This window comes from Carcharhinus amblyrhynchos, chromosome 5, assembly GCF_965287045.1.
Source record: "Carcharhinus amblyrhynchos chromosome 5, sCarAmb.v2.hapA, whole genome shotgun sequence".
Classification (NCBI taxonomy): domain Eukaryota; kingdom Metazoa; phylum Chordata; class Chondrichthyes; order Carcharhiniformes; family Carcharhinidae; genus Carcharhinus; species Carcharhinus amblyrhynchos.
This window is the reverse complement of record NC_137328.1, coordinates 29,552,738-29,624,826: the sequence shown is the minus strand read 5'-3', so window position 1 is coordinate 29,624,826 and position 72,089 is coordinate 29,552,738. Positions and strand designations below refer to the sequence as shown.

At 43.8% G+C, this 72,089-nt stretch overlaps 1 protein-coding gene across 1 annotated transcript; it reads right to left on the bottom strand.

The window, feature by feature from the left end:
* Positions 1 to 39,311: 39,311 nt before the first annotated feature.
* Positions 39,312 to 55,392, bottom strand: LOC145343409 (gonadotropin-releasing hormone receptor-like). The gene is made up of 3 exons (XM_080189634.1): positions 54,889 to 55,392; positions 51,210 to 51,417; positions 39,312 to 39,556 (listed from the first exon to the last, which is right to left on the bottom strand). Exons 1-3 carry the CDS (start codon positions 55,390 to 55,392, stop codon positions 39,312 to 39,314), a joined length of 957 nt encoding a protein of 318 aa, XP_080045760.1.
* Between the last annotated feature and the right edge of the window lie 16,697 nt (positions 55,393 to 72,089).

The window sequence follows — 72,089 nt, the reverse complement described above, 5'->3', positions numbered from 1 at the left end:
GGCCAATCAACCTAACCTACACATCTTTGGACTGTGGGAGGAAACCCACGCGGACACGAGGAGAACGTGCAAACTCCACCCAGACAGTGACCTGAGCCGGGAATCGAACCGCGGACGCTGGAGCTGTGAAGCTGCAGTGCTAACCGCTGTGCTACCGTGCCGCCAACTTGGCCCCTGCAGTGCGCATAACTGCAGCCTGGAACTTTCAGCACCGCGGACAGGGACCAGGGCGGCGAGAACGAGCTGCTGCTGCCCACTTTCTCCACAGCCTCCAAGGTCAGGGTAGTCATCACCTTGACCATCTTCTTAATCTCCTCCTACCTCAATCTGACCGTGCTGTGTGGGGCCCTAAGGAGGAAAGGCACGGGCCGATCCCACATCAGGAACTGATCGTGAACCTGTCGTACGCCGACCTGCTGGTGACTTTTATTGTGATGCCCCTGGACGTTGTCTGGCACGCTGGGGACTCAGTCTGCAAACACCTCATATTTCTCAAACTCCTCCCCATGTATTCGTGTGCCTTCATCACGGTGGTGATCAGCCTCGATCGTTACTGTGCCATGCTAAATCCCCTGGTGATCAGCCTCGATCGTTACTGTGCCATCCTAAATCCCCTGGTGATCAGCCTCGATCGTTACTGTGCCATGCTAAATCCCCTGGATATTAGCAGAGCCAACGAGAGAAACCGAACCATGCTTATCGGGGCCTGGATCATGAGTGTCATTTTGACAGACCTCAGGCAACTTAACTCAACCCTGCCGTCAAGGCAGCGTTGTGATGAATGGGCAGTACAGTTCCAACAAGCTAGGTGTAAGGATTTTATAAGGAGCAGTAAAATAAATACCCTAACCCCCTCGATTGATATTTATATATATTCTTTACCCCACTTTGGGACACCACATCGCCCCTCCCCCTCACTTTTGTTTCGCTTTGCTGCAGTATTTGGATGTAGGCGAGAAATGAAATCTCACAGTTCAAACTGTAAACAACAACAAAAAAAATCGTTCATTCCGTTTCCATCGTTACTGGTTTTAGGAAGATATTATTGCTGGCAGCAGGAGTATTTAATATACTCAGCGCGAGTTTAGTTTCTCTTTCCCAATTTTAAAAGCAGAAGTGAAGCTTCTGAAAATGGCAACATTCCCCATTTGCTACTGTTCAACGCGGATTTCGTAGATCACTTCAAACATAAATGCACACTGTTCAGGATTTAGCCCGACAAAAAATAACACAATTTACTGTGTAACTGCACAAAGCTCCCAGATAAGTTTATTTATCTCATGTTTCACAACCCAATTGCGATTTCTACTTTTGTATTTTTTTGCAACTGGAACTCTATGAGGGGCATGTTGGGACTTGCAGTTCAGCCTGGAACCATCATGTACTTTCTTCACTCAGTGAAGTGTGAATTGGTTTAAGGTGGTGGGGTGGAAGTGGGGGGGGAGCGCGGGAACGCGGTGCAGCCCAGAGAAGAATTCCTGTGTCATAAAAACTGCAACTGTCAGATCAACCTGGAGACACTGTGCTGTTCCTTTTTTCACTCAACCAAGGGTGAATTAAAGTGATGGAGAAGAGTTGCAACTTGCAGCCCAGCTGGAAACCCTTTACTGCTTCTGTTCACCCAGTTAAAGGTGAAGTAAGGTGAAAAGCAATCCATGTAAGAACTCTGGTAGATCGAACAGTGAGACAGCTTGGACCAAGAAATAGTGCTCCAGGCTGGAGGAAATGGATAAGTCCACAGGCACTGGCATGGACAAAATGGCAGGAGGCAAACCAAAATCAAAGAGTGGGACCAGAAGAGCAGAGGGAGGATCCCCACCATGCTCTCCTGGAGGGATCATTGAACAGAACATGCTGAGCAAAAGGACAGGGGAAGCTATTATGGAGGCCATGCAGAGATTGGACAGTAAGTTGGACCAGTGGGCCATTGAGTTGCAGGCCAAGATAAACGAGCTGAGGAGCTTGGATCATCTATTAAATCTCTCCAAAGTGTCACCGTCATCCATGAGAACTGTTTGAAAGAGCTTGAGGACTCAGAGGCGTTTAATGGAAATACCACCTCCAAGCTGAAGAGCCAAGTTACTCATTTGACATCAGAGGTTAAGTCCCTCATGGAGAAATTCTGTTCTGTGATTCTGTGAAATGTGATGAGATGGAAAGGCGCCAAAGACGAAATAACATCTGTCTGATACGCCTTCTGGAGGGAATCGAAGGCCCAAGTATCACAGAATTTGTCATCTGGCTATTGAAGAATGTGCTGGAACTTGAGGATGAACTACTTCTGGATCAAGCATACAGAGTGTTACGGACAGAGTCCAGACCAGGAGAAGCTCCACATCCCATTATTGCACGAGTACATGACAGCTCAACACAAGACGGAATGGTAGCACAGGCTACCATTCTGAGATATCAGGAAAATAAGCTATTGATATTTCCAGATTTTACCCTGGCGATGGCAAGGAGAAGGATGGCCTTCACTGATGTCAAACAACTCCTATGTGACTGTCCTGGGGTTAGGTTTGGGCTTTGCTTTCCAGCCTGATTGAGGACTACTCTCAACAATGCAACTGAGCACAAGTTCACAGATACAGCAGCAGCAGTGAAATTTATGGAGCAGACTTTTGAATCAGGTGACCGCACGGTGGATGTAAACTGATATTTGTTTTTTATGGACCTACATTCTATACCTGGATCAAATTGTAGGCCAGGAAAAGGTAATAAGTTTTGCAACTGTTAGGCTACAGATCTTTTCAGGCTATAGTACCTGTGCCGTGATAGGAATGGAGGTGGAGATCATGTCCCATGTGGAGTGCTGTGAAGGTGCCACGATAAGGAGGTGTTGGAGGTTTGGGAGAGATAGTGAGTTGTGGATGCTGTGTTTGTGGGTTTGGTCTGTGTGGGTGTTTTTGTGTCTCCTTTGCTATATCTTTTCTTCCCTGTGGGTGTAGTTTTGCCTTTTTCAAGCCCACCCTCTCTTTCTCGTGGTTGGTTCCCCACAGCCGGTGGAGAGGGTGGCGTGTGAGGCCCAGGGGTGTGGCATCTGCCAATGTCAGCAGTTGTGGGGGAGACTCCCCAATGAGGAGGCATACCAGACTACTATTAGAAATGTGGGATGCTGATTAAGAGGCCTTACACTCCGACCTCGGAGCAATCAAGTTCACTAGCTAGAATGTCAGGGGATTAAATTGTCCAGTTAAGTGGGGTAAGATACTTCAACATTTCCGACAACTGGGTACCCAAATTGCATTCCTCCAAGGGACCCATCTCAAGCCAGTGGACTCTTTTAAGTTCCCTAGAGGTGTCAATGCTTTCACTCAACTTTTCACACCAATCCTCATCCACAATTTTGCTTATCCTGAAAAAGAACAAGGACCCGCATCTACTCTATTTACATGAGTAAGGTGGTATAGAGGGATATGAGCCAAATGCAGGCAATTGGGATTACCTTAGGGGTTTAAAAAAAATGGCAGCATGAACAAGTTGGGCCATGAACAAGGGGTCGGATGGGGAGGAATTCGTAAGATGTGTATTGGAAGGATCCTTGCAACAGTATGTAGATAGCCCAACTAGAGAGGGGGCTATACTGGATTTAGTTCTGGGAAATGAGCCGGGTCAGGTGGTTGAGGTTGCGGTAGGTGAACATGTGACTAATAGTGACCACAACTCCGTCTACTTTAGGATACGAATGGAAAAAGATGAGTGCTGTCCTAAGGGGATGGTGCTAAATTGGGGGAAGGCTAGATACAGCCGGATTAGGCAGGAGCTTAGGGATACAGGCTGGGATAGGCTGTTGGAAGGCAAGACCACATTAGGCATGTGGGAGTCTTTCAAGGGAAAACTGCAATGGGTGCAGGAAAGGCATGTGCCGGTTAGGAGGAAGGATGGGAAAGGTAGGATTCGGGAACTGTGGATTACTAGAGATATAGAAGACCTGGTTAGGAAGAAACGAGAGGCGTATGTCAGGTCTAAGCAGCTGGGAATGGAGAGAGCGTTGGAGGAATACAGAGAGAGTAGGAGGGATCTCAAACGGGGAGTTAGGAGAGCAAAGAGGGGGCATGAGATGGCTTTGGCAGGTAGGGTTAAGGAGAATCCAAAGGCGTTTTTCTCCTATCTTAAGAACAAAAGGGTGGCTAGGGGTAAAATCGGTCCTCTCAGGGACAGACGTGGGGAATTGTGCTTAGAGGCAGAGGGAATGGGGGAGATCCTGAATGAATACTTTGCGTCGGTATTCATGAAGGAAAGGGGCTTGATGTCTGGTACGGTCATTGAGGGAGCGGTAGACCAATTGAAAGATCTATCGATTACGAGGGAAGAAGTGTTGGGGCTTTTAGCTGGCATTAAAACCGATAAATCTCTGGGGCCCGATTGCATTTATCCTAGGCTGCTTAGGGAGGTGAGAGATGAAATTGCTGGGCCTCTGATGCAAATCTTTGTCTCTTCTTTGGACACAGGTGAGATCCCAGAGGACTGGAGGATAGCGAATGTGGTACCGTTGTTTAAAAAGGGTAGGAGGGATAGCCCAGGTAACTATAGGCCGGTGAGTTTAACGTCAGTGGTAGGTAAGTTGATGGAGAGGATTCTTAGGGATAGGATGTATGCGCACTTAGAGCGTTGCGACCTGATTAAGGATATGCAGCATGGCTTTGTAAAGGGGAAGTCTTGCCATATGAATCTAGTACAATTCTTTGAGGAAGTGACAGAAACGGTCGACGAAGGACGAGCCGTTGATGTCGTCTATATGGATTTCAGTAAGGCGCTTGACAAAGTCCCTCATGGTAGGTTGGTACAGAAGATTAAAGCTCATGGGATACGTGGTCAGGTATCTAGATGGGTAGAGAACTGGCTTGCAAAGAGGAGTCAGAGAGTAGTAGTGGAGGGGTCTTTTTCTAGCTGGTGGTCTGTCACTAGTGGTGTGCTGCAGGGCTCAGAACTGGGACCTCTTCTCTTTGTAGTATATATAAATTTGCTGATGACACCAAGGTGGCTAGATTGGTGGGCAGTGAGGAGCAGTGTCTGGCAATACAGCGGGATGTTGATAGGCTGGTTGATTGGGCAGATACATGGCAAATGGAGTTTAATCCGGATAAATGTGAGGTGATGCATTTTGGCCGGAATAATGTAGGGGGGAGTTATATGGTAAAGGGTAAGCCCATAAGGAGTATAGAATCGCAGCGAGACCTGGGGGTGCAAGTCCACAAGTCTTTGAAGGTGGCAGTGCAAGTGGAGAGTGTGGTGAAGAAAGCCTATGGTATGTTAGCCTTTATAGGAAGGGGTATAGAATATAAGAGCTGGAGTCTAATGTTGCAGTTGTACAGAATGTTGGTTAGGCCGCATTTGGAGTACTGCGTCCAGTTCTGGTCGCCTTACTACCAGAAGGACGTGGAGACTCTGGAGAGAGTGCAGAGGAGGTTTACCAGGATGTTGCCTGGTATGGAAGGACTGGGGTATGAGGAAAGATTGAAGAAATTGGGGCTCTTTTCCCTTGAAAGACGCCGACTGAGGGGGGATGTAATAGAGGTATATAAGATTATGAAGGGTATAGATAGCGTAAACAGAGGTAAGCTATTTCCTATGATAGACACCCATAGGACAAGGGGCCATGGACTTAAGGTGAGCGGGGAGAGGTAGAACACAGATATTAGAGGGAGGTTTTTCACACAGAGGGTAGTGGGGGTATGGAATGCTCTGCCAAGTAAGATGGTGGAGGCAAACACGCTAGAGTCATTTAAGAGTAACTTAGACAGGCACATGACTGGGTTGGAGATGGGTGGATGTAGGAGATTGTTTTAAATAAGGGTCATTAGCATTGGGGCGACCCTGGTAAGGTAAATGGATATGGTACAATAATAATGTTTTTTCTCTTTTCATTCACAGGTTTTAAGTCGGTCCACCTTGTGTCCAACGAGGGGCGTACACGCGATGGGTCGTACTGGGGCTGCTCTTGGTTGTTCGAGATTGGCCTAGTGCTTCATGTCGTTGGTGTGTGCCTAAACTGGACCAGATACTGGGCAAGACAACAGCTCAGTGACTATCGCTGATTGCTGTGCAGACACATGGATTTGGGCCGGTGTCTGTGGGAGTTTGCGCATTCTCCCCATGCTTGCGTGGGTTTTCTCCGGGTGCTCCGGTTTCCTCCCACACCCCAAAGATGTGCTGTTGGGCTGATTGGCAGGAATAAATTGTCCCTAAATCAGATTCCCTCAATCTGGATGGCCATAAAACATTAGACAGGGGTCGTGGGTGGAGAGGGGGGCTGGTGGTGTTGAGATAGCAGCGCGGGCTCGTTGGGCCGAAGGGCCTGTTTCCCGGGCTGATTTTGTTCTTTGTTCATGCTGTGAACCTCTATGACTCTATCTGCAGCTCTTATAGACCAATCTCATTGCTGAATGTGGATCTCAAACTGATCTCTAAAATTCTGGCCATTCGTCTGGAGGACATTCTGCCCCCTATCATCTTGCCTGACCGGACTGGGTTAATTAGAAATAGACATATGTACTCGAATATTCAGCAGTTGTTTAACATTAAGTATATGCCTGCCACCTCAAAGCTATCAGAGATCTTAATCTCGCTGGATGCTGGAAAAGGGTGGAATGGGATTATTTGTTTTATGTTCTTGGGAGGTTCGGGTTTGGCCCAAAGCTCCTCTCATGGATCAAAATACTGTTCTCTGCCCCTCTAGTTTCGGTCCAGACAAACAATGTGCATTCAGCTTTTTTCCCTTTATCCTGGGGCACTAAGCAAGGATGCCCCTTCTCCCCCCGTTATTTGCCATTGCTATGGAACTTCTTGCTGTAGCAAATGAGTGGTGGAGATTGGTCGGGAATGAATCGAGGAGAGAGCATTGTTGTATGTGGATGACCTACTATTGTACGTCAGCGACCTGTCCAACTCGATTCCTGAAGTCTTATGTATACTCGAGATGTTTAGTCGTATTTTGGGATACAACCTTAAGTTGAATAAGAGTGAGCTCCTTCCTTTGAAAGCAGCGGCTCATAGCTTCCCACTCCACACCCTGCCTTTCAAGATTGTCATTAGGCAGTTTACTTACTTGGGAGTGCAAGTGATGAGCAAATTTAGTGGGCTCTTTGCAGTTAACTTTACTTCATTCATGGGGCAGATGGAACAGGACGTCAAACTTTGGTCCATCCTCCTATTATTGTTAGTGAACCATATCAATGCAGTGAAGATGAAAATGCTACCTAAGTTTTTATGTCTTTCAGTGCATCCAGGTGTTCATCCCCAAATCACTTCTTCACAGACATGATTGGCTCATTTCAAGCTTTGCCTGGAATATAAAAACCCAAGAATGTGGAGAACAGTCTTGCAAAGCCCTGAATGGGAGGGGGGCTATGGGATTGCCCAGTTTCCTATTTTATTATTAGGCAGCCAATATGAGAGCGGTAGTGTGCTTGGTGCAGAGAGAGAGGCAACAAGAGATTCCTTACTGGCTGCAGTTAGAATCCTCCTCCAGCGCTCAGTTTTCCCTGACTATCTTGATATGCTCCCCAGTAAATTTTCCCTCCTCCCAGTATACTAGGAATGCACTTGTCAAGTCAACTCTTAGAATTTGGATGCAATTTAGACACCACTTTGGATTTTGGACCTGGTCGCTGGCCTCCCCAGTATTGGCTAGCCATTTTTTTCCCTCCGTCTGTTTTGGATGGTACCTTCAACATGTGGGACAAGCACAGGATCAGAACATTCCAAGACTTGTAAATGATGGCATGTTTACGTCATTCCAGCAGGTGGTGGATAAGTCTGTTTTACCTGCAATGCACTTTTTCAGATATTTGCAAATTCGAGACTTTGTGCGTAAGGCTGACCCCCAGTTTCCGACGCTCCCACTTCATGCCTTCATTGACATCTTCTTAGTGCCTTCTATTACTAAGCATGGTATCTTTCCTGTTCTTTATTCTCAAATTCTGTCCCAACAAAATTCTTTGTCGGTGGTTAAATCTTTATGAGAACGAGATCTGGGGAGGAGTTCTTGGAGGAGAATTGGGACATGGTGCTGCATTGATATGTGCCAAGCTGTGTGTGATACAATGTAAACTCCTTCACAGAGCATATCTAATCAGAGTTAGACTCTCGAGAATACCCAGGCACAAGCCCATTTGTGAACAGTGCCAGCAAGCTCCTGCCATCCTCTTACATATGTTCTGATTTGCCTGTCACTGTATAACTACTGGATATTGATCTTTGAGATAATTGCGGCAACGCTGGATTGGGACATAAGTACATCCCCTCAGGCTGCCCTGTTTGGGTTCATGTCTCTAAATCCACCTGCTGCTGAAATTCCAAGTGGATTTTGTAGCTTTCACTACACTCCTGGCAAGGTGACTAATCCTGTTTAGGTGGAAATCAGATGCACCCCTGACATACTCATAATGGGTGAAGGGGGTAGTAGATACCATTAAGCTGGAGAAGATGAGGTGCATGCTACATGGATCCACTGCTAGGTTCTATAAGACCTGGCAACCATTTATAGCCATGATGTGGAGATGCCAGCATTGGACTGGGGTAAGCACAGTAAGAAGTCTCACAACACTGGGTTAAAGTCCAACAGGTTTATTTGGTAGCACAAGCCACTAGCCACAGTGCTCCAGAAACTTGTGGCTTGTGCTACCAAGTAAACCTGTTGAACCATTTATAGTGCATGTTGGGACATTGCAGTTGGAACTGGATGAGTAGATACCTGATGGCCCCAGGGCCCCTGGTCCTCCCACAGAACCCCTCCTCTCCCCAGTTGGTGGTTGCATCCTGGCTCTTTACCTAAGTACACCTACCCACCCTGCCAAGGTGTAAGGACCAACACGAGAACTTTTCTCTTTTCCCTCTCACTATCTTTCTTCTCTCTCTTTCACTGTCTCTTTCTTTTCTCTGCTCACCAGTTTATAGCTTGGGCTGTTTGGGTGCTCAGTTGGTTCTCCAGCGGCATTCCTCTGCCTTTTTGTTTTTATATTATTACCATCGTTACCGGTGCAATTAGATGGGACTTTGGCGGGGTGGGTGCAAGGGGTACCTGGGGCTTGCCCCCTTGCCAGGGGGAGCCCTGTGGCCATTCGCATTGGAACGTACATGCAAGCATTCTGACGATCTGTATCTGTGTTTGTTTGCTACGTAAAATATAAGAAAATTTTCAATAAACATATAAAAAAAACCATCTGCCACCTTACAGCCTACTCCACCAACCCATCTATATTGCTTTGGAGATTATAGCTCTCCTCTACATTATCCACTACTCTGCCAACCTTTGTGTCGTCTGCAAATTTTCCAATGGTACCCCCCATATTCATGTCCAAACTGTTACTATATAATCCAAACTGTAAGGTCCCTCTGCCCATTGAAGTGGTGGAGGCTACCTCGCTAAATATATTTAAGTCACGGGTAGATAGGTTTTTGACAGGCAAGGGAATTAAGGGTAATGGGGAGAAAGCGAGAAAGTGGAACTGATCCACTTCAGATCAGCCATGATCTTATTGAATGGCGGGGCAGGCTCAAAGGGCTAGATGGCCTACTCCTGCCCCTATTTCTTATGTTCTTATGTCCCAACACTGAGCTCTGTGGAGCAACACTTGAAACAACTTTCCATTAGTAAGGGCATCCATTGACCATCACTCTTCGTTTCCTGTTAGTAAGCCAATCTTTTATCTACTTTACCACATTACCCTGTATCCCATGAGATTTTAATTTTTTGACCAATCTGTCATGCGGGACCTTATCAAACACCTTGCTAAAATCCTTGCTTATGCAATGTTACATGATGCAGTCACTTACGGAAAGGGAATGAAGAAAATTGAATTTAGCTTCATTGAAAGAAAAAAGGCAGTTAAAACAGTGGCCACTTGGATTATAAAGGCCATCCAAAAATAAAACAATTTAGTTCACTTAAAGTTGAAATTTATGTGTTGGTAAGAATATGATGGTGTTCTAAAGTATCAATTTTATTTTCCAATTAAAACCTATTCTGAAAAATAAATGCTGTTACGCATTGATAATATTTACATTTTGCTTTTTTTCAGTTTTCTGTAAAGATGCAGAGTCAAGGTGTAATAAGAACTACATTCCCAAAGTGCAGATGAAAACTTTAAAGATGACCATTGTCCTTGTGAGCACATTCATCATTTGCTGGACCCCTGGGATTTTGGTACAATTTTTTCCCAGCCATGATAAACAAGAAGAAACTTTCTGAATCAATCAACCATGTGCTATTTACTTTTGCGATGCTGAGCAGCTTTGTGGATCCAGTAATTAACCTTACTGGTTATCTCAAGCTCAACAATGGCTGATGCAGCGAGCAACATGGATCACACTGAGCACGACTAAAATAAAAAGTGGCAAATGCCTGACAGTGCACTGAAATCTTCCTGGACAATTGTGAAATTTAGCACGGAGCTAGCCCAAATTTTACCAGAGTGTTTTCTATTTTCAGCAGTCTGCTAAGCAATAAATTGCAAGTTAATATGCTTGTAATGGTAATGTGTAGCAGCTGGATGAAGTTAAAAAAGGTATTGAATATCAGTCAACTTGTACAAGTTTCATAAGAACATAAGAAATAGGAGTAGGAGTAGGCCATCTAGCCCTTCGAGCCTGCCCCGCCATTCAATAAGATCATGGCTGATCTGAAGTGAATCAGTTCCACTTCCCCGCTTTCTCCCCATAACCCTTAATTCCCTTGTCTACCAAAAACCTATCTACCCGTGTCTTAAATATATTTGGCGAGGTAGCCTCCACCACTTCAACGGGCAGAGAATTCCAGAGATTCATCACCCTTTGAGTAAAGAAGTTCCTCCTCAACTCCGTTCTAAACTGCACCCCCCTTATTTTGAGACAGTGCCCTCTAGTCCTGCTGTCCTGTCTGAGCGGGAAGAATCTCTCTACCTCTACCCTATCCATCCCTTTCATTATCCTATACGTCTCTATAAGATCCCCCCTCATCCTTCTAAACTCCAACGAGTACAGACCCCGTCGATTTAGTCTCTCTTCATAGTCCAACCCCCTCATCTCCGGTATCAGCCTAGTGAACCTCCTCTGCACTCCCTCCAAGGACAAAATATCCTTGCGCAAGTGCGGCGACCAAAACTGCGCACAGTACTCCAGCTGCGGCCTCACCAATGCCCTGTATAGTTGCAGCAAGACCTCCTTGCTTTTATATTCTATCCCCCTCGCTATAAAGGCCAGCATCCCATTCGCCTTCTTGATCACCTGCTGCACCTGCAGTCTGGGTTTTTGCGACTCATGCACAAGGACCCCCAGGTCCTTCTGCACCGTAGCATGCTGCAGCTTTTCGCCCTTTAAATAGTAATCCCTACTATTATTCCTGCCAAAGTGGATAACCTCACACTTGCTAACATTGTACTCCATCTGCCATGTCCTTGCCCACTCGCTCAGCCGATCCAGATCCCTCTGCAGACTTTCCACGCCCTCAGCACAATTTGCTTTTCCACTTATCTTTGTGTCATCAGCAAATTTCGTCACCCTACACTCAGCCCCCTCCTCCAGATCACCTATATAAATGGTAAATAGCTGAGGCCCCAGCACCGATCCCTGCGGCACTCCATTAGTTACCAACCGCCAATCAGAATAGCACCCATTGATACCAACTCTCTGCCTCCTATTAGACAATCAATCCTCTATCCACGCTAACACCTTACCCCCAACTCCATGCCCCCTAACCTTCTGAAGCAACCTTTTGTGCGGCACCTTTTGCGCCTTTTGAAAATCGAGAAACACTACATCCACCGGTTCCCCTCTGTCTACCGCACTAGTCACATCCTCATAGAAATCCAATAAATTCATCAAACACGACTTCCCCTTAACGAATCCATGCTGCGCCTGCTCTATCAAACAATTCTTCTCAAGGTGCCTCGCTATTTCTTCTTTGATGACAGATTCAAGCATTTTCCCAACAACAGATGTTAAACTAACCGGCCTATAATTCCCTGCCTTTTGCCTGCTACCTTTTTTAAACAGCAGCGTAACATTAGCCGTTTTCCTATCTTCTGGCACTTCCCCGGAATCCAGCAAAGTTTGGTAAATAATTACTAAAGCATCCACTATCACTTCTGCCATTTCCTTCAGAACCCTGGGATGCATTCCATCCAGTCCTGGGGACTTGTCCACCATCAGTCCCGCTAGTCGATCAAGCACTACCTCTCTAGTGATAGTAATCGCATTCAGGCGCTCAACTCCTACCATCCATCTATCTTTAATATCTGGCAAACTATTCACGTCCTGCTCCGTGAAGACCGAGGCAAAAAACTTATTTAAGGCCTCAGCCATTTCCTCACCTCCCGCCACTAAATCCCCCCTCTCATTCTCTAAGGGTCCAACATTCACTTTAGCCAGCCTCCTCCTCTTTATATATTTGTAAAAACTCTTACCGTCCTTTTTTATATTTAGTGCTAGTTTAGCTTCATAGTCTATCCTTCCTTTCTTTATCAACTTCTTGGTCAATCTTTGTTGATTTTTAAACCTCTCCCAATCTTCTACTCACCCACTACTTTTAGCCACGCTAAACGCATCAGCTTTTAATTTAATACTCTCCTTTATTTCCTTCGATAACAACGGCTGATTATCCCTTCTCCTACATTCCTTCTTTACCATCGGAATATATTTCTGCTGAGCACCGAAAAAGATTTCCTGAAAGATCCTCCACTGTTCCTCAGCCGTCCTACCGACCAATCTGCGCCCCCAATCTACATTTGCCAATTACTCTCTCAACCTACCGTACTCCCCTCTGTTCAAGCAGAGGACACAGGTTCGGGACCCTACTTTCTCATCCTCCATCTGCATCAAAAACTCAACCATACAATGATCGCTCGTCCCAAGAGGATCCCTCACAATAAGATCCCTAATTCTTCCTGCTTCATTACGCAACACCAGATCTAAGATAGCTCGATCCCTCGTTGGTTCCGTCACACACTGTTCAAGGAAACTATCCCGGCAGCATTCTAAGAACTCTTCCTCAAGCCCACCGCATCCACCATGGGTCAACCAATCCATATGTAGATTGAAATCCCCCATAATTATCGCCGTTCCATTTCTGCACGCATCATTTATTTGCTTGTTTATAGCCCGCCCTGCCTCCAACTTATTATTTGGGGGCCTATAGACCACAAAGTTTCAGGGTCAATGGAAGGCATACCAGAATTTTTACTTAAATTTTCTTTCTGTTATATAGTGAAACTGGCGGAGAAGATGCGCTGTTCTCTTCAGTTGTCCAATAAAGACTTGCAGAACTATACTGCTGTGTAATCAGAGAACAATTTTCAGGTCAGGCAACTCTGAATTGATACCCATCCCAATCCAAAGTGTTCACTTGCATGTTCTGGCTCGGTCAAAGACAGAGGGTGGCAGTGGAAGGGTGCGTTTCTGAATGGAGGGCTGTGACAAGTTGTGTTCCTCAGGGAACAGTGATGGGACTTTTGCTGTTTTTAATCTAAATAAATGATTTGGAGGAAAGTGTAAATGGATTGATGAGTACTTTTGCGGACAACACAAATGTTGGTGGATTTGCAGATAGCAATGAGGACCATCAGAGGATACAGCAGGATGTAGATCAATTGGAGACTTGGGTGGAGAGATGGCAGATGGAGTTTAATCCAGACAAATGTAAGGTAATGCATTTTGAAAGGTCGAATAATAATATGAAATATACAGTAAATGGCAGAACCCTTAAGAATATTGATAGGCAAAGGGATCTGGGCGGCATGGTAGCACAGTGGTTAGCACTGCTGCTTCACAGCTCCAGGGTCCTGGGTTCAATTCCTGGTTTGGGTCACTGTCTATGTGGAGTTTGCACATTCTCCTCGTGTCTGCGTGGGTTTCCTCCAGGTACCCCGGTTTCCTCACACAGTCCAAAAATGTGCAGGTTAGGTTGATTGGCCATGCTAAGAAATTGCCCCTTAGTGTCCAGGGATGCATAGATTAGAGGGATTAGTGGGTATAATATGGGGGTAGGGCCTGGGTGGGATTGTATTCGGTGCTGACTCGATGGACCCAAGGGCCTCTTTCTGCACTGTAGGGTTCTATGCTACAGATACACAGGTCACTGAAAGTGGCAATGCAGGTGGAGAAGGTAGTCAAGAAGGCATACTGCATGCTTGCCTTTATTAGCCGGGGTATTGAGTTTAAAAATTGGCAAGCCATGTTGACGCTTTATAGAATCTCAGTTAGGCCGCACTTGGAATATAGTGTTCAATTCTGGTCGCCACACTACCAGAAAGATGTAGAGGCTTTGGAGCGGGTAGATTTATCAGGATGTTGCCTGGTATGGAGGGCATTAGTTATGAGGAGAGGTTGGAGGAACTTGGTTTGTTTTCACTGGAGCGATCGAGATTGAGGGGAGACCTGATATAAATCTACAAGATTATCAGAGGCATGGACAGAGTGGATAGTCAGAAGCTTTTTCCCAGGGTGTAAGAGTCAATTACCAGGGGGCATAGGTTTAAGATGCGAGGGGCAAGTTTTAAAAAAGACGTACAAGAGGCAGAGTTTTTACACAGAGAGTGGAGGGTGCCTGGAACTCATTACTGGGAGAGTAGTGGAAGCAGATATGGTAGTGACTTTTAAGGGCGTCTTGACAAGTACATGAATGAGATGGGAATAGAGGGAGATGGTTCCTGTAAGTGTAGGGGGTGTTAGTTAAGTCAGGCAGCATGATCGGTGCAGGCTTGGAGGGCTGAAGGGCCTGTTCCTATGCTGTAATTTTCTTTGTTCTTTGTTCTTTATTAAGTCAAGGTGCTAACATATGGCCCCTTGCAGTCAGAAAGGAGAGAATTCATAACGGGGAACAAAGCAATGGTTGAAGAACTAAATTCGTACTTTGCTTCTAACTTCACAAAGGAAGTCATGAATAGTGTACCAGAAGTTTTGAGAGAAACAAGGTTTAGTGAGGAGCTGAAGGAAATCAGCATTGGTGGAGAAATGGTTTTGGGGAAATTGATGGGATTGAAGGTGGAAAAATCTCCAGAGCCTGATAATCTACATTCCAGAGCATTTGAGAAAGTGGTCCTGGAAATAGAAGATTCATTGGTGGCAATTTTTCGAAGTTCTTTGGACACTGGATTGGTTCCTACAGATTGGAAGGTAGCTAATGTAAGTCCTATATTCAGAAAGGAGGTAGAGAGAAAACAGGAAACTATAGAACTGTGAACCAAAAGTCAGTACTGAGGAAGTTGCTCGAGTCCATTATCAAGGATTTCATACCTCAACATTTGAAGCTAGCGGTATAATCAAAGACAGCATGGATTTACAAAAGAGAAATCATGCTTGATAAATCTATTAGCATTCTTTGAGGATGTAACTAGTAGAGTTGACCATGGAGAACTGGTGGATGTGGTTTATTTAGAATTTCAGAAGACATTTGACAAGGTCACACATAGCAGACTACTATGTAAAGTTGAAGTGCATGGGAGTAATGTCTAGAGATGGATAGAAAGCTGATTAGCAGACAGGAAGCAAAGAGTTGGCATAAATGGATTTTTTTCTGATTGGCAGGCAGTGACTGTGTAAGGATCCCAACTGTCCATATTACGTATTAATGATTTGGAAAAGGGAATTAAATGTATCTTCTATAAATTTGCGGATGATACAAGTTGAGTGGGAAGGTGAGTTGTGAGGAGGATGCAGAGATGTTTCAGTATGATTTGGACAGGCTGACTGAGTGTGCATATGCATGGCAGATGTAGTATAATGTGGGTAAATGTGAGGTTATGCACTTCAGTGGCAAAAATAGGAAGGCAGATTATTATTTGATTGGGTGTAAATTGAGAGGTGTCCTCATGCACCAGTCACTGTAAGTAAGCATGCAGGTACAACAGGCAGCAAAAAAGGCAAATGATATGTTGGCCTTCATGGCAAGAGGATTTGAGTATAGGGGTAGGGCTGTCTGACTGCAATTGTCGAGGGCATTGGTGAGGCCACATTTGGAGTATTGTGTGCAGTTCTGGTGTCCTCAACTGAAGAAGGATGTCTTTGCTATGGAGGGAATGCTGTGAACATTTACCAGGCCAATTCCTGGATGGCAGGTCTGTCGTATGAGGAGTAACTAAGTCAGTTCGGATTATATTCATTGGAGTTTAGAAGATTGAGAGGGGCTCTCACAGAAACTTATAAAATTTTAACAGGATTAGATAGGGTAGATTCATAAAGAATGTTATCAATGGCAAGTCCAGAACTAGGGTTCATAGTTTGAGGATAAGGGGTAAGCCTTTTAGAACTGAAGTGAGGAGAAATTTCTTCACACCAAGAGGGATGAACGTGTGGAATTCACTACCACCAAATATAGTTGAGGCCAAATCATTGTGTGATTTCAGGAAGAAACTAGATGTAGCTCTTGGGACTAAAGGGATCAAGAGAAATGGGGGAAGGGAGGATCAGGATATTGAATTTGATAATCAGTCATCATCAAAATGAATGGTGGAGCAGGCTTGAAGAGCCGAATAGTCTACTCCTGCTTCTATTTTCTATAAGCTGCTGAAGAATGCACACACATGCCTCTGAAAACTCAACTATTGAAGTGCAGATAGACCTGAAATAAGCTTATAATAAATGGGAAAATAGTCAGTGAGTTGAAGGTTGCCTATCTGGTAGGATTGAAATCATTTTTCTAGCATAGTGCATGAGAGACAGTGTTCCTTTAAAGCTTTCATTCATACTTAGCTCTAACTAATGTTGACCAACACATCCCGACTACAATTTTAAAGATTGAATAACTTTTTTGTTTCGGTCTTCACGGAGGAGGATGTGAATAATTTGCCGGATGTTAGAGATGGAAAGGTGGTAGGACTGGAGGGTCTCGATGACATTACTGTTACTAGAGAGGTGGTGCTCGACAGACTGGAGGGGCTGATTGTGGACAAGTCCCCAGGACCGGATGGAATGCATCCGAGGGTTCTGAAAGAAATGGCGGAGGTGATAGTGGATGCCTTGGTGGTTATTTTCCAGACGTCGCTGGATTCCGGGGAAGTGCCGGAAGATTGGAAAACGGCTAATGTTACGCCGTTGTTTAAGAAGGGTGCCAGGCAAAAGGCGGGGAATTATAGGCCTATTAGTTTAACGTCTGTTGTAGGTAAAATGTTAGAATCCGTCATCAAGGAGGAAATAGCGAGGCATCGTGAGGGGAACTGCTTGATAGAGCAGACGCAGCACGGTTTCGTTAAAGGGAAGTCGTGTCTGACAAATTTACTGGAGTTCTATGAGGATGTGTCTAGGGCGGTGGATAGAGGAGAGCCGGTGGATGTGGTCTTTCTTGATTTTCAGAAGGCGTTTGACAAGGTACCTCACAAGAGGTTATTGCAGAAGGTCAGGGGGCATGGAGTTGGGGGTAGGGTGTTAGCGTGGATAGAGGATTGGTTGTCAAATAGGAGGCAGAGAGTGGGGGTCAATGGGTGCTATTCGGATTGGCGGTTGGTGACTAGTGGAGTGCCCCAGGGGTCGGTGCTGGGGCCTCAGCTATTTACCATTTATATAGATGATCTGGAGGAGGGAACCGAGTGTAGGGTGTCGAAATTTGCTGATGACACCAAAATTGGTGGAAAGGCAAATTGTGCGGAGGGTGGTGAGAGTCTACAGAAGGATCTAGGTAGGCTGGGCGAATGGGCCAGGAAATGGCAAATGGAATTTAATGTTGGCAAGTGCGAGGTGGTCCACTTTGGTAGGAATAATGGTAGGAAGGATTATTACTTACGTGGAGAAAAACTGCAGCAGGCGACGGTGCAGAGGGACCTCGGGGTCCTTGTGCATGAGTCGCAAAAACCCAGCTTGCAGGTGCAGCAGGTGGTCAGGAAGGCGAATGGGATACTGGCCTTCATCGCGAGGGGGATTGAATATAAAAGTAGGGAGGTCTTGCTGCGGCTGTATAGGGCATTGGTGAGGCCGCAGCTGGAGTACTGTGTGCAGTACTTGCGCAAGGATATTTTGGCCTTGGAGGGAGTGCAGAGGAGGTTTACTAGGCTGATGCCGGAGTTGAGGGGGTTGAGCTATGAGGAGAGGCTGAATAAATTAGGCTTGTACTCGTTAGAGTTTAGAAGAATGAGGGGAGATCTCATTGAGACGTATAAGATGATGAATGGGATGGATAGGATAGAGGTGGAGAAACTCTTCCCGCTCAAAAAGGATAGTAGGACTAGGGGGCACAGCCTCAAGATAAAGGGGGGGCGGTTTAGAACGGAGTTGAGGAGGAACTTCTTCACTCAAAGGGTGGTGAATCTCTGGAATTCTCTGCCCGTTGAAGTGGTGGAGGCTACCTCGCTAAATATTTTTAAGACGCGGGTTGATGGGTTTTTGATAAGAGAGGGGATTAAGGGTTATGGGGAGAGGGCGGGAATGTGGAACTGAGCCACGACAGATCAGCCATGATCTTATTGAATGGCGGGGCAGGCTCGAAGGGCTAGTTGGCCTACTCCTGCTCCTATTTCTTATGTTCTTATTCTTATGTTCTTATTTAATTAACAATTGTATTTTTAGGCCAAATGTAACAATAGCCTCCAGCCTAATTTTAAATAAACACCCAGGACTTAAATATTTGTGATACATAGGAACAGTCTCAGAATTTACCATTCTAGAGAGCAGTGGATGGTGGGTCATTGAATAGATTCTATACTGAGTAAGACATTTTTGATCGACAAGAGAGTCAAAGGTTATGGTAGGCAGGCAGCAAAGTGGAGTTAATGCCACAATCAGATCAGCCATGATCTTATTGAACAATGAAGCACACTTAAGGGACCAAATGTTCTACTCCTGTTCCTAGATCTTGTGTTCTTATTAATGAATTACATGTTCCCCATCATCCACAAGAATAAAGTTGGAAACAATGTTAAATTTGATTTGATTTATTATTGTCACATATGTTTGTTTGCAGCAAAAGTTATTGTTTCTTGCACGCTTTACAGACAATGTGTACCTTTCATAGAGTACACGGGGGGAAGGAAAGGACAGGGTACATAATGTAGTGTTACAGTCATAGCTAGGATGTAGACAAAGATCAACTTAATAAGATTCAAATATCTAATGACAGCAGGGAAGAAGCTGTCCTTGAGTCGATTGGTACGTGATCTCAGACTTCTGTATCTTTTTCCCAATGGAAGAAGGTGGAAGAGTGTGTGTCTGGGTTACATGTGGGGTCCTTGATTATGCTGACTGCTTTTCTGGGGCAGCAGGAAGTGCAGGCAGAGTCAGTGGATGGGAGGCTGGTTTGCGTGATAGGCATAGATATAGACATGTTCACAACTATTTGTAGTTTCTTGCCGTCTTGGTCAGTGCCGGAGACATATCAAGCTGTAATACATCTGGAAGAGATGCTTTCTATGGTGCCTCTGTAAAAATCGGTGAGATTCATAGCAGACATGTTGAATTCCCTTAGCCTCCTGAGGAAGTTGGTGGGTTTTCTTAACTATGGTGTTGACGTGGAAGGATCAGGGCAGGTTGTTGGTGAACTGGATACCTAGAAATCTGGATAACATGTAAAGTATTATAAGAACAATAAAATTGCACATTTAACACTGTTTTAAAATATTTTAATTTTCTGTAATGAGAATAATTGATACCAAGCTTATTAGGACATGCTAACAAAAGCTTGTTAAAAGAGATGAGTCATAAGAAGTGTTTTAAAGGTAGAGAGAGAGGTGAAGAGACAGAGGTTTAGAGACACCTTAAACTAATCATGGCTCGATTTTAACCTTGACTTTGTCATCTACTAGATATGCCAGTGCACATAAGTATTGTATTTATACATATTTCTTTGAGATTCTTCATTCGGAATTTTTACTCTTAATACTCTTCCGATGAGTGCATCGGAAATTTGGAGCTGAGAAAGAATTCAATGTCAAGGGGAAAGTGGTGCTCATCTTTAGGAGAGGCAGACTTGCTAGGGAGACTTGAGGGCAAGTGAGGTCGGAGGGAATCGAATTGTGCCGTCACAGCCAGCAGGTAAGTGACTATTTGGTGACTGGTTAGTAGTTTTTTCTTTTCTTTTTAGAACATAGAACATTACAGCGCAGTACAAGTCCTTCAGCCCTCGATGTTGCGCTGACCTGTGAAACCAATCTAAAACCTATCTAACCTACACTATTCCAATATCATCCACATGTTTATCTAATGACTATTTAAATATCCTTAATATTGGCGAGTCCACTACCATTGCAAGCAGGGCATTCCATGCCCTTACTATTCTCTGAATAAAGAACCTACCTCTGACATCTGTCCTATATCTATCACCCCTCAGTTTAAAGCTATGTCAGGTGACGAAGAGGGAAACCTCGAAAGCTTGTGAGTTTACTATCAAATAAATCGGTTGGACTAAAACCTGGTGTTGTCAGACTTTTTACTGTGTTTACCCCAGTCCAACGCCGGCACATCCACATTATAGTAAAAAATACCGGGAGCAAGGCACACAATGTTAAAAAGACATGCTTAAAGGCTCTGTGGCGTAATGCATGAAACATTTGCAATAAAGTGGATGAACTAATCATGCAGATAGATGTAAATGGGTAGGATGTCATTGGGATTATGGAGACATGGCTGCAGGGTGACCAGGGGTGGGAATTGAATGTCCCAGGATATTCAATATTTGGGAAGGACAGGTATAAAGGAAAAGGTGGTGGAGTGGCACTGCTGGTTAAAGAGAAAATTAACACAATAGTGAGAAAGGATATTAGCTCTGACAATGTGGGGACTGTATGGGTAGATTTGAGAAATACCAAGGGGCAAAAAACATTCGTGAGTGTTATATAAAAAATTCCAATCTGTAGTGGTGATGTTGGGAATGGCATTAAACATGAAATTAGAGATACATGTGATAAGGGAATAGAACATGGGAGATTTTGTTATGGATTTGCAGCAGATGGAAAAGATTGAGTACGTGAATATTAAGGAGGAGGATGTGTTGGAACTTTTGAATTCTATCAAGGTAGATAAGTCGCCTGGACCAGATGGGATGTACCCCAGGATACTGTGGGAGGCGAGGGAAGAGATTGCAGAGCCCCTGGCAATGATCTTTGCATCGTCAATGGAGACGGGAGAGGTTCCGGAGGATTGGAGGATTGCGGATGTAGTTCCTATTTTCAAGAAAGGGAACAGAGATAGCCCGGGAAATTACCGACCGGTGAGTCTGACCTCAGTAGTTGGTAAGCTGATGGAGAGGCTTCTGAGGGACAAGATTTACGAACATTTGGAGAGGTTTGACATGATCAGGAATAGTCAGCATGGATTTGTCAAGGGCAGGTCGTGCCTTACAAGCCTAGTTGAGTTCTTCGATAATGTGACTGAACACATTGACGAAGGAAGTGCCGTGGACGTAGTGTACATGGACTTCAGCAAAGCGTTTGATAAGGTCCCCCATGCAAGACTTCTTGAGAAGGTGAAAGGGCATGGGATCCAAGGGCCTTTGGCCTTGTGGATCCAGAATTGGCTTGCCTGCAGAAGGCAGAGAGTGGTTGTGGATGGGGCTTTTTCTGAATGGAGGTCAGTCACCAGCGGAGTGCCTCAAGGATCTGTTCTGGGACCCTTGTTGTTTGTCATTTTCATAAATGACCTGGATGAGGAAGTGGAGGGATGGGTAAGTAAGTTCGCTGATGACACTAAGGTCGGTGGTGTTGTGGATGGTCTGGAAGGATGGCAAAAGTTGCAGCAGGACATAGATAGGATGCAGGACTGGGCGGAGAAGCGGCAGATGGACTTCAATGCGGATAAATGTGTAGTCGTCCATTTTGGCAGAACCAACGGGATGAACGAGTACACTATCAAGGGCAGAAGTCTGAGTAGTGTTGAAGAGCAGAAGGATCTAGGGGTCCGGGTCCACAGGACTCTTAAATCGGCCTCGCAGGTGGAGGAGGTGGTCAAGAAGGCGTATGGTGTACTGGACTTCATTAATCGAGGGATTGAGTTTAGGAGTCGGGAGGTAAGGCTGCAACTTTATAAGACCTTTGTCAGGCCTCATTTAGAGTATTGTGCGCAGTTCTGGTCGCCTCACTATAGGAAAGGTGTAGAAGCTATTGAGAGGGTACAGAGGAGATTTACAAGGATGTTGCCTGGACTGGGAGGCATGCCTTATGAAGTTAGGTTGAGGGAGCTGGGACTCTTTTCCCTGGAGAGACGAAGGTTGAGAGGCGACCTGATAGAAGTTTACAAAATGTTGAGAGGAATAGATAGGGTGGACTCTCAGAGGCTATTTCCCCGGGTTGAAATGGTTGCTACGAGAGGACACAGATTTAAGGTGCAAGGAGGGAAGTTCAGAAGTGATGTTAGGGGTAAGTTTTTCACTCAGAGGATGGTGAGTGAATGGAATCGGCTGCCGTCAGTGGTGGTGGAGGCGAACTCGCTGGGGTCTTTTAAAAGACTTCTGGATGAGTATATGGGGTTTAATGAGATTGAGGGTTGTAGATAGGTCTGTAGGTTGGTAGGTGTTGATGTGATCGGCGCAACTCGTGGGCCGAAGGGCCTGTTTGTGCTGTAGTGTTCTATGTTCTATGTTCTTAACATAGAGCAGTACAGGCCCTTCGGCCTTCAATGTTGCGCTGACCAGTGGAACCAATCTAATGACCTTCTAACCTAAACTATTCCAATATTATCCATATGTCTATCCAATGACCATTTGAATGCCCTTAAAGTTGGCGAGTCCACTACTGCTGCAGGCAGGGCATTCCACACCCTTACTACCCTCTGAGTAAAGAACCTACCTCTGACATCCGTCCTATAATTATCACCCCTCAATTTAAAGCTATGTCCCCTCGTGTTAGCCATCACCATCCAAGTAATCCGAGCAATATCGGTGACCATGGATGATTTCAGGCTGCATATTGATTGGGCAAATCAATTTAGCCACAATGCTGCAGAGGAAGAATTCCTGGATTGTATACGGGACGGTTTTCTTGACAAATATGTGGAGGAATCAACTAGAGAGCAGGCCATCTTAGATTGGGTACTGTGTAATGAGAAGGGAACCATTGACAATCTAACTGTACAAGACCCCTTGGGATGAGCGACCATGAGGTGATAGAATTTTTTATCAAGATGGAGAGTGAAATAGTTGATTCAGAGACTAGGATGCTGAATCTTAATAAAGGAAACTGTGAAGAAATGAGGCATAAGCTGGCCTTGATAGATTGGGGAGAGTTACTTAAAGAGTTGACAGTGGAATAGCAATATACAATCAAGTCAAATGCCAAAAATATTGGAGAATGCAACATTTAGTGAAGATCTGAGGGAGATCAATATTAGTAGAGAAATGGTGCTGGGAAGGTTGGTGGGTTTGAAGGCGGATAAATCCCCAGGATCTGATAATCTACATCCCAGAATACTTCAGGAAAGGGCTCTAGAAATAATGAATGCAGTAGTGGTCATCTTCCAGGGATCTGTAGACTCTGGAACGGTCCCTGCAGATTGGTGGGTTGCTAACGTCACTTCAATATTCAAGAAGGAAGGCAGAGAGAAAACAAACAGTAAATGGCATGTTGTTTTTCATTCCAGTACATGAATAGGGATGTGTTTTTGCAATTATACAGGACCTTGCTGAGGCCACATACAGAGTATTGTGTGCAGTTTTGGTCTCCTTTTCTGAGGAAGGATGTTCTTACTCTTGAGGGAGTGCAGCAAAGGTTTACCAGGTTGATTCCACGGATGGCGGGACTGATGTACGAGGAGGGATTGACTAGGTTAGGATTGTTTTCTCTGGAGTTCAGACAAATGAAGGGGGATCTCATAGAGACTTATAAAATTCTAACAGGATTGGACAGAGTAGCTGCAAGGAGAATATTCTCGATGGTGGGGGAATCCAGAACCAGGGATCACAGTCTGAGGATTCAGGATAGACAATTTAGGATGGAAATGAGGAGACATTTCTTCACCCAAGCAGTGGTGAGACTGTGGAATTCAGGAAGTAGTTGATGCCAAAACTCCTTGCCCCATTCAGTGTTTTGTTAAATAGTTTTAAAGGTTTTTGAGCATTTTTTTACTAAAACTATTTTTAATATTTTAATTACTTTCAATTGCGTTTGTAGGTTTGCATAAACTTTCATTTAGTGTATTTAAAAGTGGAAAAACTTGAAATAAATTCACTAAGTATATAACATGAAATAAATGTGGAAATCTCTTTCATGGAATCCCTACAGTGCAGAAGGAGGCCACTTGGCCCATCAAGTCTGCACCAATCACAATCGCATGCAGGCCCGATTCCCACAACCCCACATATTTACCTTTCTAATCCCCCTGATGCTAGGGTCAATTTAGTACGGCCAGTCAACCTAACCTGCATATCTTTGGACTATGGGAGAAAACCAGAACACCTGGAGAAAACCCATGCATGGGGAGAATGTGCAAACTCCACACAGACAATGACCTGAGGAATTGAACCCAGATCCCTGGCACAGTGAGGCAGCAGTGCTAACCACTGTGCCACCGTGCAATAGGAATGCAGTTGCGGATCTTTGATCGCACATTACCACTGGACTGCTGTAGATGGTGCTGTTTACATCTAAACAATCACATTTTGATTTGTACTCTGAGGCATCATCTGTATTCCCATGGTGGCAGGAGTGGTATGATGGATATCACACTGTCCCAAAATTTGGTTTAGAATAAAGGACATGTAAAAGTAGCAAAGATTAATGTGTCAAATGTTTTAATTCGAAGTGGAATAAAACCATTTTAGCAGACCATTAGTATCAACTTAAGAAACGTTAGCTGACCCAGGATCATGAAGTCACGAAAAGACAAAAGCAGGGTTTGAAGATCCTTGGGAATTGACAGCCCATAAATTCTTCTAATTACCTTCCTGCAATTATAACTACTAATCAGAGTGCAAAAGAATATCTACAGATCACAAGCAAAAAATAAAATAAGCAAATATCCTAACCATTGATGTTTAAGATCTCACCATTTGAAATAATGGCTATTTGGACATCTTTATGTATTTAAGAATCATGATACATTAAAAATAGACAAAGTAGAAACATGTCTCGAACAAACTCCCTGCCTGACTATATATCTAAGACACCTGATATTCAAGCAGACTCTAAGAATATTAAATCACATGCTTGGTGATAAAACACATTTTGCCATGGAACATTACTTAATGCAAGAGATAAACACACAAAGCAACCTATTGTACCAAATATGTATATAAACAGGCAGAATCTACAAACTTGCCACTCATTCTATCTCCTGCTAAGAGTGCAGTCAACAGAATTCTGTTCTGCAAGCCCTCTTCGTCAACAAAGATCCTTTTGTTTTTTGTAAGTATTAAACTCCTTAGAAATGTATTATATATGAGATTGATGTATTGATATGAGATACTTTAAGATTTTTCATGTTTAGACGTATCCTTCTCTTAGAGAAGTTAGTTTGTTAACAGATAACAAAGGACTGTTAATCAATTTATAGTTTTAAATCTGCAATTCTGTACCTGTCAATTGGGAGTATTTTATAACAAAATACTATTAGAAATAAACAGTGTAATCATAATTTCACAAGTCTTAGATCCTAGATGCTCATTTAGGATGAGACAAGGATTCATGTCCGACAGAGATAGGGGGTTTAGTTATGAGTGACAAATCCAAATATTGTCTATTAGAAAGGAACTGAAATCCTGTTTAACTGTTTGAGACATTAAAGTCATCTCCCCCTTGTGAGAGCTATTCTGAGTCTTAGCAGAGAAACAGATTTCCTTCTTTTGGTGGCTTAGCTTGATATAGGCTTGTAAGATAGCCCCTTCGGATCTGGAATACCTGAACTGCTCACAGTGGCTGTTAAGAAACAACAGCAGACATTGCAATTGCAGGTGAGAAGAGAGTTCTCCACCTTAGTTCTCCACTAGGGATATGAAGAATTGGGAGCATTTTCATTCCTCCACAGGACAACTATAACTCAGCAAAAATGCATTAACAAACTGTTTCAGGCCCAAGAATAGTACAACATATGAAATAATTCTCTTTCAGTGCACTGAGGAAGAAATAAATGAGGTAATTGATTAGTATTGTATGCAACTCTGGCCACCAGATATCAAATATGACTTTGGTGATGTTGAACAGAAAATCAAAACACAGGTATTCAAAGGTTGTCTCTCCTGCTAACTGTATCAAAAAGCCAAGACAGAAAGATGTCAGAGCTGCTGGTGTTAACAGGAACAATTCTAGAGCAACTTAAGTTGAAGCAGTAACTTCCAAACTTCAAGCTTAATCTTCTGAAAAATGTCATTAATCACAGACCAAGAAATCAGTTCCAAAGTGACAATAATGGTCTCACAGACAGAACTTTGACTTGTCTGAGCAATGCTCCCACTGTGGGGTGGTGCTTCAGCGTAAAAAGGTACAGCTCACCAGGCAAAACGTCATGCTGCTGGCAAACTATGTAAAACTTATGGAAAACTCAAATCACTTGGCTTTTGGTTTTTGCTCATTAGCAATGTCAAATGTGAAGACAAATACCACCAGACGAGTCCCACATACAACTATCACAGCAAAAAGATGAGAGAATGTAACCAACGTAGAGACCCTGAATGATCCTTGATATACTTTTGTATAAAGGCCACACTATAAGGCCTTTTAACGGAGGCAGACCGAGGGCCCGGGAACTGCAGAATACCCTCGACCTGCGTAACTGTGTGCCAATCTGAGCAATAACGGCACACAGTAATTTATTGAGGCATGCATATAGTTTTAAGTATTGAAACAAAATAACTGTAATTTGTATAGAACTGTAAAAATGTTTTATTCTGCACTGTTTGCAATTTATAGACATGTAGACTTGCAATGTTTTAATTGAGATTTTTATGAATAAAGTATATTTTTGGAAAAAAAATTCATCGGTCTGGCGGGAAACCATCAAAGACAACATCAAAAGGTTCTTCATTCGCAATGGGGTTCAGAAGTCCAGGGAGAGACAGGGGAGAAATGTCCCAACTCCAGAAAAGCATGCAGCAGTACAACTCCAACTGCAGTCGATGGGGCTTGATGTCAGGGAGGATCTCCAGGAGGTGAAGAGCCAGCAAGCCTCACTCTTTGCCTCGGAGGCCGCCAAGGTCATCTTCCGGTCCAGGGTCCGCTCCGTGGAGCAGGATGAAAAGTGCTCGCATTTCTTCTTACAGAAGGCACACAGAGAAACGTCTGTGATCAGCAGCCTGAAGGAAGAAGACGGCTCAGTAAGGTCATCACAGTCTGACATTCTGAGGATCTGCAAATCCTTCTATGCCGGACTGTATGACCTGAAACCAACAGACAGCACGGCCTCCCAGTCTTTCCTGTCGTCTATCACTCAGGTCTTAGACGACGGCGAGAGGCACAGCCTGGACAGGCCGGTATCTCTGGATGAGCTGACCAAGGCCATCAAGTCCTTTCAGAAGGGTAAAACTCCCGGAAGCGAAGGCTTACTGGCTGAGTTTTACTCGGTGTTGTGGGACTTGACGGGCCCAGACATCCTGGAAGTATACGAGAGTATGCTACTGGAAGGCAGAATGTCAGAATCCATGAGAGAAGGTATCATTACCCTCATCTACAAGCAGAAGGGGGAAAGGGAAGAAATTCGAAACTGGCGACCCATTTCACAATTGAACATGGATTATAAAATCTTGGCCAAAGTCATCGCCAACTGGGTCAAGTCTGCTCTGGGGTCAGTGATCCATCCTGATCAAACCTGTGCTGTACCCAGCAGGGAGATCTCTGATAGCCTCGCGCTACTCAGGGATACGATCGCCTACCTGCAGGACAGGCAGGTGGATACGTGCCTCATCAGCCTAGACTAAGAGAAGGCATTTGACAGAATATCGCACAGCTACATGATGGATGTGTTCTCCAAAATGGGCTTTGGGGAGGGAATCCGCAATTGGATCCGGCTGCTCTACACAGACATCAGTAACGCAGTGTCAGTCAATGGGTGGGAAACAGATAGCTTCCAAATCAGGTCTGGAGTCAGGCAGGGCTGTCCTCTCTCTTCCAAACGTTTTGTGTGTTGCATTGAACCCTTTGCCGAGGCCCTCAGAAGCGACCCTGGCATCAAAGGGGTGACAATCCCAGACAGCGGAGGCACGCAGGTCAAAGCCTCCCTGTACATGGATACAAAGAACAACACAGCACGGGAAACAGGCCCTTCGGCCCAATGAGCCCGCGCCGCCGTCCCATTGTCTCAGTGACCTATTCATGATTTTAGTCTACGCCTAATGTGCGAGGATCAGGGAGGTCCAATATAGGGACAATTTGTTACCCAATCAATCAGCCTAAAAGCACATCTTTGGAATGTGGGAGGAAACCGGAGCACCCGGAGGAAACCCACGCAACCACGGGGAGAACGTGCAAACTCCCACAGACACAGGCCCAAATCCATGTGTCCGCACAGCAACAGAGATAGTCTCTGAGCTGTCATGTTGCCCTCGAGATGGTCCAGTTTAAGCACACTAACGACATGAAGCAATAGGCAACTCCCGAAGCAACGTCCAAGAGCAGCCCACTACAACCTGCCGCATGCATGCCCCTTGCTGGTCAACAAGGTGGACTTAAATGCCTGTGGAGACAAAAAATTTCATTATTAAACAGGCAAAGACTGTAACATCCCTGAGGCAAAAACGTAATCCCAAGCCTACAATGTTTAGTAAGGCCTGCTATATCCCCCTATATGTAGACCGCTCATGTGGCTGTCTAAGTGACTCTTAAACAACCCTAGCGTGCCTGCTTCCACCACCTTACTCGGCAGTGCATTCCACACCCCCACTACCCTTTGCGTGAAAAACTGCCTTCTAATATTTGTCTTATACCTAGCCCCCCTCACCCTAAGCCCATGACCCCTCGTTCTATCCATTTCTAATAGCGGAAAAAGCTTACCACCATTTACTCTATCTATCCCCTTCATAATCTTATAAACCTCTATTAGATCCCCCCTCAGCCGACGTCTCTCAAGGGAAAACAGCCCAAGTTCGTTCAATCTTTCCTCGTAAGACAGCCCTTCCATACCAGGCAACATCCTGGTAAATCTCCTCTGCACTCTCTCCAGGATCTCTACATCCTTCCGGTAGTACGGCGACCAGAACTGGACGCAGTACTCCAAGTGAGGCCTAACCAACGTTCTATACAACTGCAACATCAGACTCCTACTCTTATATTCTATACCCCTTCCTATGAAGGCTAACATACCATACGCTTTCCTCATCACATTCTGCACCTGCACCGACACCTTCAGGGACTTGTGCACTTGCACCCCCAGGTCTCTCTGCGTATCTATACTCCGGATAGTTCTACCTTTTATCGTATAACTCCCCTCCACATTATTCCGGCCAAAGTGCATCACCTCGCATTTCTCCGGATTAAATTCCATTTGCCATCTATCTGCCCAATCTACCAGCCTGTCTATGTCCTGTTGCATTGCCAGGCACTGCTCCTCAGTACCCGCCAATCCAACCATCTTAGTGTCATCAGCAAATTTGCTGATCACACCACCTACCCCCTCTTCCAAGTCATTAATATATACCACAAATAGAAGAGGTCCTAGTACCGAGCCCTGCGGCACACCACTGGTGACAGACCTCCAATTGGAAAAGGAGCCTTCTACTACTACCCGCTGTCTCCTCCTCCCAAGCCAGTTCTCCACCCATCTACATACCTGGCCTTGTATCCCATGAGCCTTCACCTTTTCTATCAGCCTACCATGAGGGACCTTGTCAAACGCCTTACTGAAATCCATATAGACGACATCAACGGCTTGTCCTTCGTCAACCGTTTTTGTCACCTCTTCAAAAAATTCCACTAGATTCGTAAGGCACGACCTCCCTGTAACGAAGCCATGCTGTGTATCCCTGACCAGATTGCAGCGCTCCAGATGTTCATACATCCTATCCTTGAGGATCCTCTCCATTAGCTTGCCTATAACTGAAGTCAAGCTCACCGGCCTATAATTCCCTGGGTTATCCCTCTGACCCTTTTTAAACAGCGGTACTACATTTGCAATTCGCCAATCCTCTGGGACCTCACCTGTGTCCAAAGAAGAGACAAAGATTTGCGTCAGAGGCCCAGCAATTTCATCCCTCACCTCCCTTAGCAGCCTGGGATAGATGCCATCAGGCCCCGGAGATTTATCCGTCTTAATACTGTCTAAAAGTCCCAACACCTCTTCCCTCGTGATGACTATTTCCCTCAACGCATCCTCAAACTCCTCAAGCACAGCACCAGACATCAGGCCCCTCTCCTGCGTGAATACCGACGCAAAGTATTCATTCAAGATCTCCCCCATTCCCGCAGGCTCTAAGCATAGTTCCCCTCCTCTGTCCCTGAGAGGACCAATCTTCCCTCTAACCATCCTTTTGTTTCTAACATAGGAGTAAAATGCCTTAGGATTTTCCTTAATCCTACCCGCCAAAGCCATTTTGTGGCCCCTTTTTGCCTTTCTGATGCCCCTTTTAAGTTCTCTCCTACATTCTCTGTATTCTTCTAACGCTATCTCTGTCCTCAAATGCCTAGATCTAATGTACGCCTCCCTCTTCCTCCTGACCAGGTCCTCAATATCCCTAGTTACCCACGGCTCTCTAATCCTACCCTTCCCATCCTTCCTCTTGACCGGCACATGTCTTTCCTGCAAAGATTTTAGTTTTCCCTTGAGAGACTCCCACATACCCAGCGTCGACCTGCCATCAAACGGCTTACCCCAGTCCGTATCTTTAAGATCCTGCCTAATCCGGTTGTATCTAGCCCTCCCCCAGTTTAACACCCTCCCCTTAGGACAGGCTTCATCTTTATCCATTAATATCTTAAACCAGACAGAGTTGTGGTCACTGTTAGCCACATGCTCTCCTACTTCAACGTCAACCACCTGCCCAGGCTCATTCCCCAGAACCAAGTCCAGTATAGCCCCCTCTCTGGTCGGGCTATCCACATACTGCTCCAGGGATCCTTCCATTACACACTGTACAAATTCCTCCCCGTCAGCACCCTCTGACCTCGGCACCTTCCAACCTACCCCGGGGAGATTAAAATCTCCCACTACCACCACCCTATTCTTCCTGCACTTATCTAGAATGTCCCTGCTTATCCCTTCTTCCACAGCCCTCGGGCTGTTGGACGGTCTGTAGTACACACCCAACATAGTAACATCTCCCTTCCTATTCCTCAACTCCACCCATAGCGACTCGATTCCTATATCCTCTATACCTCCCTCCCTCTGCACTGCTATGATGCAATCCTTAACTAATAACGCCACTCCCCCACCTCTCAGCGACCCACCCCTATCACGCCTGAAGCACTTATACCCAGGAACATTCAACTGCCAGTCCTGCCCTTCCTTTAACCAAGTCTCTGTCACCGCCACCACTTCCAACTTCCTTTCGAACATTATTGCCTTCAGTTCATCTGTTTTGCCAGTCACACTCCTAGCATTGAAACACATGCACCGAGGACCCTCAGAAACAATCCGATCCTTCTTCCTACCCTCCGGGCTTACCCTATCCCCAATCCCAGTTCCGTCCACCTCCCCACCCCCCCTCCATATTAGTTTAAACCCTGCCGAAACACTCCAGCCAACCTTCCAGCTAAGATATGCATGCCCTTCCCAGTTAACTGTACCCCATCCCTCTTGTATATTTGCCCCTCTTTCATAAAGACTTCCCAGTGGTCTACGAATCTAAAACCCTCTGCCCTACACCAATCCTTCAACCATGCATTTAGTTGGAGTATCTCATTATTTCTAGCCCTGCTAGCCCCAGGCACCGGCAGCAGCCCAGAGAACGCCACCCTGGAGGCCCTACATTTCAGCCTAGCCCCCAACTCCCTGAACTGCCTACGTATGTCCCCCCTGCACTTTGTTCCTACATCCTTCTCTCCTACGTGCACTATCACATCAGACTCAGTCCCTCCACCCTTCAAAATTTCCTCTACCCTTTCTGAAACATCCTGTACCCCTGCTCCAGGGAGGCAGACTACCATCCTGGAGTCCCGCTGTCGTGGCTGTCTTCTGCTCGGACCCATCGCCTGTTCGCAGGCTCCTCCAGGTCTGCGAGCAGTTCCAGCTGGCCTCGGGAGACAAAGTCAACCAGGGTAAGAGCGAGGCCATGTTCTTTGGGAACTGGGCCGATAAATCCTTTATCCCCTTCAGGGCAGATTACCTGAAGGTGCTGGGGATATGGTTTGGAGTGGCAGGGGCATGCGCCAAAAACTGGGACGAGTGCATTGCGAAAGCCAGGCAGAAACTGGGCTGGTGACAGGGAAAAACCTGGTGATCCGGTGCGAGGTGCTCTCCGTGTTGTTGTACGCAGGTGTGGCCTATCCCCAAATCCTGCGCTGCAGCAGTGACACAGGCCATCTTCAAGTTTATCTGGAGATCAAAGATGGATCGCGTCCGGAGGGAAGCAATGCACAAATTTCCAGAGAACGGAGGGAAAAACGTTCCCAACGCCGCCCTCATCTTGATGGCTACCTTTGTGTGCAGCTGCATCAAGCTGTGCGTAGATCCTCGGTACACTAACAGCAAGTGTCACTACTTTTTGAGGTTCTACCTGTCCCGAGTGTTGCAAAGGATGGGTCTGGCTACACTGCCGCGGAACGCTCCGAGTAGTTGGACCGTACCGCAGCACCTGTCCTTCGTGGAGAAATTTTTCCGCAAACACACCTTTGACCACATGGCGATTAAGCAGTGGTCAGCGCATATCGTCCTTGGAGCCCTGAGAGAAAAGGAGACGGCGGATCCTGTCAGATGGTTCCCTGAGCAGACTGTCAGTATCATCTGGCAGAACGCCTCATCACCAGAACTGACAAACAAGCACCAAGATCTGGCTTGGCTGGTGGTGAGAAGGGCACTCCCCATCAGATCCTTCATGCACGCCTGAGGTCTCAACATTACCGCACGCTGCCCTCGAAGCGGCTGCGGGGCTGATGAGACGGTCGCACACCTCCTTGTGGAATGTGCCTTTGCAAAGAAGGTCTGGAGTGAGATGTAAATTATTGTTGTTGGATACAGTGAAAACGCATCCTGGATATGGTACAGGAGGCAGGGATTTAGATTTGTTGCCTCAAGCCAGGTTTCACTCATGATCACAGAATCAATGCTCCCATTTGTTCTCCATGTTTGATATTAGCTTTTAACTTGGAGTCATTCATGTGGACAATGGGAGCATTGATTCTGTGATCATGAGTGAAACCTGGGAGGCATTTGATAAGGCTCATGAAGAAGATAAGGAGGTGTCCTGGATATGAAAGCTCTTGTGTAATTAAAACTCTTAGTGGATATTTACAGAAACTCAAATTCAATGATTCCACTCCTGCACGTGTGTGAGTTCAAAACCTAACAAAACTAGGTGAGGAGAAACCAGTTTATCACAAGCAAATGTAAACATCCATTTGTTCTCCATGTTTGATATTAGCTTTTAACTTGGAGTCATTCATGTGGACAATGGGAGCATTGATTCTGTGATCATGAGTGAAACCTGGCTTGAGGCAACAAATCTAAATCCCTGCCTCCTGTACCAGCTCTCAAGCCATGCACTCATCTGGCCAGTTAGTCTTACTTCGGTGGTCGGTGAGTTAACGGAAAGGGTCCTGAGAGATAGGATTTATGACCATTTGGAAAGTTTCAGTTTAATCCGAGATGGTCAGCATGGTTTTGTGAGGGGTAAGTCTTGCCTCACAAATTTGATTGAATTCTTTGAGGAGGTAACTAAGTGTGTGGACGAAGGTAAAGCAGCTGATGTCACATACATGGATTTTAGTAAGGCGTTTGATAAGGCTCATGAAGAAGATAAGGAGGTGTGGGATAGAAGGAAATTTGGCCGATTGGATAAGTAACTGGCTGTCTCATAGAAGACAGAAGGTGGTGGAGGGAAAATTTTCAGACTGGAGGCCAGTTACCAGCAGTGTGCCACAGGAGTCAGTGCTGGGTCCTCTGCTTTTTGTGATTTTTACCAATGACTTGGAAGAAGGTGCTGAAGGGTGGGTTAGTAAATTTGCTGACAACAACAAGATTGGTGGAGTAGTGGATGAGGTGGAGGGCTCTTTACGCTGCAAAGAGACATTGATAGGATGCAGAGCTGCCCGAAAAGTGGTGGATGGAGTTTAACCCTGATAAGTGGCAGGTGATTCATTTTGGTAGGACAAACTTGAATGCGGATTACAGGGTCAACAGCAGGGTTCTAAGGAATGTGGAGGAACAGAGAGATCTTGAGGTTCATATCCACAGATCTCTGAAGGTTGCCACTCAAGTGGATAGAGCCGCGAAGAGGGCTTATAGTGTGTTAGCGTTTATTAACAGGGGGTTTGAGTTTAAGAGCCGTGGGGTTATGCTGCAACTATACCAGACGTTAGTGAGACCACATTTGGAATATTGTGCTCAGTTCTGGTTACCTCATTATAAGAAGGATGTGGAAGCATTGGAGAGAGTGCAGAGGAGATTTACCAGGATGCTGCCTGGTTTGGAGGGTAGGTCTTATGAGGAAAGGTTGAGGGAGCTGGGGCTTTTGTCTTTGGAGTGGAGGAGGATGAGAGGTGACTTAACAGAGGTTTATAAGATGATGAGAGGGATTGATAGAGTGGACGTGCAGAGACTATTTCCTGGATGGATGTAGCTGTTACTAGGGGTCATAACTATAATTTTCATGGTGGGCGATATAGGAGGGATGTCCGAGGTAGATTCTTTACTCAGAGAGTGGTTGGAGTGTGGAATGGACTACCTGCTGTGATAGTGGAGTCGGACACTTTAGGAACTTTCAAGTGGTTATTGGATAGGCACATGGAGAACTCCAAAATTATAGGGAGGGGATAGCTTGATCTTGGGATTGGACACAGCTTGGCACAACATTGTGAGCCGAAGGGCCTGTTCTGTGCTGTAATATTCTATGTTTCTACGTTTCGAAATCTTACTCCAAGAACAGATATAAGACAAGACAGTATGGGGCAAAAGAACAGAACCTTGCCTAAACGATCAGTCATAGAATCATAGAATCCTATAATGCAAAAGGAGACCATTTGGCCCATCAAGAATGCACTGACTTAAGGTTCTAGAAAGCTGCAACATGACTTGCCATTTTTAAACTCAATGCCCCTACCGTATGCCTTCTTGACTTCCTTCTCCACCTGCGTTGCCACTTTCAGTGACCTGTGTACCTGTACACCCAGATCCCTCTGCCTATCAGTATTGTTGAGGGTTCTGCCATTTACTGTATATATCCTATATTTATTAGACCTTCCAAAATGCATTACCTCATATTAGTCCGGAACATCAGATGGATTCCTATCACAAACCTTCCATAATTGTCACTCTGAGACTCTGGCCTCATTCATTGGCTCATGGAGAAAGAGTAAAAATAATTAATATTGATTCATTTAAATGTAAAATTGATTTCTTTCACAAAATAATATTCTGGGATAAAGTACGTGAGTAATTTGAGGCATAACATGTGCAGAATATATAGGACAAACTGTCAAAAAAGTGACCCTGGACTTACAGTTCTTATGGTCTGTTTGCCTGTTGTTCATGGTGTTTTTTTCATCTCTTGTCTGAGTCTGTTATAGACTAAATGATAGAACGTAGAACATAGAAAACTACAGCACAAACAGGCCCTTCGGCCCACAAGTTGTACTGATCATATCTCTACCTACTAGGCCTACCTATAATCCTCAATCCCATTAAATCCCATGTACTCATCCAGAAGTCTCTTAAAAGACCCCCACGAGTTCATCTCCACCACCACCGACAGCAGCCGATTCCACTCACCCACCACTCTCTGAGTGGAAAACTCACCCCTGACATCTCCTCTGTACCTACTCCCCATCACCTTAAACCTGTGTCCTCTCATAGCAACCATTCCAGCTCTGGGAGAAAGCCTCTGAGAATCCTCCCGATCAATACCACTCAACATCCTACACACCTCTATCAGGTCACCTCCCATCCTTCGTCTCTCCAGGGAGAAAAGATCGATCTCCCTCAACCTATCATCATAAGGCATGCCACCCAATCCAGGCAACATCCTTGTAAATCTCCTCTGCATCCTTTCAATAGCTTCCACATCTTTCTTGTAATAAGGCGACCGGAACTGCTCACTGTACTCCAAGTGGGGTCTGACTAGGGTCTTATAAAGCTGCAGCATTATCTCTTGACTCCTAAACTCAATCCCTCGATTGATGAAGGCCAGTACACCATTTGCCTTCCTGACCACATCCTCTACCGATGAGGCCGATTTAAGAGTCCTATGGCCCTGGACCCCAAGGTCCTTCTGATCCTCTACACTGCTAAGAGTCTTACCCTTGATATTATACTCCTTCATCCCATTGGTCCTGCCAAAATGGACCACTACACATTTATCCACGTTGAAGTCCATCTGCCACTTCTCCGCCCAGCCTTGTATCCTATCTATGTCATGCTGCAACTTCTGACATCCGTCCAGACTATCCACAACACCACCAACCTTCGTGTCATCAGCAAACTTACCAACCCATCCCTCCGCTTCCTCATCCATGTCATTTATGAAATTTACAAACAGCCAGGGTCCCTGGGGCACTCCACTGGTGACCGACCTCCATGCAGAAAAAGACCCATCCACAACCATTCTCTGCCTTCTGAAGGCAAGCCAGTTCTGGATCCACAAGGCAACAGCCCCTCGGATCCCATGACCTCTCACTTTCTCAAGAAGTCTTGCATGGGGGACCTTATTGAATGCCTTGCTGAAGTCCATATAAACCACATCCGCCGCTCTTCCTTCGTCAATGTGTTTAGTCACATTTTCAAAGAACTCAACCAGGCTCGTAAGGCACGATCTGCCCTTGACAAAGCCATGCTGACTACTTTTGATCATACTAAACTTCTCTAAATGTTCATAAATCCTGTCCCTCAGGATCCTCTCCATCAACCACTGAGGTTAGACTCACCAGTCAGTAATTTCCTGGGCTATCCCTGTTCCCTTTCTTGAATATAGGAACCACATCCGTAATCCTCCAATCCTCCGGAACCTCTCCTGTCTCCATTGATGAAGCAAAGATCATCGCCAGAGGCTCTGCAATCTCTTCCCTTGTTTCCCACAGTAACCTGGAGTACATCCCATCTGGTCCCGGCGTCTTATCTATCTTGATGTTATTCAAAAATTCCAACACATCCTCTTTCTTAACTTCCACATACTCAATCTTTTCAGTCCGCTGCAAACCTGCAGTACAACCACCCAGATCATTTTCTACCGTGAATACCGAGGTAAAGTATTCATTAAGCACCTCTGCCATTTCTACCGGTTCCACACAAACTTTTCCCCCTTCACCTTTTATAGGTCCTATTCCTTCACATCTCATCCTTTTACTCTTCACCCACCACTCTCTGAGTGAAAAACTTACCCCTGACATCTCCTCTGTACCTACTCCCCGGCACCTTAAACCTGCGTCCTCTCATAGCGACCATTTCAGCCCTGGGAAATAGCTTCTGAGAATCCACCCGATAGAGATAGATCCACCATGAAAGAGATTGATAGACCTAATTAGCCAACAGTTCTAACTTTGATGCATTGTGCAATTATTAGGATGGTCTAAGGTGAACTATGATCTTTTTTCACCTAGCATTTCCATTATTCTTCTGATGGTAAACCGAGTTAACAGATGAGATCAGAATTGGTTTGCATCAGTAAGTATCTTTATTTCATAGCAAGGTAAACAGCATAGCAAGAGGCATGATCTGAATCATTTTGTTTAACTGGCTAAAGTTATCAATGCAGAACGATGTAGAAAATTAACATTCAATCCTACCACAGCAGGACATGGACAGCCAGCTGCAGATCGCTATTTGTGGGTGAACAGGAACTTTACTGGCTGCAACACCGAGCTGGCTGACATAGCTTGGTAAAGAGATATGGGGTGGCAATGGAGATGATGCTGTGGGATCACCCTGTGGGGGCCTCAGATCGGAAGGCAAATGGCAAAGGAATTTTTTTTTGTGGAGCAGTACTCCTGCTCCCTGCCTCATGCTCACCGTAAAATAATTAGATATTGCTTAGGCAGTTTGATGAGAGGACTCCAGCTGCTAAACTACTCCATGCCTAGTAAGATTGGGTGAAGCTTGCAGCACACAGCACCATTCATTTGTACTTCAGAATAGCAATTGGAGTCCTGTGTATTTTGTAGGACCTCTAACATCATGGCATTCCTCCTGAAACCAGTAGGCTCTACTAACCAAGGTAGTGATAGATAGAGTGCCAGTACAAACAAGGTAGTAAATGACCGGATGTCATTCAGAGATGCTACTAGACTCATAGAATTCCTACAGTGCAGAAGGAGGCCATTTGGCTCATCAAGTATGCACCGATCACAATCCCACCCAGGCCCTATCCCCATAACCCCACAAATTTATCCTCCTATTCCCCCTGACACTCACTTTCTACATCTCAGGCCCAGGCTTCCTAAGAATAGTAATGGGTATAATTCAGGCCATGTGAAATGTACTACGCAGTCTGTCAGCAAGCTTGGGCATGCTGGATCAGAGGATGGAGAAATCCACTTCCATCTCTTGCATTTTGTGAAGAACACAGAGAACATTCTGTACATCATGGAGCAAGTGGTCAACTTGCTGAGCATGATTAAGCAGATCCTTCTCTATATTAATATTTTAATACTTCTGACGCATGCTTTAAATGTCTCAGGAGAAAGCTTCAATTACGGCCTTGAGTGATTCAACTATGGTCTGTCTGGAGTTTGCACGTTCTCCCTGTGTCTACGTATGTTTTCTCCAGGTGCTCTGGTTTCCTCCCACATTCCAAAGATGTGCAGGTTAGATGGATTGGCTATGCTAAATTGCCCCTCAGTGTCCCAAAATGGGTAGGTTAGCAGGGTAAATACTTGCGGTTACTGGGAACAAGTCTGGGTGGGATTGCCCCTTAGTGCCAAGGGGATTACGTGGGGTTACAAGGATAGGGCCTGGATGGGATTCTTGTCAGTGCAGACTTGATGGGCTTCCTTCTGCACTCTGGGAATTCTACAAATTCATTCCAATTGGCTGGGCATAAGATGTTTGCCTCCAAATGAATGCATTGCAGCTGCCCACTGCAATGGGCACTAGGAGATCCATTGTATGTGTAATTCTTCCTTAAGGGACCCTTGTAGCTGACCCAATTTAATAATTAGTCCCATGGGCTGTGAAGGCATGGACTAGACAAGGGAGCAAATGTCCTCACAACCTGGCTGGTACATATGCCAGGAATCTTATAACTCATAATATGAGGGCTGGGGTTGCCGCAAGTATGTATGCCGGGGATATCACAGCAGTATTCAGGTTATGTGGCCAAGTGGGAAAATAAAACTGAGCAGAGTGTGAAAGTAGCAAAATAACTGAAGTGATGAACAATGTTTCACTAAAAATCAAATGTCTCATTTCAGAATGAGTTAAAGTGAAAAGTACCCATAAATAAATGGATCAAGACAAGGATTTAATAACCCAAAGAGAAATAAGAAGTGATTGAGAGGATCAGGCAACTTATTATGTAGATCAGGGTCAAACCAGTACCAAATTCCCATCAAGTAGTATGGAGTCCAGCAGATAATGAAAGAAGTGGCAAACGCTATTGTCATTTTTATTGTTTTCATGCGAGCTTGTGGTAGGACATTCTTTGATCGGCTCAACTCCATCTCTGCAAAATAAATATTTAGAGAAATTCAGCACTTCCTCAAGTAATGTGGAGGTCAGCAGTCAATATCAGAATGCATAACATAGTAAATAAAGCGTTTTTGTATGGATCTTAGCTAGTGTCAAGGAAGGACATTGAACAGTCCTGAGTGTGAGTCAACTGTAAACCCAGCTGATCTCAATGGAACAAAGGAATAGTACTTTCTAACATGTGCAGATGAATTTATTCTTTTCCAGCTTTGCAGTAGTACTATCCAACTCCATCCCCAATGCTACACAAAATATGTAACACTCTTCATGTTAGAAAGAAAATGGGATTACTGGATGACAAGCTACAATATTGATCTTTAATTTCTGGGACCTGGGATTGATAAAATGACAATGCCCTCTTGTAAGAATAATATGGAAAATGTGTTTGGGTAGCCTTCACTTAATTGAGATTAGCATTTTACAATAGAAAAATAAGCCATAATTTTGTATTGCTGGCAGTAAATTGGCAGGATCACTTAAGAAAAACAGAAATTCCCCTTGATTGATAGGGTAAAATAAGTGATATTGTACAGGTTGTCCACGATACAACCCTCCCCTTTAGAGGCAATTTTATTGAAGTTAGTCATTGATACAATTCTTCCTGTTTAGCATTTTGTCCAAGACAAATTTTAACTCAGAAAACTGAGTGCAGTTGATATGCCTAGTACAATGCTCATTTTTTTTAACATTATCTACAACGCTTTAGTCATGGGGACATAAGAGCAGGAGTAGGCCATTAAGCCCATTGAGCCTGCTCCACCATTTGATTTGATGATGATCATCCATTTCAATGCCTTTTTTTCCACATTATTCCCACATCTCTTTATGTCATTGGTATTTATCAGTCAATCTTTGCTTTAAACCTACTCAATACCAAAATTTTTTGGTATTTCCTGCTGGCAGAATCTTCCTCATTCCTTGCCAGTGGCATGAAAAAACCTTGTAGGCAGTGGCAGAACTGGAAGGTCTTGCTACTGGCCAATGGTGGGCCACCTCCCCTGCTATAAATAAGTCACCAGATGGCCTGCCCTTCTGTGCAATATGTACATCCAATGGAACCATAAGACATGGGAGCAAAAGAAGCCAATCGGTCCATTGAGTCTAATATGATAATCTAATATGATAATCCTCAACTCCACTTTCTCTCCTTATCCCCAAAACCCTTTATTCCCTTACTGAGGAAAAATCTCCATCCAGCATCCACAGCCCTCTGCAGTCAAAAATTCCACAGATTCATAATCCTCTGATAAAAGAAATTCTTCCTTTTTCTTAAATGGACGTCCCCTTATTCTGAGATTATACTATCTGGTCCTGGACCCTCCCACAAGGGAGAATAATATTTCAGAAAGCCTCTGAGAATCCAAAACTTCTCAATAAGGTCACCTCTCAAGCTGCTAAACACTAATGAATACAGGCTTAACCTCCCCTCATAAAGAAAGTCCTCCATATTTGGGATCAACCTAGTGAACCTTCTCTGGGCTCCCTCCAAAGTCAGATGAGGGGACCAAGACTGTTCACAGTGTTCCAGGTGTGTTCTAACTAGTGCCTTATATAGTTTTAGCAAGTTTTCCTATTTTAATACTCCATTGACTCTGAAGTAAAGGCCAACATTCCATTTGCCTTCTCTATTACCAACTGAACTTGCAATCTTGCTTATTGTGATGTATGCACGAGGACCCCCAAATCCCTCTGTGCTGCAGCTTTTTACACTCTTTCTCCATTTCAATAATATTCAGCCCCTTTATTCTTCCTACCAAAGTGCACAACTTTACATTTTCCTACATTATATTCCATCTGCCAAGTTTTTACCCACTCAATTAACCTGTCCATATCCCTCTGTAGACTGTATGTCATCCTCACCATTTGCCTTCCCATCTGTTTTTGTATCATCTGTAAACATGTCAATAGTACATTTACTTCTCTCATCCAAGTCATTAGTACATTCTTAAAAAAATTGTTGCCCAGCACTAATCCTTGTGGCACTCTACTAGTTGTTGGTTGCCATCCTGAAAATGCTCCTATTATCCTAACTCCCTGTCTTATATCATTTAACTAATCCTCTATCCTTGCTGATGTACTGCCCCAAACACCATGGGCTCTTGCTTTACTAACTAGCCTTTGTGCAGTACCTTATCGAATGCTTTTGGAAATCCATGTATTTTATTTACGGGTCCTCCTTTATCTGTCTTGCTCATTACTACCTCAAAGGATTCTAATACATTTGTTAGACACGAGTTCCCCTTCATGAAGTCATACTGACTCTGTTTCATTATGTTATGTTTTTCTAAATGCTCTGCTAATATATCCTTTATAATGGACTCTAACATTTTTCCAGTGGTAACTTATATTGGTCTCCCCTTTTTGAGGATTGGGAGCAGTTTAGGATTCAGCAAAGAAGGACCAAGGGATTGATTGAGAAGGGGAAAATAAAGTATGAAAGTAAGCTTGTAGGGAACATAAAGACTGACACTAAGAGTTTCTATAAATGCGTGAAGAGAAAGAGGTTGGTGAAGGTAAATGTATGTCCCCTACAGACAGAAATGGGGAATGTATAAAAGGGGACAAGTAAATAGTTGAGCAACTGAATACATACTTTGGTTCTGTCTTCACAAAAGAGGACACAAATCAGATACCAGGAATTTTGGAGAATGCAACATTTAGTGAGAGGGAAGAACTGAGGGAGATCAATATTAGTAGAGAAATGGTGCTGGGAGAATTGGTGGGATTGAAGGCAGATAAGTCCCCAGGGACTGATGATCTACATCCCAGAGCACTTAAGGAAGTAGCTCCAGAAATAGTGGATGCATTGGTTGTCATCTTCCAGGACTCTATAGACTCTGGAACAGTCCCTGCAGATTGGAGGGTAGTGAATATCACTCCAATATTCAAAAAGGGCGGTAGACAAAAAATGGGCAGTAAAGAAGGCAAATGGCACATTGGCCTTCATTGCAAGACGTTTCGAGTACATGATCCGGGATGTGTTGTTGCAATTATGCACAGCCTTGCTGAGGCCAAACCTAGAGTATTGTGTGTAATTTTGGTCTCCTTTTCTGAGGAAGAATGTTCTTGCTTACAAAGGAGTACAGTGAAAGTTTACCGGGTTGATTCTGGGGATGGCAGGACTGATGGATGAGGAGAGATTGACTAGGTTAGGATTGTTTTTGCTGGAGTTCAGACAAATGAAGGGGGATCTCATAGAGACTTACAAAATTCTAACAGGATTAGACAGAGTAGATGCAGGAAGGATATGGTGGGGGAGTCCAGAACCAGGGATTACAATCCGAAGATTCAGGGTAGACTATTCAGAAAGGAGATGAGGAGACATTTCTTCACCCAAAGACTGGTGAGCCTGTGGAATTCATTGCCACAGGAAGTAGTTGTTGCCACAATATTGAATTATTCAAGAGGCGGCTAGATATAGCACTTGGGGCGAATAAGATCAAAGGTTATGGGGAGAAAGCAGGATTAGGCCATTGAATTGGATGATCAGTCATGATCATACTGAATGGTGGAGCAGGCTTGAAGGACCAAATGGCCTCCTCATGCTCCTATCTTCTGTGCTTCAATGAATAATGATGTTATATTGGCAGTTTTCTAATCCTCTGGATTTGTCATGAACTCTAAAATTCTTGGAAGATTATGACCAGTGCATCCACTATCTTTGTCACTACTTCCTTTAATATCTTAGGATGCAACCCATCCTTTAGCCCCCTTACTTTCTTTCCAGTGATATTGTATTTATTTCCTCCTCCACTTTTGCCCCTTGATTATTTAGTAGATTTAGAATGCTGCTGGTGTCTTTCACCACAAAGTATTTATTCAATTTTTTTGCTTCCCTGGTTCCCCATTCTTATTTCCCCAGTCTCCTTATCAAAGCGACCTTTGCCTTGGCCTCTCTCTTTCTTTTATATATTTAATGAAGCTCTTGCTATCTGTTTTCATATAACCTGCTAATTCACCCTCATAGTTTATCTTATCCCTCTATCTTTTGGTCATCTTTTGTTGGCTTTTAAAATTTTCCAATCCTCTGATTTACCAGTAATCTTTGCCTCATTGTTCTGTTTAATACCATAGTTGATTTATCCCCTTTCTAGAAACCATCTTCCTCACTAAAATGCTGTTAGTCATGAATTATTTTCATAAATGTCTGCCATTGCTGATCAACTATTTTTCCTGTTAAACTCCTTTCCAGTCCACTTTAGCCAACTTCTGCTTTCCTTTCTAATTCCTTTCAACGTCATTGCTTTCTAATTACTTTTATTTATGTTTAGCACAATTGTTTCTGACTCAAGAATGTTAAATTCTATTATGTTATGGTCACTGTTTCCTAGGAGAGTTTTTATTCTGAGATTGTTTATTAAACAGGCCTCATTACAGACTGGAGGGGCTGATTGTGGACAAGTCCCCAGGACCGGATGGAATGCATCCGAGGGTTCTGAAAGAAATGGCGGAGGTTATAGTGGATGCCTTGGTGGTTATTTTCCAGACGTCGCTGGATTCCGGGGAAGTGCCGGAAGATTGGAAAACGGCTAATGTTACGCCGTTGTTTAAGAAGGGTGCCAGGCAAAAGGCGGGGAATTATAGGCCGGTTAGTTTAACGTCTGTGGTAGGTAAAATGTTAGAATCCGTCATTAAGGAGGAAATTGCGAGGCATCTTGAAGGGAATTGCTTGATAGGGCGGACGCAACACGGTTTCATTAAAGGGAAGTCGTGTCTGACAAATTTACTGGAGTTCTATGAGGATGTGTCTAGGGCAGTGGATAGAGGAGAACCGGTGGATGTGGTCTTTCTGGATTTTCAGAAGGCGTTTGACAAGGTACCTCACAAGAGGTTATTGCAGAAGGTCAGGGGACATGGAGTTGGGGGTAGGGTGTTAGCGTGGATAGAGGATTGGTTGTCAAATAGGAGGCAGAGAGTGGGGGTCAATGGGTGCTATTCGGATTGGCGGTTGGTGACTAGTGGGGTGCCCCAGGGGTCGGTGCTGGGGCCTCAGCTATTTACCATTTATATAGATGATCTGGAGGAGGGAACCGAGTGCAGGGTGTCGAAATTTGCTGATGACACCAAGATTGGGGGAAAGGCAAATTGTGCGGAGGATGTGGAGAGTCTGCAGAAGGATCTAGATAGGCTGGGCGAATGGGCCAGGAAATGGCAAATGGAATTTAATGTTGGCAAGTGTGAGGTGGTCCACTTTGGTAGGAAGAATGGTAGGAAGGACTATTACTTACGTGGCGAAAAACTGCAGCAGGCGACGGTGCAGAGGGACCTCGGGGTCCTTGTGCATGAGTCGCAAAAACCCAGCTTGCAGGTGCAGCAGGTGGTCAGGAAGGTGAATGGGATGCTGGCCTTCATAGCGAGGGGGATTGAATATAAAAGTAGGGAGGTCTTGCTGCAGCTGTATAGGGCATTGGTGAGGCCGCAGCTGGAGTACTGTGTGCAGTTTTGGGCGCCGCACCTGCGCAAGGATATTTTGGCCCTGGAGGGAGTGCAGAGGAGGTTTACTAGGCTGATACCGGAGTTGAGGGGATTGAGCTATGAGGAGAGGCTGAATAAACTAGGCTTGTACTCGTTAGAGTTTAGAAGAATGAGGGGAGATCTCATTGAGACGTATAAGATGATGAATGGGATGGATAGGATAGAGGTGGAGAGACTCTTCCCGCTCAAAAAAGACAGTAGGACTAGGGGGCACAGCCTCAAGATAAAGGGGAGGCGGTTTAGAACGGTGTTGAGGAGGAACTTCTTCACTCAAAGGGTGGTGAATCTCTGGAATTCTCTGCCCGTTGAAGTGGTGGAGGCTGCCTCGCTAAATATTTTTAAGAAGCGGGTTGATGGGTTCTTGATAAGAGAGGGGATTAAGGGTTATGGGGAGAGGGCGGGAAAGTGGAACTGAGCCACAACAGATCAGCCATGATCTTATTGAATGGCGGGGCAGGCTCGAGGGGCTAGATGGCCTACTCCTGCTCCTATTTCTTATGTTCTTATGTTCTTATGTTCTTATTACGCATGATCTGATCCAAAATAGCCTGATCCCTGGTTGGATCCACAACATATTGTTCTAGGAAACTGTTCCAAGTACACTCTGAATTCTTCCCCATGGTTACTTCTGCCAATTTGATTTTCCCAATCCATATGAAGAGTAAAGGTATCCGTGGTTAATGCAATGCCTTTTTTTACACGCCCTCACTTATCTCCTTATTTATTCTCCATCCTACGGTACAGCTACTATTAGAGGCCTATAGACTCCTTTCACCAGTGGTTTCTTCTCCTTGTTATTTCTTACTTCCACACAAATGGATTCTACGAGAGTGATTCTCTAACCCCGGCATGCCTGACGCAGATTGCACAGATCCCAGGGAATAGAATGTGGGACTAAAAATCAGTTTCATGCCTAATGACAAACAGTTTGTGATTCTCCTGACCCCTGTCTAACGGCACAAACTGGATCATGCCCAGAAAGGGTATGAGGCCAATTTGCATGAGATTGACTGGATCTCAATGTAATTAGTAAGTTTGACATGCAATCCTCCCCCCTCCCAGACCTCTTGGGTGGGAGTTCACATTAGCGTGAGGCACTGTTGGTATTCATGAGTGGTGAGACCTGGCACAATGGTCATGTGGGGGAAGGGGGAGGCTTGGGAGCCATTGAAGTCCTTGGGTGGTTGAGGGTATGGGTGGACAGTGTATAGTGCACACCTGGTAGTGCCCACCTGGCATACTGGTGGTGACCAGTGATGCCATTTGGGTGCCTTAATGCTGCTAGTGAGCACTGCTGGTGCCAGTTGGGCAGTGATGAAGGGTGGGGCCTGAGTGGGGCTATGATAGGAGGAGTATTAAGGCGGGTTCTGATGATGGGCTGCGCAGGAGGATTTGATGGAGGCATCACGCAGGGAGTGGATCACGAAGGTGGTCATGATAGTGGGGCATTTTGACCATGGTGTCCCCCATGGGAGGACATGTCAGGGGTCATGATGTAGTGGCATGTCAGCGGTCAGGCAGGGGGATCCATCAGGAGGGACACAGTGCCCCAATGCTGGTGACCCATGTTGGGGAGGGAGAGGGTCTCCCGGTGCTTTGTGAGATTGAGATGCCCTTGCAAAATGGCACCTGAGCACTCTGAAATCAGGCTCATTGGCGTGTTTGGGTCCTGAGGCCCCTAAGAACAGCGCAGAACTCCCAATTCTCCAAAAAAGTGCATGTGAGGATTACAGTGCAGAGCACACCAAAAAGACTGGTATGTACTGCTCCTATTTTCTCGCCATTATAATACTTAAATTTTTTGGAAGAATTCCGCCTTACACCTTCAGATCCAATATCATTTCTTGCTACCTTACTTATTCCAGCTCATGCTAACAGAGCTACCCCACCACCTTTCCTTCCTCTCTGTCCTTACGAAAAGTAAAAAGTCTGACAACACCAGGTTTTAGTCCAACCGATTTATTTGCTAGTAAACGCATAAGCTTTCGAGGTTTCCCTCTTTGTCAGGTGAATGGAGAGATCTGGCCTCAGACAGAGCATATAAAGCACAGGCAGTTTAGAGATTACTGATTAGAATGCGAATCTTTACACCTAACCTGCTGTTGTCAGACTTTTTACTGTGTTTACCCCAGTCCAACACCGGCACATCGACATCATGACTACTTACGAAAAGTCACATACCGCTGAATATTCAGTTCCCAGCTTTTATCGCCTTGTAATCCCATCTCTGTAATGGTTCTAGTATCATACTTATTCATGTCAATTTGTGTTATTAATGCTATTTTTGTGTCAAATACTATGTGCATTTAAGTAAAGAATAATTAATTTTGCCTTTTTACCATTTTTCCCCCTTTGACCCTAGTTACTGCTTTATTTTTATGTTTGTACATGCTATTCCTTCCTGTTACAATCTGGGTATCATTACCAAAATAATTGTCTTACAATTTGTCTTTTGCTTTGTAAGCTTACGTAATTCCTCTCTAGAACCATCCACTTCCTCCTCTCCACCCACTATTTAGTTTAAGGCCCTTTCTACTTATCAAGTTATTTAGTTTGCAAGAATAATGGTCCCAGCATGGTTCTGATGTATTATGCCATCCCAATAATACAGTCCCACTTTCCCCAAGAACATATAAAGAAACATACAAACATCAAAAATAGAAGCAGGAATGGGCCAGATGGCCCTTTGAACCTGCTTCACCATTCATTACCCATAATCATCAAAATCAGTACCCTGATCCTGTCGCTCCCCCATATCTCTTGATCCCTTTGGCCCCAAAAGCTATATCTAATTCATTCTTGAAATCACATAATATTGTGGCCTCAGCTACCTTTTGTGAATTCCACAGATTCACCATTCTCTGGGTGAAGAAGTTTCTCCTCATCTTAGTCCTAAAAGGTTATCCTCAAACTATGACCTGGAGTTCTGGACTTCCCCAACATTGGTAACATTCTTCCCACGTCTCCCTGCCCAATCCCAACAGGATTGTATATGTTTCTATGAGATCCCCTCTCATTCGTCTAAATTCCGGTGACTACAAGCCCAGTTGATCCAATCTCTCTTCATACCTCAGCCCTGCTATTCCAGGAATCAGTCTGGTGAACCTTCATTAGACATTCTTTCTGAATTTACCCTGTCTACCCCTGTTAGAATTTTATAAGTTTTTATGAGATCTCTTGCTCTTCTAAACTCCAATGAATACAATCCTAACCTGAGTGTCTCCTCAGGGACTCTAATGAAGGTTCACCAGATTGATTCCTGGAATAGCAGGGCTGAGGTATGAAGAGAGATTGGATCAACTGGGCTTGTACTGACTGGAATTTAGAAGAATGAGAGGGGATCTCATAGAAACATATACAATCCTGTTGGGATTGGGCAGGCTAGACGTGGGAAGAATGTTACCAATGTTGGGGAAGTCCAGAACTAGGGATCACAGTCTAGGAATAAGGGGTAAGCCATTCAGGACTGAGAACAAAGAAAATTACAGCTCAGAAACAGCCCCTTCAGCTCTCCAAGTCTGTACCAACATGCTGCCCGACTGAACTAAAACCCCCTATCCTTCCAGGGACCATGTCCCTCTATTCCCATCCTAAAAGAACAAAGAAAATTAAGCGCAGGAACAGGCCCAGGCAAGGAAGAACTTCTTCACTCAGAGAGTTGTGAACCTGTGGAATTCACTACCAATTCATTAGATATGTTCAAGATATGAATGTGGCCCTTGTGACTAAAGGGATCTGGGGTTATGGAGAGAAAGGGGGAGTGGGATATTGAAAGTGCATGGATCAGTATGATCATATTGAATGGTGGTGCAGGCTGGAAGAGCTGAATGGCCTACTATTGCACCTATTCTCCATGTTATTCATATGACAGCCCTGCCATCCCAGGAATCAGCCTGGTATACCTTTGCTACAAGCCCACAGTAACAAGAACATCCTTCTTCTCATAAGGACACTAAAATTGCCCTCAATACTCCAGACGTGGCCTTACCAAAGTCCTATATAATTGCAGTAAAATATTCTTATTCCTGTACACAAACTCACTCACTATGAAGGCCAACATACCATTTGCCTTCTTTGCTGCCTGTTGTACCTGCACACTTAATTTTAGCGACTGATGCACAAGGACATTAAGGACCACATCTCTCAATTTACACCCATTCAAATAATAATCTGCCCTTCTATTTTTACTACTGAAGTGGATAACCTCACATTTATTCACATTATACTGGATCTGTCATGCAAATGCCCACTCATTCAGCCTGTCCAAATCATGCTGAAGCATCTCTGCATCCTCCTCACAGCTCACTCTTCCACCCAACTTTGTTTCATTTGCTGTATTGATCTATATCATCTGATATACTGATGCCAGTGCCCCACAAACTGCAACTTCTCCTAAACCAGTCTTTGAGTCATATATTCAGCTCTCTTGTTTTATCTGCTGTATGCTAATTTACATGCGGCTCAGATAATAATTCAGAGATTTTAACCTTGGTTCTATTGTTTAATTTATTGCCTAGCTCCTCAAATTCTCTATACAGAAGCTCTTTCTACATTATATCTATGTTACTGATATCTACATGGACCATGACAATAGGATCCTTCCACAGCAAGTTCTTCTCCTGCCTGGAGCAGATATCCTGAGCCATGGCAGCAGACAGGCAACACAGCTGTCTGGACTCTCGTTCCTTCTACAGAGAACAGTATCAATCCCCTCTCAATATTGTCATCTAAACCGTTACATTCCTTTCTGCTACACCCATTTGGATGGAATCCTGTACCATGGTGCCATGGCCAGTCATCCACCTAGCAGCCCAGTCTCATCCAAACATACTGAGAGAATCTTAAAACCTGTTGGACAATTACAGAGGCCAACACTCTTGCACTCCTGCCCTCTGGGTCCCCTTAGCTGCCTCAGCTGCAGTCACATGCTCTTGTCCCTGACCTCTGACCAAATCAGAAGATTCTATATAATGGGACTTTAGAACTTTTCCAGAAATGTCTAAAACCTACAAGTCATGTTTTAGACATTCCAGTTATGAAAATTGGATTACTTTTCAGGCAGCTGTATTTTGACATGTGCAGCTGCCTCTCTGAACCATGGGTGTGCAAATTACAACCTACTTCTGTTCCCTCATCAACTCCCATCCACCCCAGATGAAAATGTTTGGTATCAGGTTCAGGGGTGGAACTTCCAGAATTAGGTCTCCACTGCCATTTTGGTTAAGTTGGAGATCATCTCCAGCTTTTCACAAATTCAGGCAGTGTCATTTCTGGATTTGTGATAGCAGTAGTTGAAGCTGGCAAAGCTTGTATCAGATAAGATCATCTTGTTTGGTCCCTTGGACTAGTTTTGATCATCTTATGATGATCAGCAACTTTATTGTGCTTATACGGAGAGATTAAGTAGACTGGGTCTGTACTCATTGGAGTTTAGAAGGCTGAGGGGGGATCTTATAGAGACTTACAAGATAATGAAGGGGTTAGATAGGGTAGAGGTAGAGAGATTCTTTCCGCTTAGAAAGGAAACCAGAACTAAAGGACACAGCCTTAAAATAAGGGGGCAGTTTAGAACAGAGTTGAGGAGGAACTTCTTCATTCAAAAGGTGGTGAATCTCTGGAATTCTCTGCCTGTTGAAGTGGTGGGGGGTACTTCATTGAATATGTTTAAGTCACGGGTAGATAGATTTCTGATAGGTAAGGGAATTAAGGGTTACGGGGAGCAAGCGGGAAAATGGAATTGATCCACTTCAGATCAGCCATGATCTTATTGAATGACGGGGCAGGCTCGAAGGGCTAGATGGCCTACTCCTGCTCCTATTTCTTATGTTCTTATCTTAGGTGATCAAGAAAATTTCCATTGCTCCTAATAAGCCTGGGTTTTTAATCTGGCTTTTGTCTCTGTGAGGAGAATTCCTGAAATTGGGTGGGATTGTGGGTGTTTGTGATATACAAGACATCATCATTATATGGAGTAGGCAGCATAGACTGGCAAGCCTTTTCCTAACCATTATTTCCTGGATGTCTGATAGAAATCTAGGTGATGAACATCAGCACATATATTTAAGTTCCATTTTTTATGCATTACAGCCTTTTCTGAGTATTGAACACATATTCTTAGGTAATTGGAAAGTTTGTACACATTGCAAACATACGGTTGTCTTTTGGGTTCAGGGCACTTGTCATCTTGATGATTATTCTGGAATTGCAGATCAGCATGATGAACAGAGGGATGACAAATAGGAATCCAAAGGTGAAGAGGTTGTAGAATTTCTGCTCCAGTTGACTATGAAAGCTTTCAAGGGTCGCACACTGTGAGAAGGGAAGTGGTTCTGAATAGTGAATCATTTTGAAGAGGAACAACTACAGAAAATGAAAAGAAAAAAATCAAGATCAGTCCTAAAAAGCAGAATAATTCTTTATATTTACCATTTTGTTTGAAGTATTATTTAACTGTTAATTCATGTGTAATTTGTAATGTTACAAGTTCATATTAAATTCCAAAAATGCAGATTTGGTCAGACAGAACTTAAGTATTGCTGAAAAAAAGACATGTTGTTGACACTTTTCATCTTAAATTTATTAGAACAATCACAAGAATACCAATGTCAGGGGGAAAAACAACTTTATTGTGTCTGAGAGGAGAGTGTTGATTGGTTGGCAAGTGAACTCTAATTGGTAGAAGCATAACCATGAAGAATGCACCAGTTTACGGTGACTGACAGTTAACTACCAGGTTTGAAAACTTAAACCAGGCAGTTCGACTCTGATTTGTAAAAGCATCCTGTGGAATGGACCAGTGAATGGCGATCACTTATTTTGTTTAGCTGAAACAGGTGCAGTGTGTTTACCTGTTTTGTCTGTCCACAAAGAACAGAGTCCTGTGTGTTAATATAAAAACCTTCTAATACACACCAAATGTGCCACATTACGAGCCCACCTGACAATCTTAAATTGGTTGTCAGTGTGAATCTTAGCGTGTTGAGGATTATTTAGCAAATGTTGGCCAATTGCAGGATCACGGTTTATGTTAGACACTGTTTAGGTTTTACCAGCACAGGCTGGTTGGGTATGGTCTATTCCTTGCCCATTGCAAATGCTGTTTGATGCTGTCTTTGGGGCATATGCCCTACATACCTAGCGTCACACTGGAGTTGAAATATACCGCACTGCCCATTTGTGTGATAGGCAGTCTTTTTAACTAGATGACGCATTCTACTTGTGGCGAGTACCACTTGTATTGCTACTGCTTAATAGCTTTGTGAAACAGCTAACTTTACCTGTTGTTCAAAGTTTGAGAGACTTTGCCTTTCAGTGTAATCTGTGGTGGACTGGAAATTTATCAGGACTGACAACAAAATTAAGATTGTCAGTTGAGCTTCAAGTGAAGCAATAATTTTACTGTGCTTGCTTTGAGCTTCATTAGACCGAGAATAGCAAGTCTAATTGAGATGTTCTGTGGGCTGATCACTCAATCTACTTTTGGTCTCCCCGGCATGCAGCAGGCCATCTTGCGAGTGGTGAATACAATGTACTAAATTGAAAATAGTGAAAGTAAATCATTAATCAAGTTATAGTTTGGCAGTTAGTACAGAAGCCAAGGCTGAGAGGCTAGAAGACCGGCCTTGAAATTTTAGCCTTTAAGATAGACTGGGAAGTTATAAATTGGAAAAACATCGCCTAGGTTTTAAGTCTTAAAGCTTCAAAGGGATTTATATGTACATCAGAGTTAAGTTGGCTAAACTAAAATCTGAAAGGGTGTCATGAGTCAAGAAACCAGGTTCAAGGAATCAAGATGAGAGGGCTCCAGAAGTCCCAAGATCCACAGGAAAGACAGACTGACACACATTGAACTTGAATATCATGTCATTCCTTGATACTGAATGTTATGTATTAACATTTATTGTCCAATGAACCATGTTAGCTTGCATTCTGAATTAGTGATGGCTGTTTGGGCCAATATGGTTATTCTTTGACAATAATTTTTGTAACCTGGGATTTATTACCGAGTTCAAATTTCTACAGATAATGCTTTTTGAATATAGGAAAATATCAGCTGCCTGTCACTCCTTCAGTAATTAAAAGAATATGTATGTAACATTGCCTCTACTATCTTTTCCCTAAGTTTTTAAAGTGTGCAGATACAATCCATCTAGACCAGTGTTCATATCATTTCTAAATTTGATTTAATTATCAATTATCTTCTCCCTGTCAGGGACTGCACTGGTTCCTAAGGGCAACCAGAATGGATAATAAATACTTTTGTTGGCTATGCCCGTATCTTAACAGTGAATATTTTACATGTTCTCAAATCCATTATTTTTAATGTGAGACGTTGCCTTCAAGATGTATTTGAGTATCTATAGGATCACAAGCAATCCATATGCATTTAATTAACTATGTTTCATTACTGGTCTAAAACCAGAGGGCATAGGTTAGATGAGAGGGGAGAGGTACAAAAGGGTGGAGGGTGGTAAGTGTCTGGAACAAGCTGCCAGATGTAGTAGTAGACGTGGGTACAATTTTGTCTTTTAAAAAGCATTCAGTTACATGAGTAAGATGGCTATCAAGGGATATGGGCCTAACATGGGCAATTGGGACTAGCTTCGTTGTTTAAAAAAAAGGGGCAGCATGGACAAGTTGGGCTGAAGGGCTTGTTTGCATGCTGTAAACCTCTATGACTCTATGGTGTGAGAGGGCAGGAAATTAAGTTTGGCCATGTTAATGAAAGGCTAACTCCTAGACTAATTAGGAGGTCAATGACCAGCAGCCTAAGATCGTCCTGATTCAATTCTTAGTCTGTATTGCTAGCTGATCAGTGATTGGGTGAGCTTGGGCATTGAGACTGGCATCAGTACCCAGGGTTAAATAGGTGAAATCACCCAGGGATTAGTTTCTGGATTGGAACCCGTAGCGTCTACTGGAGATGTGCATGTGCATCAAGTGGGAGGTGAATCAGGTTGGATGTGATCCCCTTATTATTATTCAATCAGAAGGGCACAAACACGAATAATTTTCATGTTTGCAAAGTAAATGATTGCTGCTCATGGAATTTCAGCCAAGAAATCCAGTCAACCCGTTCAGATAACTGCAGAGTAGAGAAAATTCAAGGGAAAATGAGCAAACAAGAAGGCAGGATTATTACTAATGTGTAGGTGAGTCATATGAATGAAACCAAAAGATACACTGTGGAAGTCATCACTGATTATGTATGATTGACAATTTTCGTAGAATCCCTATGTGCAGAAGGAGGCTATTCAGCCCATCAAGTCAGCACCAGCCATAATCCTACCCAGTAATTCCAGTAATCCCACATATTTACCCTGCTAATCCCCTTGACACTAGGGTCAATTTTGCATGGTCAATCAACCTAACACACACATCTTTGAGAAGAAACTGGAGCATCCAGAGGAAACCCATGTAGACACGGGGTGAAAATGCAAACTCCACATAGACAGAGACTGGAGACCGGAATTGAACTCTGGTCCCTGGTGCTGTGAGGCGCTGTGAGACACTGTGAGACAGCAATGCTAACCACTGTACCTCCATGCCATTTTGATAATTATCAGTTTGATGATTGTTAACCATAAAACCAGCAATCTATTGTTGAAGTAAGGACATATCATTCTAATGAACAGGATTTAGTAAATAAAGAGGTTATTTATTGCTAAAAGCCAGAGTTTACTTGGGCTGGACATCAAATATTAGGCATGCAAGAAGTTTATATTCAGAAACAGCTGAATTATAGCTTTAACAGCAAAAATCGATATAATTTTTGTACACACCACACAATAATGATTATTAAAGATGTGCACATTAGCATAAAGTTCATACCTGAGGTAAAGCCAAAACCATACTACAGAACCAAGCCGTGGCGACCATGCACCGTCCAGTGTGGATACGTTTTGTTACGTTCTTTAAGGGATTTGTAATCGCCAGACAGCGATCCACGCTGATCACCACCACCATGAAGGCAGAGCAATACATGGAGAAGAGTTTGAGAAAGTTGAGGAGCTTACAAAGGAACTCACCACCGTACCACTGCACCGTGATATTCCATACACCATCCATTGACATAACAATCAGGGTCTGCAGGAGGTTGGCAAATATGAGGTTGTCAAGCAGCAACTTAAGTCGTGATTCCTTTTTCCTATGCTGCTTGGCCAGCTTCACCAGGAAAACGGTGTTCCCAACTATGGACAAGATCAAGAGAAAAAAGGTGATGGCCACTCTAATGATACCTGAAATTGTCAGGCTTGGTAGGTGCAAAGAACAATTGAATGCAGGGGCTGCCAGGGTGTTGTTAAGAGAGAGCAAATAATTCTTTCTGGACTCCATGTAGCCCTCCAAAGTGTCATTCTTCTGGGAAATTAAAGACATGTTCCTGGGTGCAGGATTCGTGAATCTAAGTGCTTATAACCAACTGTCAGCTAGTTGCTTCTAACTCTTTCAGTGGCTGCAGCAGTCTGGCAAGGTCAGATTCAAGCACAGGTAAATATGATCCTTCACTAATGTTAATGAAACTCTGACAATGGAGAGTACATGTAATCCCTCTACAAAAGTCCGCAGTGTGCTTGATTTTATTCACCAGTGGTTTTTGAAATACTTATTTTTAGTCTCATTTCATTATTTCAAATTTTGGTCCTATTTAAATTGTGGTTTCTCTGAAGAAAATAGAAAAAAATTAATTTTGTTAATAATTAAGTCAATAACCATATTCCAGGGTGGCCAGGTGGCATAGTGGTTAGCACTGCTGTTTCATTATGCCAGGACCTGAGTTCAATTCTGGCCTGGGGTGACTGTGTGGAGTTTGCATGTTCTCCCTGTCTCTGCATGGGTTCCCTCCAGATGCTCCCGTTTCCTTCCACACTCCAAAGATGTGCAGGTTAGGCTGATTGGCCATGCTAAATTGCCCCTTAGCGTCAGAGGGATTTGTAAGGTTGATAATGAGGTTATGGGATAGGGCCTGGTTGGGATTGTGGTCACTGCAGACTTGATGGGCCGAATGGCTTCCATCTGCATTCTATGATTCCTCCTCATATCAATTGTCAATTACAGGACTATTAGTGAGTGAAGACTGACATGGAAAAAGTTGAAAAAGGAACACATTTTATTTTTAATTCAAAAAATGTGTTGGTAAAAAGCATCACATTTCATAAAGTTAAATGCAAAGTTCAGTCCTTTATTAATTCATATAAACTGTCCTATTTTGAGAATACATCCCATCATTTCAAACCAAATAAAATGCTAAAAGCCCATGGAAACCATTTTATGTTTTTGGACTGGAATTTTGTGTTGGGATGTGAGGTGGGCCCTTCTGTGGCCTCTGAGATGCAGGCTCATCTCCAAATCTTATTCTACATAGAACATAGAACATTACAGCGCAGTACAGGCCCTTTGGTCCTCGATGTTGCGCCGACCAGTGGAACCAATCTAATGACCCTCTAACCTAAACTATTCCAATGTTATCCATATGCCTATCCACTGACCATTTGAACGCCCTTAAAGTTGGCGAGTCCACAACTGCTGCAGGCAGGGCATTCCACGCCCTTACTACCCTCTGAGTAAAGAACCTACCTCTGACATCCGTCCTATAACTACCACCCCTTAATTTAAAGCTATGTCCCCTCGTGTTAGCCATCACCATCTGAGGAAAAGGGCTCTCACTGTCCACCCTATCCAATCCTCTGATCATCTTGTATGCCTCAATTAGGTCACCTCGTAACCTTCTTCTCTCTAATGAAAATAACCTCAAGTTCCTCAGCCTTTCCTCATACGACCTTCCCACCATACCAGGCAACATCCTGATAAACCTTCTCTGCACCCTTTCCAATGCCTCCGCATCTTTCTTATAATGCGGCGACTGGAACTGTACACAATACTCCAAGTGCAGCTGCACCAGAGTTTTGTACAGTTGTAACATGACCTCACAGCTCCGAAATTCAATGCCTCTACCAATAAAAGCTAACACACCGTACGCCTTCTTAACAACCTTATCAACCTGGGTGCCAACTTTCAGGCAGCTATACACATGTACCCCGAGATCTCTCTGCTCGTCAACACTACTAAGAGTCCTTCCATTAGTCCTGTATTCTGTACTCCTGTTACCTCACCTCACACTTTTCTGCATTAAACTCCATTTGCCACCTCTCGGCCCAGCTCTGCAGCTTATCTATGCCCCTCTGCAAACTGTAACATCCATCCTCACTGTCTACAACTCCTCTGACTTTGGTGTCGTCAGCAAATTTACTAATCCATCCTTCTACACCCTCATCTAGGTCATTTATAAAAATGACAAACAGCAGTGGCCCCAAAACAGATCCTTGAGGTTATGTCCCTAAACCTCAAGGTTTATCTGGTTATCTTTTTGTCTGTGAGAGACTAGGTAGAAGGGCTCAGGTTTTGCTTGCCATGATGCAGTGCAGGAGGAGTGTGGATGCTGTAACATACTGAGTAGAAGGTGCGTCTTAATTCTCAGGGACAACAGTTCATTCCCAACATCCTTCTTTTTGCTGCTTGTTATGGCATGGCAGATGGTAACTTTCAGGTTGCCCAACTCACAAGGAAAACTTGAATCAGCTGCCAGAACAAGTTTACAATTCGTGTATTATGAGTTATCTGAAGTCAAGGTAAAAAATTCTCAACCGAATTATGATGACTTTGTCTTAAAGTTAAGCATTTATTAGAAAAAATGTGTGTGTGTAAGAGGAGGAGGCTGTCAACTTCGTTTATGGAGCAGGGGTGTTGGGTCATCAGGCCCACTCTTGGGAGGGGGGAGGATGGAATTCAGTCTGCTTATGGAGGAAGGGTGTCAGGTGAGTTGGATCTGTCCAAAGGGAGAGAGGGGAGGATACTGGGTCTGCTCCAGAGGCAGGGAGGAGGGGAAAGACCAGCTCTGGGGAGTTTGGAAACCAGGTTCATTCTGATGGGGCGGGGGGTTGGGGGGGGGAGCGTGGGGATGTGGCGGTTGGGTTTGCTCCAGGGTGGTCGGGAGCTGAGTCCATTCTCTATGCTGTGGTGGGGGGGGGGGGGGGGGGGGGTGTCATGTCCACTTTAGGCAGATTGGGGGCCAGGTTCCACTTGGGGAGGAGGGCAGCTTGGGGGCCAAGTCCAGTCCAGGCAGGTTGGGGGTGGGGTCTGGAGGAAGTCTGGGGGGTAGGGGTTTAGAATGGGGGAGTCAGACGGCAAATTTGAGGATGCTGGGGGAGTCCTGTGTGGCTGGGGTCAGGTAATCCTATGCACAGTGGGAGGGGGAAATATGTGGGTGTTTAAAATAATTATGCTGAAGTTAGAGGTAGTGTTATTCCTTCTAACTCCTTCAGAATAACTATTGGTATAAAACAGGTGGGATCATCTGAACTTAATGATTAGTTACCTTGTCATATGGGTTTCCAGCACAGCACAATCAAACAAGGGAAGTTAGCACTTGCAGACAATTGCCATATAAAGCCTTACCTGGAACCCTCTGAGGGTGATTCCCCAGCGATATTTCTGAGTACCTTCTAAATCTGATTCTGGGTAGCCAGGAAGTTATAGGCCACTGCCTTGTTTAGGATCTCAGAGCCACACACCACAATAGTCTTCTATGTTCTGTAGTTTCTTGCAAAGACAGGTGACCAACCTAGTGGGTTAATGAATGAATGGTATATTAAGGTAGCTAACTGTGTACATAGAGTAATATAAATGCAACTGCACCTCACAACTTCAGACTTCTAATTGGCAAGGATAACCCAGCTCCAGGATTTGTGTGCTCTGGCCCGATTGGCTGAATGGGTCTTACGACGCTTTGAGAACATGCCCCTTAAAGAGTGAATCTTCTGGGTGAGCCTATCATGTCAAAAGCCTTATTAAAACAACACCATCTGGTCTACCCTCATCAATCACCTTCATCACCTCCTCAAAAAGATTAATCAAGTTAGTAAGACATAACCTGCCCCACACAAAGCCATACTGACTTTCTCTAATCTCTGCCTTTGCTAATGATTTATTTTGTATAGTTGTGTTGGTAACATCACAGACTAGTCTGTCTCTCAACATGTCATTGAATGCAGATCAAAACCAGCACTGTTCAGCCATTTGTTTTAGGTGCCACAAATGCCACTATTGACTTCCCTAGAGCTCTTTTTTTGAATTCATTTGTGGGACATGGACATCACTGGCTGGCCAGCATTTATTGCCCATCCCTAGTTGCCCTTGAGAAGGTGGTTGTGAGCTGCCTTCTTGAATTGCTGCAGTCCATGGTCTGTGGATTGACCCACAATGCCATTAGGGAGGGAATTCCAGGATTTTGACCCAGCGACTGCAAAGGAATGATGATATATTTCCACGTCAGGATGGTGTGTGGCTTGGGGTCTTTCAGGTGGTGGTGTTCCCATTTATCTGCTGCCCTTTTCTTTCTAGATGGAAGTGGTTGTGGGTTTGGAAGGTGCTGTTTAAGGATTTTTGGTGAATTGTTGCAGTGCATCTTGTAAATAGTATACACTGCTGTGACTGAGCATCGATGATGGAGGGATTGCATGTTTGTAGATGTGGTGCCAATCAAGTGGGCTGCTTTGTCCTGGATGATGTCAAGCCTCTTGAGTGTTGTTAGAGCTGCACCCAACCAGGCAAGTGGAGAATGTTCCATCACACTCCTGACTCGTGCCTTGTAAATGGTGGATAGGCTTTGGGGAATCAGGACATGAGTTACTTGCCACAGTATTCCTAGCCTCTGACCTGCTCTTGTAGCCACTGTGTTTATGAGGTGAGTTCAGTTGAGTTTCTGGTCAATGGTAATCCCAAGGAAGTTGACAGTGGGGATTTCAGTGATGGTTACACCACTGAATGTCAAAGGGCTGTAGTTAGAGCGTTTCTTATTGGTGATGATCTTTGCCTGGCATTTGTGTGGTGTGAATGTTACTTGCTACTTGTCAGCCCAAGCCTGGATATTGTCCAGATCTTGTTGCATTTGAACATGGACTGCTTCAGTATCTGAAGAGTCGTGAATGGTGCTGAACATTGTGTAATCATCGGTGAACATCCCCACTTCTGACCTTACTTTGGAGGAAAAGTCATTGATGAAGCAGCTGAAGATTGTTGGGCCTAAGGCACAACCCTGAGGGACTCCTGCAGAGATGTCCTGGGCCTGAGATGACTGACCCTCTACAATCACAACCATTGCCATTGAATTAAATTTTTATCACTGCATTATCACTGAAGCCTTTGGGTAATAATATCCCTTAAGTAATTCCTTATACTTCTCAAATGTTTTTGAGTTGGGGCATCTGGAGAAGTCAGACTCCTTATCAGGCTGTAAATTGGAGTCCAGTAGGTTGTTAGTAGGATTACCTGCAGCTTCTCTCCCACCTCCTGATTTCATTGACCTTAAAAAAAAGTGTAAGCATTTGATATATTGCACCCATTCCTCTGTGTAAGGGTCAGACAGGCTTTGTTTCCCAAAAAGGGGCATTTTGTCATTCACAGACTGCTAACTGTCAGGCTTCCACACTAAGTCTGCTCTCCCTATTTCTGCAGCAGTAAAAGGGCATTCTGATTGATCCTCATCGCCAAACACAGTCGCTTCCATGACAAGCTACCACTAAATAGATTTATGAATGGTTCAATAAGGTAAACAACTATGTACAAAGAGTGATATAAAGGTTACACCATACTCCACAACTCCAAATTCCTAACTGGCAAGGAAAACTTGTTCTTAGATCTGGGATTCATGTGCTGTGGCCCAGTTGGCAAAATGGCTCACATGACTCTCCAAGATCTTATCTTTGAAAGCTGCAAGCCACCACAGTTTTCTTAAATCTGTTTTTCCTTTTAATATTGTTGTAGGTAAAAGACACCTCTGAGACAGTTAGTGAGTCAAAGTACAGTAGTTTTATTTCAAAAGCTTTTGGAAGAGACCTGGTATCTAACAGTGGTTTACTAGGCTTTTCACTGAACACAAATAAGTGTGGGTATTTATACATCATGATTCTCAGCATCAGTCATGATGCAAACTCTGGTATCAATCAGGACTCGCAATGCTTCCACTTCCAGCCAAGATGCAGCCCCTGGCTTCAGCCAGGACCCACGGTTTGTCTGGCAGCTTCAGTCATGATGCAGCCATTGGTACAGTCATGATTCACAGCTTTTCCGGTGGCTTTGGCAGCTTCTCCATTGAAGTAACTTGTGTGGTCGCAGCTTCCCAGCAGGAGTCCTATTGTCAAATAGCCATTATCGCATTCTACCATCTGCAGCTGTTGCTTAGCTTAGCTATGCTTATGCTTAGCTAGTATGAACTGGCAAGGTTTGCGATGTCAACAAAATAACATTCACATTTAATTATCTGTCTTTATGGAAATGAAAGTTAAAGAATGAAAGACATGAACAAGTAAGGAAAACATTTATATTGATGCCAGGAGCAGTATAAGCTTGAAGAGATCAACAATGAGGAAGGGTTATGTTTGTGATATATGCTAGGTACAAAATGCATTCAATTCATTAACCCTTTCCCTTCTTCAATATTACATTCTATTGTTTTCTACAACTCTTCACAAGTTCCTTTTCCCGAATTAATCACTTTTTTAACTTTATGGCTGTTATATTTTAAAAGTGAACCTATACTATTTTGCCTCATACAATTGGAAGATTGTAAATGTATATGTTCCTTTTGAAATACAATAGCCAGTTTTAAGCAACTTCTTTGATTTGCCTTATGTAAATTCTTATCCAAGTTCCTCCAATTCCCTTTCATTACCATTTCAAACCACTTGCCTTCACACCTTCTCCATTGGCTTTTGACCTTTGCAGCCTTTCTGTTTTCAATTCAGTTAAGCCAGTCACCTCCATTCCACCAATTTATTTTCCAGTATAGGATTGTATGACAATGATATTGCAAAAATGGAATATTAGATCATAGAAACCCAATAATGCAGAAAAAGGCCATTCAGCCCATCAACTTTGCACTAGGCTAATCCACCTAGTCTACACATCTTGGAACATTAAGAGGAAATTCAGCATGGCCAATCGCCCTAATCTGCACATCTTTGGACTATGGGAGAAAACTGGAGTACCTGGAGGAAGCCCATGCAGACTCAGGGAGAAAGTGCAAACTCCACATAATCATGCAAGGTTGGAGTTGAACCCGGGTCCCTGTGCTGTGGAACAGCAGTGCTAGCCACTCTGTCACTGTGCTCTAGTTAAGCCCACATCCTTAAACCCCATCCCTTGCCACCTCTACCCAGCTCCCCATGCTCCTTCATGGGCTCCAAAGCTCCCTGCTATGCCATGCTCCCTCAATCTCCCATGCCCCCTTAAGTGAATGTGTGGCTGAATAATAGCAAAAGCGAGGAAGCTTTAAATTCCTGAGACACTGGGACCAACTCTGGGGCGACTGTACAGTCAGAAAGGTTGAATCTAAACAGCGCCCAAATTCCTTGTGGATAAGTTTTCAAGTGCTATTGGGGAGTATTTAAATTAACTTGGCAACTAGATCGGAACTAGAAGGTAATACTAGCAAGGAGATATTACTGGGGGAATCATTAGCACTAGAATGGGAAATAGTACATTATTAGGTGGGATAAAGTCTAAATTAGAGTTCATGTTCTGAGTGTGGTGAAAAAAGATTTGCAGACATAGGTGGGCACATAAATATGACATTGTGGAAATAAGAGAAACCTGACTGAAAGAAGAGCAGATTGGCTATAAAATATTCCTGGATACAAGGTGTTCAGGAAAATAGGAGAGGGAGGAAATGGGGATGAGTGGCAGTATTGATTAAGGAGAACATTGTAATGTAAAGTTGATTTATGTCACAAATAAGGCTTACATTAACACTGCAATAAGAACATAAGAACTAGGAACCGGAGTAGATCATCTGGCTCCTCGAGCCTGCTTTGCCATTCAATAAGATCATGGCTGATCATTTTGTGGACTCAGATCCACTTACCCACCTGCTCACCATTACCCTTAATTCCTTTTGTGTTCAAAAATTTAACTATCCTTACCTTAAAAACATTCAATGAGGTAGCCTCAACTACTTCAAAAATGTGTGGGTTAGGTTGATAGGCCATGCTAAAATTGCCCCTTAGTGTCCTGAGGTGCATGGATTAGAGGGATTAACGGGTAAAATATGTCGGGATATGGTGGTAGGACCTTGGTGGAATTACAGTTGGTGCAAACTCAATGGACCAAATGGCCTCTTTCTGCACTAGAGGGTTTCTATGGTTCTTCACTGGGCAGGGAATTCCACAGATTCACAACCATTTATGTGAAGAAGTTCCTCTTCAACTCAGTTCTAAATCTGCTTCCCCTTATTTTGAGGCTATGCCCCTTAGTTCTAGTTTTGCCCACCAGTGGAAACAAATTCCCTGCTTCTACCTTATCCATTCCTTTCATAATCTTATATGTTCCTATAAGGTCTCCCCTCATTCTTCTGAATTCCAATGAGTATAGCTCCAGTCTACTCAGTCTCTCCTAATAAGCCAACACTCCCAACTCTGGAATCAACCTAGTGAATCTCTTCTGCAACCCCTCCAGTGCTAGTATATTCTTTCTCAAGTAAGGAGACCAAAACTGTACACAGTTCTCCAAGCATGGCCTCACCAGCACCTTATATAGCTGCAACATAACCTCGCTGTTTTTAAATCCCATCCCTCTAGCAATAAAAGACAAAATTCCATTTACCGCCTTAATTACCTGCTGCACCTGCAAACCAAGTCCTTGAGATTCCTGCACAAGGACTCCCAGGTCCCTCTGCATAGCAGCATGCTGCAATTTTTTACCATTTATTGATAAAAATGTTATTCTTACCAAAATGGATGACCTCACAGTTACTAACATTGTACTCCATCTACCAGACCCTTGCCCACTCATTTAGACTATCTATATATCCCTTTGCAGACTTTCAGCGTTCTCTGCACACTTTGCTCTGCCAATCGTGAATTTTGATACACTACATTTGGTCCCCAACTCCAAATCATCTATATAAATCGTAAACAATTGTGGTCCCAACACTGATCCTTGAGGCACAACACTACTCACTGATCGCCAACCAGAAAAACACCTCTTACCCCCACTCTTTGCTTTCTGTTAGTTAACCAATTCTCTATCCATGCTAATACATTACCTGTAACACCATGCATCTTTACCTTATGTAGAAGTCTTTGGTGCGACGTCTTGTCAAATGCCTTCTGGAAATCCAGATACACCACATCCACAGGTTCCCCATTATGTACTGCACATGTAATGTTCTCAAAGAATTCTACCAAATTGGTCAAACATTACCTTCCCTTCATGGACCCATGCTGCATCTTACCAATGGGACAATTTATATCCAGATGTCTTGCTATATCTTCCTTGATGATAGATTCAAGCATTTTGCCTACTATAGAAGTTAAGCCAACCGGACTACAGTTAGCTGCCTTTTGTCTACGTCCTTTTTTGAACTGTGGCATCACATTTGCTGTTTTCCAAGCTGCAGGAACCACCCCAGAGTCCAGCAAATTTCGGTGAATTACTACTAGTGCATTTGCCATTTCTCCCGCCATCTCTTTTAGCACCGTGGGATGCATTCCATCAGGACCAGGAGACTTGTCTACCTTTAGCCCCATTAACTTGCCCAATACTACCTCTTTCGTGATAATGATAGTTTCTAGGTCCTCGCTTGCCAGAGCCTTTCTGTCATCAATTTTTGGCATCTTATCTGTGTCTTCCACTGTGAAGACCGACACAAAATACCTGTTCAATGCCTTAGCCATTTTCTCATTTCCAGTTATTACATTCCCTTTCTCATTCTCTAAAAGACCAATGTTTACTTTAGGCACTCTTTCTCTTTTATGTATTTGTAGAAACTTTTGCTATCTGTTTTTATATTCTGAACTAGTTCACTCTCATAATCCATCTTGTTTTTCTTTATAGCTTTTTACGTGGCTTTTTGCTGACCTTTAAAGATTTGCTAATCCTTTAGGTTCCCACTAATCTTTGACACTTTCATGCATTTTCTTTCACTTTGATACCCTCCTTTATTTCCTTACATAGCCATGGGTGATTATCTCTTTTTCTACAGTCCTTCGTTATCACTGGTATGTACTTTTGCTGAGCAGTGTGAAAGATTGTTTTGAAAGTCCTCCACTGTTCCTCAATTGTCCCACCATAAAGTTTTTGCTCCCAGTCTACCTTAGCCAACTCCCCCCTCATCTCTTTATAGTCTTCTTTGTTTAAGCACAAGACACTGGTATTGCATTTTACCTTCTCATGCTCCATCTATATTTTAACTTCAACCATACTGTAATCACTTCTTCCAAGAGGATCCCTGACTGCAAGATCATTAATTATTCCCAACTCATTACACAGGACCAGATCTAGGATAGCTTGCTCCCTTGTCAGTTTCATTACATACTGTTCAAGGAAGCTATTGCTTCAATGAATTCAATGAATTCAATGAATTCCTCCTCAAGTCTGTCTTGATCGACCTGGTTTGACCAATTGATACGCAGATTAAAATCCCCCATGATAATTGCTGTACCATTTTTCCATGCATCAGTTATTTCTTTGTTTACTTCTTGTCCCACCATGATGTCATTATTTGGTGGCTTATAGACCCTGCTTATGACTTTTTCTCCTTACTGTTTCTAATTTCCACCCAAATGGATTCAACCTTTTTTTCATATAGAACCTATATCATCTCTCACTACTGCCCTGATGTCATCCTTAAATATCAGAGCTACACCACCTCCCTTACCTTCCTATCGGTCCCTCCGAACAGCCTGATACCCCTGAATATTCAACTCCCAGTCATGACCATCCTGCAACCGTGCCTCTGTAATGGCCACCAAATCATACTCACTCGCAATGATTTGTGCTGTCACTTCATTTATCTTATTTCAAATGCTACGAGCATTCAGATAAAATGCCCTTATGCTAGTTTTTGTATCTTCTTGAATTCTAACACTTCCAGTAATAACACCTCCAAAGTTCTCTTTCCTTTTAACTTTTTTATTGGTTTTTGATGTAGTTAGAACATTCTCCCCACATTTTGTCCTTGATCTCTTCTTCTTGGACTCCTTACATAGGTTCCCATTCCCCTGGCCTATCAGCTTAAACCTTCCCCAACCGCTCTAGAGTTACTGAAGTTACTGTAAAATTCCTCTAGTCACCACAGTCCAGTGCCTGTTCGGGTCAATGCACCTAACCAGCACTTTCAGAATGTGGGAGGAAGCCAGAGCACTCAAAGGAAACCCATGCAGACACAGGGAGAACATGAAAACTCCACACAGATAGTGATCCAAGCCAGGAATTGGATCCAAGCTGGGAATCAAACCCATGTCCCTGGAGCAGTGCCATGCACAGTGCTATCATGCCACCCCCTGTTGGAGAGAGAAAGGCTGTCCCAGTGGAGGGGGCAAGGACAGAATTTATTTGGCTAGAGTTACTGAATAAAAAAGATACAATGGTATTGCTTGGTGTGGTCTATAAAGTCGGGTGGCACAATGGCCGAAAGATGTACTGGTTAGGTGCATTAACTGTGCTAAATTCTCTCTCAGTGTACACAAACAGGCACCGGAGTGTGGCAAATAGGGGATTTTCAAAATAACTTCATTGCAGAGTTAGTGTAAGCCTACATGTGACACCAATAAATGAACTTTAATGTGAAAGATGTACAAGAAAAAAATTGCAAAGAAACTAAAGAGAAGTGCAAAATTTCAAGAGTAGACAGGGACTTAATCACTTGAATATAGACTGGGATTGTAGGGGTGTAAAAGGCAGAGAGGGCAAGGGTTCCTAAAGTTTGCACAGGAGATTTTTTTTGCTGCAGTATGTTTCCAGACCAAAGAGAAAAGATTATCGCTGAATGTGGTTCTTGGGATTGAGGTGGACAAGTGGAACAACTGTCAGTCGGGGAACATTTAGGGGGGGCACTATCTTTGTATCATAAGGTTTAGGTTGGCTATAGAAAAGTGCAGGGAATAATCTAGAACAAGAATAATTAACTGGGAATTTAAAACATTTCAGATTATCACATAAGCAGTTTTACTTTGCCAGTTCTGAATGTATAAGGACACTTTATCCTCTAGGAAAAGTACTCTTCTCCATCTCAACACTTAAATAATGCTGGTCAATATAATGATTAACTTAACTTTTTAGGACAGAACTCTATGAATCAGTGCAATTAAAAACATATCTACATTTCAATGCAGTTCTATTAGTGACAGTGGTCAAAACCTTTAACACTTATCTGTCAGAATATTCCTCACTCCTCAGCATGCTTCCCACAGTGGTCATGGACTCTTCAATAAGATGAGGATTTTTTTAGGGCTTCCAAGCCCTTTCCAGGATAGGAAAGTAGCATAGAAATCATAGAAACCCTACAGTGCAGAAAGAGGCCATCTGGCCTATCGAGTCTGCACCAACTACAATCCCACCCAGGCCATAACCCCTTACCCCTTCACATTTACCCACTAATCCCTCTAACCTATGCATCTCAGGACACTAAGGGGCAATTTTAGCATGGTCAATCAACCTAACCCGCACATCTTTGGACTGTGTGAGGAAACCAGAGCACCCAGAGGAAATCCACGCAGACACGAGGAGAACATGCACACAGACAATGACCCAACCTGGGAATCGAACCCAGGTCTTTGGCGCTGTGAAGCAGCAGTGCTAACCGCTGTACTACCGTGCCACCCCATGGGGAAGGAAATTCAACTTTCCTAAAGGCCTCACAATGGCGACACAAACCTCAGAAGAAGTGTGTGCAGGGAGGCAACCTGAGGCCTTCCTCACTTCTGAAAAGACCACATATAGGATTGGAAAGTGAGAAGAAGTTCACTTTTGTAGTCAAAAAATTTGAGATTTCAGATTTTCCAACCCAATCCCTGCCTCCATGGGGGAATGAAAATCCAGCTCTTTGTGTTTGTGGCACTTTTTGGTTATTGTAAATAAATAACTTGCATTTAGATGATGGCTTTTGTGTCTTCTGAATATTGCAGAGCCAATTAATTACTTTTATAGTAAAATCACTGTTATGATGCAGAAGTGCAGCAGTCATTCTGTGCACAATAAGATCCCATAAGAAAGCACATAGGGTAAATAATCATTCTTGATGATGTTAGTTAAGAAATTTAGCTCGGGGCATTTGGACAGCATGGCTCTCTGCTTCTAGTCATGCCATGGAATTTTTAGGCCCTTCTGAGAAGACAGGTCTCAATTGCACTGCGCACATTGCAGCTCTTCCTGAAGAACCTGAAGGAGTAGATCTCAAATTTATAACCTACTAATTCATAATTTGGTGTGTGTCAAGAATCAAGAATATCTGCTTAATTTGTGAGCCGTTATTTCACCCTGCTAACTCAGTTGCAAAGCAAGTTGCCCCTTGCTTCATTTTCAGGAACAAACTCTCCCATGTTGATATTGTGGCAAGACAATGCTCATGACCTCAACTCACTTGAACAGCTTGGAGAACGCTTTGAATTCCAACAGGATTTTGCCAGTCATTCAACGCACCACTAACCAATGCTGGCAATGGTGTTGCAGATGAGGCAGTAAACATAACCAGTTGTCAGAGAGAATACAAACCATTCTCATTTGTATTTTTTGCCTTTTTTTTCCTTTCTGACATCTATTTTCCATAGCTCTTTTCATTTTTAACAGGCCTCTTGATAATAAGAGACAATTAAGCCTTAGACAAATTCATAAAATTCCTACAGAGCAGAAGAGGCCATCGAGTCCAAATCAACTCTCTCTGCCAGAGCATCTTACCCAGACTCTCTCCCTCTCCCTAGCTCTGTGACCCCACACATTTACCATGGCAAATCCTTCTAAATTACACAACTTAGGACGCATAAATGGCAATTTAGCATGGCTGATCAAGCAAATCTGCACATCTTTGGACTGTGACAAGAACTGGAGCAACCAGAGGAAGCCCATGCAGTTTGTTTTAATAAATGTTTTCTGGTGGGTTAATAGGATCATATGTAGAGCACAGCTCAAACATGCTTTACAGGCAGACATCATATGCAGTCACGTGCATGATGTCATCATGCCTGGCTGGCCAGAGTCCTCAAGGGAGCTTCCCATGAGCTTCACACATTTTTCACCATCAAAAATGAACTAACCATGCAGAATATACTAATACTGCATGGCCAGTGACTAGAAACATAGCAACATAAAAAATAGGAACAGAAGAAGACAATTTGGTGCTTTGAACCTGCTCTGCCATTCATTACAATCATGGCTAATCATCCAATTCAATAACTAATCCTGCTTTTTTCCCTATTACTTTTGATCCCATTCGCTCCAAGTGCCATATTCAGCCACCTCTTGAATACATTCAATGTTTGGTATCAAACGTTTGGTATCCTGTGATAATAAATTCCACAGGCTGTTTGGGCGAAGAAATGTCTCCTCACCTCCGCCCTAAATGTCTACCCTGAATCCTCACACTGTGACCCCTGGTTCTGGGCTCCCTCACCATCAGAAACATCCTCCTGCATCCACCCTGTCTAGCCCTGTTAGAATTTTATAATTCTCAACGAGATCCCCCCTCATTCATCTGAATTCCAGTGAAAACAATTCTAACCCAGTCAATCTCTCCTTATGCGTCAGTCCTGCTATCCTCAGAACTAGCCTGGTAAACCTTCGCTGCAGTCTCTTGAGAGCAAGAACATCCTTCCCCAGAAAAGGAGGCGAAAACTGCACACAACACTCTAGGTGTGGCCTCACCAAGGCCCTGTGTAATTTCAACAATACATCACTGCTCTGGAACTTGAAACCTCTCACAATGAAGGCCAACATGCCCTTTGCCTTCTTTACCGTCTGCTGCACCTGCATGCTTACCTTCAGTGACTGTTGCACAAGGACACCAAGGTCCCACTGCACATCCCCTCTCCCAATTTACAACCATTCAGGTAGTAATCTGCCTTCTTGTTTTTGCTTCCAAAGTAAATAACCTCATACTGCATCTGCTATTGATTTGCCCACTCGCCTAACTTGTCCAGATCATGCTGAAGGATCTTTGCATCTTCATCACTGTTCACCCTCCCATCCAACTTGGTATCATCTGCAAACTTTGAGATGTTACATTTTGTTACAAATCATCCAAATCATTAATATATATTATGAATAGTTGGGTCCCAGCATCGATCCCTGTGGCACCCTACTAGTTACTGCCTGCCAATTTGAAAAGTACCCATTAATTCCTACTCTTTGTTTCCTCTCTGCCAACCGGTTTTCTACCTATCTCAATACACTTCCTTAGTTCCATGTACTTCAATATTGCACAATAATCTCTTGTGCGTGACTTCATCAAATGCTTTCAAAAAGTCTAAACATATCATATCTACTGATTTCCCCTTGTTACAGCTTCAAAGAATTCCAATAGATTTGACAAACTTGATTTCCCCTCATAAATTCATGCTGACTCTGTCTGATCAGTATGATTCATCATCATACTTCTTTTCAGAGGTACTGGAACTGTACCAAGGGCACCCCAGGTTGGAAGCAGTCAGATACAGGGCCAACTAATCACTTTACTGGCCCAGCATGTAAGCCACATGGAAAGGAAAATTTCCAGACGTGCACAATGCAATGAATTCAAACCACATCAAGCAAAAAATCGGCTGCATTTACCTCCCATGGTCATCCATGGTAACTGATATCTTCCAATTAAATGGTAAGCAACATTTAGTCTTAACTGATTCATATTCAGTTATTCTGAACTTGACTACCTGCCAAAGATGACAATAATCATCAAACTCAAGAGAGACTTTACCACACACGGTATTCCACTGAGATGACAAACAGTATTTGCCAATTCATCTCCTCTGAATTCTGGAACCTTGCATACACATGAGCATATTATGTGCAGCTCTCTATATCCTCAGTCAAATGGTCTGATGGAACAGGCAGTTTGCTCAGCCAAGCATCTCCTTGAAAAATTGCAGACTGCTATGCTGCACTCCTCAGCTTGTGAAACCTACCACAACAAGACCTACAGCACAACTTCTTTCTAGATGTACCAGGAAACACAATTCTTATTGCATGGCTCTGCTACAGCCCAAGCTTGAAACCAATGCGAATGATGTCTTCCTGCAATGCAGATTGAGAAGCAGAAAGCACTCTGATTGAGATGCCCACAAACTAGGCCCTCTCATGCCTGGTCAAATGATCTGGATTCAGACTTCATGTGTCCATGACCAGTTGGCAGTACACAACCAAACAATTACATGGTCACCTCAGACAATGCCTATTACATATGCAATTGTATCACTTTCTACAAATATCAGGATCAGCACCTACAGATAACGCAGCACTTCAGTCATCGTGCCTATAGCACAGACCCCCTACACCGACAGACATGCTGACCCTTAGAGGCCAATGCCTGTACCCAACAAACACAGAAACAAAACAAAACGTTCAGTGATGTCAACATTAAGAACACTGGCCACAGAAAAACTACAACACCACCAACTGATTTCACCATATGCTCAGGATGCTTGAGCAAGCTGAACACCGTATTCCGGGACTTACGAGCACTTAGCCTGGAACTGGCGTTTGAATTTCTGTAATTTTACAACAAAAGGGGGGAGGGGAAGGAGACATAAAGGGGCTATACAGCAGCTGCAAAGGCTCAATCCGTGTCTCACTGTATATGTAAATATTTATACACTGTTAGCTCATTTAACTTGTATGTTACACAATGGTCTGTATTTAGTTTTTGATTGCACTCTGTCGCATCTCATACCAACTAAAAGGTGAAGATGGTAACCAAGTGGCCACATGAGAATGTGATGATGCAGCTACATAAGACGTTATGTGGAGGGAATACCCTGGGGGTGTGGGCAAAGGACAAGTGTTGATGCAAGTGTTAGTGAATAAATGACTTTATTGAAAGTTCTTTCTGTCAATTATTTAGGGAATCCACAAAATCTACAGCTAGCATTTGACATTACTCCACAATATTCCATGCCTGAATTTATTTCACTCTGGAGCTAAAAGACTTCAATGTGTTCCAATATTACACTCTTGCCAAGCTAATAAAGCCTTCATAATGAATCTGTGTAATG

Coding starts and splice junctions, on each gene's coding strand:
- LOC145343409 (XM_080189634.1), bottom strand. CDS start 55,392: ATGGAGTCCAGAAAGAATTATTTGCTCTCTCTTAACAACACCCTGGCA. Junction 51,418..54,888: donor TGGTTTTGGCTTTACCTCAG/GTATGAACTTTA, acceptor CATTTTCTGTAG/TTGTTCCTCTTCAAAATGAT. Junction 39,557..51,209: donor CCTGAACCCAAAAGACAACC/GTATGTTTGCAA, acceptor TTTATTTTGCAG/AGATGGAGTTGAGCCGATCA.